The sequence below is a fragment of the Adiantum capillus-veneris genome, chromosome 20 (genome assembly GCF_014529385.1).
Source record: "Adiantum capillus-veneris isolate H3 chromosome 20, ASM1452938v2, whole genome shotgun sequence".
In the NCBI taxonomy this organism is placed as follows: domain Eukaryota; kingdom Viridiplantae; phylum Streptophyta; class Polypodiopsida; order Polypodiales; family Pteridaceae; genus Adiantum; species Adiantum capillus-veneris.
In genome coordinates this window covers 47,138,669-47,210,335 of record NC_140950.1, presented here as the reverse complement: position 1 = coordinate 47,210,335, position 71,667 = coordinate 47,138,669, and the positions used below count along the sequence as shown (strand labels likewise).

The window sequence follows — 71,667 nt, the reverse complement described above, 5'->3', positions numbered from 1 at the left end:
GCTATTGTCGCGTATATTATCTCTAAACGTTTATTCAAAAATAAAGGTGCTCATTTGGGCCACCCACCCAAATGAGCACCTTTATTTTTTACCTACATAAAACATATGAAACATCATTTTGAAAGAGTATGTAGAAAAAACAAAAAATTGAGCTGAATATACTTTACCTTGACAATTTCATATGCAAGAGATAAACTATTTAAAAAAGTTAAAAATAATATTTATATATACATTGTGCCACATTGGGACTTTATGAGAGTTTAGGCAAATAATTTTCTATCTAATCCTCCTCCTCCTCATCGTCGCCCATAGGCACGCACATTTGATCATCGTGACTCTACATAAACCCAAACCAAATTAAACAAATATCAAAAGCTCAAAACAATTCAGACAATATTATTTGTTTAAACTTACTGCTTGTAGTGATCCAACCGTTGCGTAGAATTGTGCATGAGAGATGTGGTTGTTTTCCAACATCCATCGCCAAGTTTCAAAATTTGTATGCCGCTCCCAAAACTTGACCATCTCTCTGGTTGGTCGACTAAGAGTAATATTTTCCTAAGCTAGCAACAACAACAACAAATCATCAACTAGAATCTTTATAATCACCGATTTAGGTTGTAATTTAACCATTCTTACATTTTTTTCTTCCATGCTTCTTTGCCTCCTGAGCCATCGTGCATGGGATTTTGTCTAGCCTGAGCTTTACGTTGTTGTCTGTAAGATGAGCCCATTGCAGCCTCATCGCTCTTTTCTTGCATTGCCCACTCCTACTCCGCATCTGCCATGTTTCAACCGCGATAGTTCATGTCTGGATCTCTAACTTGGTTGGCTATCGTGCACTGTACATTGGATTGCTTGTTTTTCAAAAATGTTTTTATGTATCCCTCCAACCACTGTTGTGAAAAACATTGATCGGGGGCATGTGGAAATCTAGCATGCAACGAATCCTCAATGTAGCGTGCATGATCGGGCAACTTGTCTCTAAACTTTACAAAACAATTCTTATACGTTGAATGTATAAGAATATGAAGATGGCGTCAAAACGCCCTGTTGTGTGTTGTACCAAAGTCCATCTCCCTGCCATACTTTACCCTATATTAGTGGTCATGCGTGTCTGAAACAGGTGCATCACTATCCTTTTCCTCTCTGTCTAAGGAGGCACGCTTTGAAATAGGGGACTCGGTCCCCCTCCCCCCCCCCCCCCCCCCCCCCCCCCCCCCCCCCCTCCCAACTACCTAAACAAGCGAAGCCATAAGATCCCCCGCCGCTCTGTCTCTCGATCTTGGTGCTCGCTTCCCTGAGACAAGAGTCAACGCACGCCATTAGAAGAAGTGCGTCGATGGTGCTCTGGTAAAGGATGAGTGTAATGGAGTGGTGTGGAACCTTGCGATGCCATGGGAGTGAGACTTGCAATGGAAGGGGAGTAGGACGGTACGAAGGGGTCGTATACTGAGGTTTCATCGGTGCGAGGCTTTGGATGTAAGCATTCCCTCCCTGACTCCCCCATGGCATGGACTGCAAAGAAAGACCGTAGCTCGCAAGCTGCTGTGGAGTGTACCAGCCAAACAATGTATCCATCGAAACGGAGGTACTGGTCCCGTAAAGATATCGTCCATTGTAGGTCTGGATTTTCCACCGGTAAAGGAACCTGAGTAGAGTAGGTGTAGGATGGCCATGCCTGCAAATAACAAAGAGAAACCTATAACACTCATAGCCACAAATAATCTTAATTTCTTTGCTTGGTCTCACCGCCTCAAGACTCGGGTCCAGTGGAGGCGATGCCCACCCCGGGTGGGAGCCCACCTGGGATGTGAACCAACCAACAGAAGACCCATATGGCTGCTCCCCACCAGGTGATCTCTTGGTCTGACATCTACATTACAAAGAGAAATATGAGACTTAGATTTCTCCCCCTACTCACTCATTGATATATATGTACACAAGTATATATGCACACAAGCACGTAGATACATATACATACTAGTAGACCTAAGGAGGGGCTAGTAGTGCCAAAGGTCAAGTGGCACCACTTTAGATATCATCACAGTCTGGATCATGGTAAAACCAAAGGTACGTTGCGGTAATCCATGCATGAGTGTATCAATGATCGCAATGCCATGATTAAAAAAGGACTACACTCTATAGGAAGCGTCTAACCTTCGGGTGCCATGCTCCTATACTTAGTGCCTACATACATGCATAAACAAATATATATATACACACCATACGATAATTAAAGTATATATAATCATGTACTCTCTATAATTACTTATAATATTTAAGTATATACAATTACGTAAATGTAGCCAACGTTTTGTGTTGTGCGCACTGCGAGAGTGCTTTGAAGAAGAGCTTCTTTTTTGTGCTTATTGTGCAACATCTCTTCACAACATCTCCTTGTTCAAGGGATTATTGTGCAAATTACATGCATGCCTCCATTTTTCTAGGTATTGTGCCGGTGAAAGCTTTCCAACCTAATGCCACATCCGTAGAGAGAAAGAGAGGGGGAAAGAGAGCGATAGACAGAAAGAGAGAGAGAGAGAGAGAGAGAGAGAGAGAGAGAGAGAGAGAGAGAGAAAGACAGAGAAGGTAGAGAGAAGAGCGTAGAAGGTCATTTCTAAACTCCATCTTGGAGACGTAAAAAGTTTCTTTTTCAAAGCACTCTACAGAAGCCTCCGCACTCTCGAATGACACACCCCACAAAACGGTGGTTTCGCTTACAATCATTGCTCTTTACTTACTTGCAAGATCACATGCACAAACGACTTGTCTGCGAGTCGTTTGCACATGTGAGCTTGCAAACAACTACATACCTAAACTACTATGAACATAATTGTAAACCTAGCTAACTATAAATTCAAACCATAATCCTCGAGCTAAACTTAAATATAAAAACTAAAACCCTCTCTTTCTCTCTCCCTCTCCCTCTCTCTCTCTATTCTCTCTCTCTCTCTCTCTCTCTCTCTCTCTGTCTCCCTATCTTTCCCTCTATCTCTTTCTCTATCTCTATCTCCTCTCACACTCTTTCTCTATTCTCTCTCTCCCTCTCATTCTCTATTCTCCCCCCCCCCCCCCCCCCCCCCTCTCTCTCTCTCTCTCTCTCTCACACACACACACACACACACACACACTTATCTAGATGACAATGCCTTGGCTTACCCTTGACAAAATTCTTCCCTCTCCCTCTCCCTCTCTCTCTCTCTCTCTCTCTCTCTCTCTCTCTCTCTCTCTCTCTCTCTCTCTCTCTCTTTCTAGATGCACAATAAAGAAAAAGAGAGTTTTATAAGACAAAAACTTTGTTCATTTTTTACATTTGTACATTTGCTTACTCTAGGGAAGCATTGTAAGCATTGACAAGGTTTAGGTTATCTTTTAATTGTATGCCTTGCATCCATCTAGCATCTTCAAAAGGATAATTCTTAAACTTAATAATATATCGTCGGATAGTCTTACCACCTCTTAGTACCTTGTCTTCATATGAGAGAATGGATTCAGGCTGCAACACCTCTTCTTGGTCCTCGATCTCTAGTGGTTCTTCAATAGTTGGTTCTTGAGGTGGCTCTCCTTTGTAAGGCTTTAGTAGGCTCACATGGAAAGCATTGTGTATGAGCCAATGGTTGGGCAACTTGAGTTGATATGCCATCTCATTGATTGGCCTAAGAATCTAAAAGAGACCATAGTACCTTTTTGCTAACTTAGCATAGTACTTTTGGTGTCCCGTAGGATTCTTGCTCGTCGTGTGCCTTAATCAAGCCTTGGGAAATTTGAGTAAGACCCAATCATTTTCTTTAAAGGCTTGGGATCTTCTGTGCTTGTCAGCAAAAACTTTTTGCCTTTGCTGTGAGATAGAGATAGCATCCTTTATCTTTTGGAAAGATTCTTGTAGGTCTCAGCTATACTCATCTGTAGCAAAGATCTTCCCGTGTACCTTAAGTAGCAAGGGACTTTTTGATCTTCCCTCAATCACCTCAAAAGGTGCTTATCCCATGGAAGTATGTACAATGTTATTGTAGGCATAGTTCCCTAAGGGTAAGTACTCCTCCCATTGGGATCTTTGATCTACTTCCATTACATAGGCTTTTAGTAGATCGAGAATTGTTAGGTTAGCTATTTCACTTTGGCCATCCGTTTGCGTATGATAGGCCGAACAAAAATTTAGCCTTGTTCCTAAATTCTCAAAGAGACCCTTCCAAAATTACAGGTCAGCCTAGGATCTCTATCCAACACTATGGACATTGCCAAGCCATGGTACTTGAAGATTTGTAAAATGAAGAGGGTTGCCATTTGATGGGCTTTGATAGTCTTTTTGACAGGTATAAAATGAGCTTGTTTACTATCATCCATATTCCTGTATTCCCATGCATAGACTTAGGCAATCCAAAGATAAAATCCATGGATATGCTCTCCCATGGTGAATTAGGGATTGGCAAAGGTTGAAGCAATCCAACTTGCTTCCCTCTATCAAATTTTATCTTTTGGCATACCAGACATTGTATGTGTGCTTTCATGATAAGCCAATAGAAATATGTTTCAATACCCTTTAGGGTAGACTAAATCCCTCTATGCCCTGCATAAGGAGGAGCATGAGATTCATACATTACTTTCTCATGTAGTGAGCTAGTAATGCATAGTCTATTTCCATAGAGAAGATAACCATCTTGTAAAGTAAACGGTTCCTCTTTCTTCCCTAGTGCAAGGGCTGAAATCACATCTCTAAAATCGAGATCAATAGCATACTCATCTATCATAGAAGATAGATCATTGTGAGTTGCTACGGAAACCGCATTCACTCTCGGCCGTCTTGAGAGTGCATCGGCTACTTGATTATGCTTGCCAGCAATGTGAGTAAAATGAAAACAAAAGTGCGAAAGAAAGTTTGCCCACCTCATTTATTTGTCAGAGAGCTTGGTCTACGTCATGAAGTACTTAAGGCTTTAATGATCCGTTCGCAAAATGAAAGGAGACCCCAATAAATAATGCTTCCATGAGTCTAAGGCACATAGAACTGCGAGGAGTTCCTTTTCATATATGCCCAGATCTTTCTCAATAGGGTCAAGCCTTCAACTTTCATATCCTATGGCATGCCCTCTTGAAGCAAAACAGCTCCAAGGCAATCACCACAAGCATCACATTGGACCTCAAATGTCTTTGAGAGATCCGATAGTGTACGCATTTGAGAGATAATCTTTTTTAAAGCATTTTTCTCCTTGGCAGACCATGTGTACCTAACTTTTTTCTTTGGTAGGTCATGTAATGGTCCTGCTATTAGTGAGAACTTTTCTATGAAGCGTCTATAGTATGTGCACATACCTATAAAGCTTCTTAATTCATGAAGATTCCTTGGTTTAGGCCATCCTTTTATTACCTCTAACTTTGATGGATCCATTTGGATGCCATCTTGAGAGATAATGTGACCTAAATACTGAATCTCTTGTAAGAAAAATTCACTTTTCTTTCTATTAAAACAAAAAGTTTATTATCTCTTAGAACTTGAAACATTACCTGGAGGTGTTTCTTGTGTTCATCTAATGAATTAGAGTAGATGATGATATCATCAAACAACACTCCAGTAAAGGTTCGGTGAGGCCTGAAGAGCTTCTCCATCAAGCGGTTGAATGTGGCTGGTGCATTGGTCAAGCCAAAAGGCATGACAATGTATTCCTAAAGACCAAATGTAGTGCAAAATGCTGTATTTACATCAAATATCCTTATTTGATGATAAATACTTTTTAGGTCAATCCTACTAAAGTAGGTGGACCCTTGTAGCTTATCAAATAGGTCTTCTACTCATGGAACGGGAAACCTATTTTGGATAGTGATCCTATTTAGTGCTCTATAGTCGACACACATACGATATGTGCCATCATTCTTTTGCACTAGTAGCACAGGAGAACAGGATGGAGATGAGCTATGCCTAACCATGCCCTTCTCAACTAACTCATGCACTTGCCGCATAATCTCCTCTTGTTGAGCTTGAGAAACTCTATAAGGAGGTTTGTTAGGCGGTGAACTTCCTGGAAGAAGTTCAATTGCATGGTCATCATTGCCTCATTTAGGGGGTAGCTCACAAGGGATGTCGTCAATAAAGACATCTTGAAATACCTTGAGAAAATTGGATGACTCTAATTCCTTTTGGTTGTGTATATTTTCTTTTGCTAAAACATAAGGTTCATTTTGAGAATCTTTAACAAAAATCATGTACACTGAAATAGAGCTCTTTATTGACTTATCAAAAGCTTGTGTATGTACAATGGGTATGGTGTTACCCCTTTCCTTACCATCTATGTACATATCTTTTTCCCTGAACTTAAAGGAGATTCTCCTTTCAGGGAAATTAACATTGGCAGCCATGCGATCAAACCATGGTGCCCCTAGGATTGCATCCTCATGCTTGAGAGGAGACATAAAGAAGTCCTCTTTGTCCACATAGCTTTGGACATGGAGCCTCAATTTCCCAATTAAGTGAGTGACTGAAGCTTCTTGTCCCTTGAAAGCACAATCTACGCGTAGCACATCTCCCATCTCGTAGGCTTGTATGCCTAGCTTGGCGGCCAACTCTATAGGTATAAAATTGTGAGTAGAACCAGGGTCAAAGAGAATAAAAGCATCATGTTCTCTTACCTTTCCCCAAGCATGGCATAGAGGAGATCCTTTGTGGTGAATTTCCTCCTCTTGGATTTCGACCAAGGTAGCTCAAGGAGGTTCATGGCGGTTGTTCTTTTGGGGACATGCGTGGTACGCATGCCCTTGCTCACCGCACTTGAAACAACGGTTATCTTTGCGATAACGCTCAAGCTCTTCAAGAGAGAGTTTATTTTTGACTTTATAAACTCCCGTCTCTTTAGCTTTGTTGGAGTTTCCCTTAGGATACTTTTGGACATTGTCGTTCCCCTTAGGCTCATTGGAACCCTTGTTTTTCGTGGGCTTAGAATTTCTTTTAGCCCCTGTTTGGAAATTGATTCGAGAGGCCACCATAATATGGTGTATAACCGCCAATATGGTGCGTGGCACGTGGGAGTTGACATACTCCACCATTTCTTCAGTTAAGCCCATACAAAATTGCTGCTTTTGCTCTCCAAAATCCAACTTCTTGAAGACAGAGGCTTTGAGTTGTAAGTTCCAAAACTTGTCTACATATTTGTGAATGGATTCGTAGGGAGAGAGCTTCAAACTTCACCATTCATTGAGTACTTTGTCTTTGGCATCAATGGCCAAAAACTGCTTCATAATGGAGGCTCTTAAAGCTTTCCATGTTTGTGGAGCTTCACCGTTGGCCCATAGGCTAGATCACCATTTCCTGGCAGACTTTTGAAAGTGCATAGCTACATGGTGTAGCTTAGAGGACTCCGTAACGCCCTCATCTCCAAACGCCGCATTGAATTGTTGGATAAAGGCCAATACTTTGTTCGTAGCACCAAAAGTGCCATCATAGGTAATGAAAGAGATGCTCTTCCCTTCCTCTTTGAATTTCTTGAGCTTGTATGACCTCTTCCACGTGGCATAGGATTTCCTATGGCCTCTTCTTTTTGATGGTTCAAAGGTTGCACCATCACTTTCTTCAGAAGATGAAGAATTTGAGGAAGATGGAGAGGAGGGTGACCTCTTTCTCACCTTTTTCTTTCCTTGATCTTCTCTGTCTTCACCATCACTTTCATATGAGGAAGAGGATGAAGAAGATGGAGAAGAGGGTGTCCGCTTTCTTGCCTTTTTCTTCTCTTGCTTTTTGTCATCCCTCTTTGAAGTATGGTGTGGAGAAGTATGCAATGGTCTTCTCCGTTTTGGAGGTGATGGAGAGCGTTTAGCCTGCTGTCTTCGTGGATCCATCTCCACCGAGGTGGCAAGAGACTCACTTCTTTCTCATTCCTTCGGTGGAGGCTCTTGAATTCCCCTTTGATAAGGAGATGTGTCATCATGGAGAAAATTTATGCGCCCTTCATATGGATCCTCTTCTTCTTCCCAAATCGGAGAGAGGCCTCTTTTGGAAGTCTCGCAAGGAGGCTTCCTAGGTGCTCTCTCGTCATGGTGGAGAGCTTGGAGAATCCCATGAGCACGAAGTTGCCGTTTCACTTCACTTTGTAGGGATGGATTTCCCATGGCTTGTTGAAGCCTAGAAACAAGATAGTTAACAAGCATCGGGGCATCATTAGTAGCTTGCTCATTAGCAAAATCAAAGTTATCAACATTAATTTTAATCTCTTTACTATTGTCAGCCATTCGAACAACTTTTAGGTGTAAACTTTTTAGGTGTACTTTGGCACTTCAAGCCCTAGTTGCTACTCTTCTTTACCCCTTCAGAAAAAGCACTCAAGCTACTGTACCCGTGGCTCGAATACCATTAATTGCAAGGAATAGAAGAGAGGGTCGTTCAACACCAAAACAGCACCAGCTCATGTCAAGCTTCTAATAGCTCAATAGTGGTTAAGCCGTAGGCAAGCCCCGTAGGGCTCCACTATTAAGACCATATCTCTCGACAGTGATGTCCCGTTAACTGCACAAAGGCAGGCACACTGCAAGGCTGAAAAATCCCTATTCTATAGCTAGCGTGAGGACCTCCCTTTTTGAGCAAGAAAAGAGAAACCTTGTGCTCTGATACCAATGTAACATTTAATGGTCTAGTAACTTGTGTATAGCGGAAAATAGCATGAACATCACTACAAGAGGCTCTTCACATTAGCGACGCTCACACAGCGACGCTCAAAAAAAAAAAAACCCGGCGTCGCTATGAGCGTCGCTATAAGCGTCGCTATGAGCGTCGCAAATTTACAAAGAAATTTGCGACGCTCATAGCGACGCTTATAGCGACGCTCATAGCGACGCTTATAGCGACGCTCATAGCGACGCCAGCTGGGGTAAAAAAAATAACCGAGCGCGCCCAAAAACTCAGATCTCAGATCTGAGTTTTTCGGCGCCCTCAAGCAAAGAGCAGGTAACGCTCTCCCTCACTCTCTCTCTCTCTCTCTCTCTCTCTCTCTCTTTTTCTTTTACACACACACACACACACACACACACACACACACACACACACACACGAGGAGAGGAAGGAGAGCCAGGTATGCTCCTTCCCTCTCCTCATTCTCATGTTCCCTTCCCCTCTTTCTCTCTCCCTCTCTCTCTCTCTCACACACACACATACACACACACACATAGTGTTTTTGAGAGAGAGAGAGAGAGAGAGAGAGAGAGAGAGAGAGAGAGAGCGAGAGAGAGTGCAAAAACGCACACACATACATAAACAAAGAATGCACACACACATTGAGAGAGAAAAAGAGAGAGAGAGCATGCATAAACAAAAAACGCACGCATTGAGAGAGGAAAAGAGAGAGAGAACATGCATAAACAAAAAACGCACACATTGAGAGAGGAAAAGAGAAAGAAAACATGCATACGATCCAAAAAAACGCACACACATTGAGAGAGAAAGAAAGAGAAACTAAGGGAGCGTCGTAGGAAACTAATTAAAATTAAAAGACCTAAAGATCTAGCCGACGAGCGAGGAGTTGAACTGAAGACCTATTATTCAAGAGAGAAATGGCATAATCAATCTATCATACTTGGCATGGGTGATAGAAAGGTTATACCATTTATCTCTTTTTATTGGCACACACATCCACACACGCGCACACACACAGGAAGAAGAGAGTTATAACGTCGTAGGAAACTATCTTAAAAGACGTTAAAGATTAGGTTATATGTAGACTTACATTAAATTAGATTTAGGTTTATTTTTAACTAGATTTACGTTTATTTAAGCTAGATTTAGATTTACGTTATATTAGATTAGATGCGGGTCTCCATAGACTGCGATGCCTGCATGAAGCGGGTGAAGAAAGCCCTCAATGGAATATAGGGTATTGCTGCCTTCACTCATGGTGGGCTCCGTCGATCCAAAAGTACTGGTGAAATGTCTTCAGAAGATAGGGAAGAAGGTGGATCTTCAGGGCGGCAAGAGTCACTACATCCCCGACACAATGACCATCTAGACAACCTCTAGTCATTAGACTTACGTTAAATTAGATTTAGCTTTATTTTTAGTTAGATTTACGTTTATTTAGATTTACGCTTATTTACGTTAGATCGAGTCCACGCAAGAATTACTTACGGTTTAGGGTTTAGAGTTAGACGAACAGTGAAAAGATCTACTGTGAAAAGATGTTAAGATGAAGTGAAGTGCTACAGCTAGAGAAGAGGCAAAGGGATTTTGTCCACTACATGCAGTATCATGTAGACGTGGGTGTCTAGATTTCTTGTACCCACAAATATAGGTATTGACCAATAAAGACGAGATTATAACCCGGTGGTTCTGATCTCCGTGCACCTCTAGACCGAGGTGTGCGGGGATTGGACATGACTAGAGAATGTGAGGTAAAGAGAGAGAGAGAGAGAGAGAGAGAGAGAGAGAGAGAGAGAGAGAGATAAGACGAAGAATGCAAATAGAATATTAAATTTGTTGTCCAGGTTATAAGTTTTTTATCCTCATTATGAGTAGCGACGAGGATGTGGGACCGTCCAACCGAAACACCTATCTCTCAACGAGGGTCTTATGTCCTTGTAATCAATGCAAGCATGCTGTGCGACGGACAAGACGTGTTTCTTTGCAGCACGTTCGCGAATTTGGCGAGTTCGATCCATCTATTATAGATCGAGTTGTTGCCAATTATAACTCGTCGGACTCTGACGCTGGCCAACAAGCAGCAATCTTGCAACCCAATAGACGTATTCGCAGGCGCTTTGGTCAAGCAGCATATGTGAGGCCACAAGATGTAGCCTCTGACAGCTCGGGGGATGATCATGCAGAGCACATTCCCAACGAGGCAATGTTTGAGCCCGAGATTGATGAAATGATCGAGACGATCATGGATTCAGAAAGGCTTATCTATGATGATATGAAAAGTGAAGCCGATACATCATTGTATAATGGAGCACGTATGTCTAGATTGAAAGCACTCCTGGTTCTTCTCAACATGCATGCAAAGTTTGGATGGAGTGACACTAGCGTCACAGCGCTTTTCAGGTGATCTATTACAATTAGTTTACTTTAATAGAACTCTAAATGTATAATGATCTGATAGATTTTTACACGACTGTATCATATTTTTATGTTGTGTAGATTGCTGAAAGAGCACATTCTACCAGCTGACAATGTGATGCCAGATTCCCGAGATGAAGCAAGAAAGATTTTGCGAAACTTGGGGATGGATTACAATTCTATCCACGCTTGTCCTAATGACTGCATTCTTTTCAGAGGGGAATACACAGACATGGAGAAGTGTCCGAAATGTGATTCCGAAAGATATCGAGTAGATCTCCACGGGACAAAAATTCCACAAAAGGTTTTGCGACATTTTCCTTTGCTTCCTCGCATCAAGCATTTCTTCGAATGTAAGTCCATGGCCGCCCTAGCATCATGGCATGAGGAGAATAAATCTTCGGATGGTGTGCTACGAATTCCTGCAGATTGCGCAGCCTGGAAACATATAGATGGAACATGGTCGGATTTTGCCAGGGAAGCTCGAAATTTGCGCTTAGGCCTGGCTATGGATGGCGTAAATCCATTTGGTCAAAGATCAACATCTTACAGTGTATGGCCCGTTGTCATCGTCAACTACAACATTCCCCCGTGGTTGACTACGAAGAAGGGGCACCTATGGCTAAGCTTGATTGTGCCAGGGCGATATAAAGTGGGGAATATGGATGTGTATCTTCGTCCACTATTGGAAGAGCTACAACAATTGTGGATTGGCATAGAGGTGGTGGATATGAGCCGACACACAGGACGACGGAATGCTTTGATCAGAAGTATTCTAATGTGGACCAAGCATGACTATCCCGGGCTAACATAATGCTCAGGTGATCTATTGACACTCCTCTCTCAGACACTGTAAATCTTGTTTTTCCCCATAGTTGATCTATTATCATGTGTATACATGCAGGGCTTCAAACAAGCGGATACAGAGCATGTGTCACATGTGGACCTAGACTGAATGCACGTAGGGCACCCTCACTGAAGAAGCAAATCTACGAAGGTCATCAAGCGTATCTTCCGGAGAATCATGTGTTACGCGACGGCTTTTTGGGAAGAGAGCCACCAAGGATGTCTGCACAAGCATGGTTAGAGCAGAAGGAGATGTGCGATGACGGATTGCCTCCAGGGATGAAGAGACTATCTCTATGGTACGAGTTACCATACTGGCCCCGACTCGTGATCAATCACTTGCTCGATCCAATGCACATATTCAAGAATGTGGGTAATCTACTATGGGACCATTTGACCGGCAAGAAAGATACTTTGGGAGCCAGAGTTGACCTTAGAAATGTGGATCGTATGGAGCAATATTGGCCGCAAACAGCGTCTGATGGATCGATAAAACTTCCTAAAGCACCATGGATTTTCACAGGAGCCCAAGAACGCAAAGTAAAAGAGGCCATTCGATCTTTGCGGACCCCCACTGGCATAATGCACTCGCTCCGAACGTGTTTTACTAAAGAAGGAAAGCTTACCGGTTTGAAGTCACACGATTGGCATAAAATGTGTCAGGTACGTTCATAGTGGACTTTAATATCATTGCATAAAATGTGGACTTTAATATCATTGCTGCACATACTTTACAGTTTATTTTACCGGTTGCCATTGAGGGATGTTTGTCTCTCGACATCCGTAACACAATCTACAAACTTGCAAAGCTGGTGCAATGGATCTCACAAAAGGAGATCGACGTAGACTCCATACCATTCGCCAAACTAAATGCTGCGGAGCGTAGAGGAGAGTCTGGTTTTCTTGAGGTGGATTCTACTAAGAAATGGACTGACCTAAGAGACACTTTCGTACTACCCGAGCATTGTGAACAAGTAAGTATATAAATAGTTAACATCCCCCTTTTACAAGTTATGTGGCTCTCATGTAAGTTATGTGGCTCTGGCAGGTAGTATTTCATCCTACAAAGTCTACATCAAACTGGTGGTACGTCATAGAGGTAGCCCCTCGTAGTGCAAGGACGTATGAAGGCTACCATGTGCCAATCACAACGACATCAATGGAGGAGATCAGAGAAGATGCTCAATCAGAAGCCGCTGCGGTGGTGCCAGACGAGCATCAAGATGCTACTACTCTATATGGGGTGCATGCAGAGGAGCTACAAAATGAAACAGAGGATATGTGTTTAAACGGAGAGCTCTATATAGATATAGGAAGTTATGCTGAGTTATGCGAGGATGAGAGAGAGATCTCTTAAAGCCACAAATATTGTATTTGAACAATTTTGCTCCGTGCTGTAACAATTTCGACTTGCCTCTTCTATCACTCGATTCATTGCGTCATTGTATTTATATGCGTCATTACGTCATTGTATTTAATGGTCTTTGCGTCATTGTCTACTCTATTCATTCAATAAGGAGTTTAAATATTCGTGTGTTTAATGCAGGTATGGATGATGAGGAGTTTCTTTCTTCTTTGTCACCGCAGCAGAGACAGTGGTACGTGGAGCGTCATCGCTCTGGCGCATCATCGCGCGTTCCTACACCATCCGCATCTCCCTCTCTTTCGGAGCATTCGGCGCGCTCCGAAGCTTCGGCGTCGACGAGACGAGCGTCACACTCGTCTAGACACCGGCGCTCTAGTGGTGGCGGTGGCGGTTGTTGTGGGGATTCCGCCACCGATGCCTCCACACCGCCTCGTGTTCGACGAGGCTCTTTACCCTCCCCTTCTTTGCCCGCCCCCACACCAGCCACAGCATCGCCGTCTACGCCAGGTTTTGCACGGCTGACTGTTCCTAGAAGCTACACACCTCTACCTACTCCGCCAGGAGCCACCCCACTCGACACTCCTCGCTTCGGCGCCCAGACGCCGATGGAGACACCTGACGTCCGTACCCCCATCGACACGCCGCTAGAGACCCCTGCCGGGACACCCAGGTTCACGCGTCCCCGGCCAGAGGGCTTGCCTTACTCCGTCGACATCAGCGGCGGCATCATCATGGATGATGACGGCAAGAAGGTGATCTCGCGCATGCGTGGTCTTTGCTCTCAGCTGTTTAGACACTATATACTAAACAAATGGAGTGAAGTACCAAGTGATTTAAAAAACAGAGTCATCAGCATACTTCATGATGAGTTTCCCGTTCCAACACGGGATCAGCGCTTCAATGAAGACCTGATGAAGATTCGAATGCGCGAATACTGCAAACACAAGCGTTCCGAAGTGCAAAAAGCAATCAAGAATGGGTGGAATAGGCCAGATTGGCTGGCCAAAGAAGATTGGAAGAATGCGAAGAAAGCAGCGCGCGAGAATCCCGACAAGTGGAAGCAACAAAAGGATGCAGCCAGAGCGCGAGTAGAGGCAGGGAGCTCGCACCACTTGGGGAGCAGTGGATGGGCATCATTTGAGGCCGATTTTGTAAGTCTTTTCACATTGCTCTTTATGCATGTTCGATAGTTTAGGGTTTATGAGTTTTTTAGTTCTAACATAATGAAATCTTTGTATGTTTTGACAGTGGTCGATGACAGGACGTGATCCCACACCGTACGAGCGCGAGTACGCAGGCAGGAAGGGCTTAAACGCCCTGATGGACATTCTCAGTTCTCGCGGCGGCATGGTTAGTATTAGGGTTTACTCTTTTTTATTTTTTGTATTGTTTTATAAATGTCGTTATATGTTTATATTTACTGAAAACTGTCTTATTGTCTTTTTTTGCAGAATCCGACAGATACGCCGCTTGGACGCGATGAGACGTCTGATTAGACGACGTCAGTTTAGCCGTAGCTAGATAGCATTAGTTTAGGGTTTCTCATAGCTTATGTATCATGAGACGGATTTTATACGTCTTTTTGAACCATGTATATTATTACATTTGTCACCGCAATTCCTTTTGCCAATCAATTCTTTATGCTTATGATGTTGTACAATTGTCATTATTACATTTGCCAATCAATTCAGTTTGTCTATGATGTGTACAATTGTCAATTTTGCAAACAATGCGTCTTGTGGGTGACTATTTTGGGTCTATTATTTACCTTTGCACTTTTTTTAAAAAGTGAATCAAGTACAATATGGTTGATGGGTGGCAGGGCATTCAATGCCCTGCCACCAAAAAAATATTCTCTCAGGCATCGCTATAAGCGTCGCTATTTATGGCTCTGTAGCGTCGCTATATGCGTCGCTATACTCTTCTGTGAGAGCGTCGCTATCTGCGTCGCTATAGGCGTCGCTATGAGCGTCGCTATATAGCGACGCCTATAGCGACGCATATAGCGACGCTCTTGTAGCGACGCTTTTAGCGACGGTTATAGCGACGCCGGGGGTTATAAAAACCCAGTGTATTTCCGTCGCTAAGAGCGTCACAAGAGCACACAACCTCTTGTAGTGCATAGTGAGCATTTTATTAGAATAGATTCCTAATGACATTAGCAAGAGTGCTTGGGTGGAGAGAGCAACAAAAATCATAACACCTAGTTTTTTCTAGCATGAACAATACTTCAAAAGAGAGAGAAATTAATCAATTGACAACAGTTGAGGACCGGATTTGCATGGAGCCGGTCCCCCCTCCAAAAGGCTTTGTATTATGGTTTCTCCCATCAAGAGAGACATTTTACAATACAATTCTTTGTGTTCCTTCAATACTAGCTAGTGCCATGAAGATGGAAACGTCAAGCACTAAGCACAACACTCACTAAACACAACATCAATTCCCTCATGGTCTCAGACCCAAGACCTCACACACCTTCTAAGATGGTGAGAGCTAGCGGGGTATGAGAGTAGATTGAGAGGAAGAAGGAGTATTATTATGAGAAAGATGACATCTCCTCACATAATCACTCATATTAACATAACTTAGCTTAGTAGTTTGCATGGTAGAGGAGATGAGCATGCATTAGAGCTTGGCTCTTGGTTGGATTTGCATCACAAAGCCAAGAGTTGTTGGTGTAGGCCTCCCTTCTCACAAGCTTGGAGTAGGTGGTAAGGTTTCCATTAAAGCTTGAGAAGGAGAGACAGAGTCTTCTTGCTTCACACATGAGATTGTGTGAGTATGTGTGTGATAATGCCTTGCAAAAATCAGCCCCCTCTCTCTCTTGGTCGACCCCCCTTGCTATTTGCTCATCCTCACACCTCATTGGACCTCCCCAGGCCTAGCCAATGGAAATTAAGCAGCATAAGTGATAGTCTTCTGACATGTGTCCCCCTTTTCCCTTTTATGAGAGCTTTAGGTAATTACTTAATTAAACTAAACTCTCATTGGACCCCTTTGCCTCCTGGCCAATAAGAATCAGGCAAGCCATTCGGCTGCTGAATGCTCATTGGACCCATCGAGAGACTGTCCAATAGTCTTCTAGAGAGCTTAATTCTTATTGGTTCTTTTATTAAGTGTTTTAAAATTAATTAAACTAGATTTACTCTATCTTATTATCATTAGTCCACCTCCAAGGCCATCCAATAGGAATTGAGTACACCTTGTGGGCATCTGGGCTAGGGAACTGACATGTGTCCCTCATTCCCTTTGTGTAAAGGGAGCTTGTGTGTGTGTGAGTGAGTTTCTCTCTCATCTCCTACTTCTAGGGCTCGCCCCCTCCTATGTAGGGATGGTTGAAGACTTTTGGGACACACACCAAGCATCCGATTTCCCTACGCTTTTGACCTTTGGACACAAACTTTGAATTTTGGAACGTTAGCATTTTGGAAGTCTTAATGGGATGAACCCTACGTTCTTTGGAGCCCATTGTTGCACATAGCTCTTTTGTAGATGGCCCCCCCTTTGGATCCATATTTTCCCTCCTTTGAATCCCTATTGTGGCCGGTCCGCTAACTTAACCAATATTCTAGCTTTTTCTCCCCTTGCACTTCCCCATATTAAATGATCAGTTTAACATGAGAAAATCATTTAGGAAAATTAGATACTGATTATTATGACATCTTGTTTTTGGAGTTTCGGTTTTAGAAAATCTCTTGCATCGTTATTGGGGAAGAAAGCCCTTACCCTCTTTAAGAGAGGGTTGTGCTTAATTGAACAAGTTGTGATTGCCTTTATGGTTACCAGGAGGATCTTCAGATTGAGAAATAGACTGAGAGTGACTTGGGGATTATTAAATGCTAGTGTGTCCAATATATAGATTCCATGCAACCCAAACACTACTCACACTATACTACCTATGAAGGAGATAAGTATTCAGGCTGTCACGTGTCTTCAAAAGCTAGATCTGGTAAGAAAGCTGGATGAGGAGTTGGCCTTGCAAGAAAACGCCTTGAGCATTGCTGAACCTTCAAATTACCTTACCTTGAGAGATGCTATAAACTGACGTTCAGTGAATTGTGCTATTGTTGCTAGCCTACAACTCCAATGTACTCTCTCTCTCTCTCTCTCTCTCTCTCTCTCTCTCTCTCTCTCTCACACACACACACACACACACACACACACACACACACGCACGTAGGGCTATCAACTGCAATACATTATGTTCTCTACAGCTAGACGAGGCACGAGCTTTCCTGGTATAGAAAGGGTTGCAATGTGGAGTTGTTAGAATAAAATAAAAATATGTCACCTATCATGCCTCGAGAACCCAAAGGGTACGAGCACCCGTTCAAATCATTCATCATCATCCCAATTAACTACCCTATGTATCCAGACATATCATTGCAATTCAATACCCGCCTAACCACCTATCTGCATGTATTGTCTCTCTCTCTCTCTACCTTCTCTCTCTTCTTCTTCTCTGTGTAATACACACACACACACACTAATGGAATCTCTCACATAATGCACACCCTATGTGCCTCTGATAGTGGGAGGCCTCCTGGACTTTCACTCCCACGTGGTACAATCGCCATATTTCGGTGTGGGACCCGCAGCCTACACGCAATGAGAGAGCCCTGCAATTCTTGCCCACTGTTGGCAATGACAATGATTCCTCTAATCACACCCTCTGCAGTGCTGTTGAAGGCGACAATGCAGCCCCTCGTAAATTAGCGACTCTGCAAGCCCCTGTTTGTGTTGCTCAGATAAATCCCGACGTCGGATGCCCACCTGCAAACCCTGCGTACCATTCTCCCGAGTGCATCCTCACCTTGTTTGAAAGATTTTACGCTTCTAAAGAAGGGCGCTTGGGTCCCTTTCACCATACCTACAAGCACACCCCCAGGACATGATGCAGCATGGCCGACATGTACGGACGAATCCGAATCTCCTGAAGCAGATTGCAATACGCACTCTTGCTGCCATGATGCAGTGCAATGCTTGAAGCAAGCCAAGAACCGGCCAGAAGTCATCGAACCTGTTGCCCACGCTGCTTGAGAAGCCCTCAAACATGGCGCTACACTTCAAGATGCTGTAGAAAATGCGGCTCTCATCCTTGTTGTAAAAGATGACGTGGCGTTCACTCCTGCCACAAATGCTGTTGTCGCAAATGCAACTATCTCGCATGATGTCCAAGGTGCTTCTGAATCGATGGCCAAACCAGATGCCCTTGCTAACGTCACTGCTGCCACAGCAATTGATGCGGCCAATTTCTTATTTGCCGCCTGTCCAACCTCCAACTGATCTGCAGCCAATGTGGCAACCACAAGTGACACCAACCCTGCAAGCTGCACTGCCGTCAACCCTGATGTAGCCACAGATGCTACCAATGATGACCATGCCAGACATGTAGATGAAGTTTTCCCAACTGCAGCCCATGATGAGGGAGAAATTATCACCAAGCTTGTTGAATGCCTCATGGAGCACGTAAATCAAGAAAATGGGGTCGACCTTGCTGCCGCAATTGCTCCTGCAACGTCACCTGCTGTCCAGCATGCAATCAGAGATGCCGCCACTATTGATGATGGCGATGACATGACTACAATAGGTCTGCATTCATGTAGATCTGTACCCCTGCAAGTCACCAAAGGTGATGACCTCATAGCCACTTCCTTGGCTAACCTTGCAGAGAATGATAACACCTCTGATTTGCAGATGAACCAGTTAGAGTACGGTTACACACAAGACGATGGCATATACGGTAGCTGTCTCCAAGGAGCTATCGATGATGGCCTCAATGCAAATGTGGCATTACAAATCTCTAAGCTGGATGTTTTCGATTGCTATGACAGAGTCCCCTTCTGCAAATATTGCTCGCGTGCTTCTCACGATCGAAAACCAACCTTGTGCCGCAATTTTGGAACTCAATATCACTGGCATGACGATCCATTTGCTGATGCAATCGGTCTTTCGATGGTTCAGGATACGGATGGAGCACCTGAACAAGAACAGTTCTCCCGAAATGAAATTGACAATGCTTCCTTGGTTTCACTGACATGCCTCCTTGCTGCTGAATGTATGCGGCTATCACAATTGATCATTTTTGCTGGCTCGTGTCGTGTACGAAAGGGGGGAATAAGTGTAGCTCTTCATCCACGATACTCAAAGCTTTCTCTCGAGTGCTTGATGCATCTGAAGCCACGATGAAATATGAAACCTCACCATCAAATTTTTACCTTCAACACTTTCTTGATTGATCCCCGATAACATTTGTTTTCTCCTTCTTGCACTAATTGCAAAGAAATCACAAAAATAGAAAGCACAACCATCTCATATAGGCACTCCTACATGCACTTGTATTAGGATTGAGATGTAATCAACATCTCTCTCTCTCGGCATTCAGTTAAGAGGGGGATGTTATAATAAAATAAAAATATGCCAACTATCATGCCTCGAGAACCCAAAGAGTACGAGACCCGGTCGTATCACTCATCATCATCCTATTTAACTACCCTATGTATCCACACATATCATCGCAATTCAATACCCGCCTAACCACCTATCTGCATATAGTACTGTCTCTCTCTCTCTCTACCTCTCTCTCTTCTCCTTCTCTGTGTAACACACACACACACTAATGGAATCTCTCACATAACACACACCCTCTGCGCCTCTAATAGTGGAGGCCTCTGTCCTTTCACTCCCACACTAGTATCAGCTTGCATGCGGAGAAAGAGTCTCGGAGGCGTCAATCCGGCGGTGGGTATAAGAGAGCAGGGCTTGCGACTGGAAAGCATGGGAATGGAGTTATTTGCTACACAACACTTAGGTTGAGGGCTTTGGCAATTGCGAGGTGAGGCGGGATGGGTACAAGAGCCCAGAGATGGCCGGGGTGGACGCTACAGATTGGAGTGGGAGACCAAGGCGGAATATATAGCTGCATGGCAATAGCAAAACTTTATTTCTTCTCTCAACTTTGATGTGTGGATGCTCCTGATAGCCAGGGTAATGCTCCAGCAGCCGAGTCGAACTTGCAGTGCGACTGACCTGCAGATGAGTGGCTGCCCTCGAGAGAAACCTCAACCACCAGCGTTGAATGCTAAGCCATCAGCGTTGAATGCTAATTAGAGGCTTCAAGGCATGTGCAAACGAGAGAGAGAGAGAGAGACCCATCAACGTCCTCGCAAAGGGCCTTCTGCAAATTTCATATTTGAGTACATCTTTTATCTGTGAAGAACGTCCCAACTCTCTTTCATACATGCAAGCTCCCTCTCCTCTTCCATTGAGCACTGTTGCCTGCGCACAGCTAGACTTTTTTTGTTGACATGCAAAACCTCGAGCTACTGTTGCAATTTGCTTGCATTATTTCAATGTTTATTGTGCTCAGTTTTTTCTGGGGCTGTGTCGAAGTGCATGCGATGCGCCCGCATATTGTGCTAAAAGGAGAGCACCTGGGGGGATGTTGGACATGGATGGTGAGGAGGTGGCTACATTGATTAGAAGCCTGCACCTCCTTGGAGGAATGCTAACTAGAGGCTTCAGGGCATGCACAAAGAGAGAGCTGATCGGTCGCCCTTCACAGAGCTTTATGCTCCTGCGTCTAGCTCTTGCAATTAGTACATAACTCATGGGCGAATCTATTAGTGAGTTAGACCATGTTCATTGCTAATAGCTTGGTCATATGACATGAGAGAGAGAGAGAGAGAGAGATCTCAAACACACTATGTCATGCACTAATGTAGCCCCTCCTACCTTATATTTGTACTAATCCTCGCAATAGAGTGCTACGATATCTACCTTATTATGATGACAAACAGGCATGCATTCCTCAATATCGCATGCAAGGCTTCGTGAAATTATACAACTTGAGCTCTTGCCCGATTGCACCTCACAACTGACCTGCATAATTTCGCAACTTTGCCACCACGTTCTTCTCCTAATCTCCTATAGGGAATTGAATTATTGAATCCAATTGATTCCAGCTACACTCAATAGATTGTGTAGTGAAACAAGCACATGTTTGGCAATGATGATGTTGAATGTCTTCTAATTACTTGAGAGAGATCTCTCAAACACACAAAATACATTACCTATTGCCAATCACAATAGAAGTGGCAAACATTACTAGCTATCGCGTACTATGGCATGCACTAATCTAGCCCCTTCTACCTTCTACATGTACTAATCCTTGCACCAGAGTGCTATGATATCTACCTTATTATGATGAGAAGCAAGCATGCAATCCTCGATATGGCGTACAGGCCTTCGTGAGATTATACAGGTTGAGCTCTTGCCCAATCGCACCTCACTACTGACCTGCATAAGTACCAAACTTTGTCCCCCACCTTCTTCTCCTAATCTCGTATAAGGAATTGATCCAATTGATTCCAGCTACACTTAGTAGATTGTGTAGTAAAACAAGCACATGTCTGGCAATGATGATGCTAAATTTCTTCTAATTACCTTTCTGGACACCAATGTCTCATTTGGTTTTTTTCTCCTTTTCTAATTTTACACTTGGAACTAGGGTGCAGTGACCATGGAGGAAATTGTGGGTGTCCTCAAGATCACCCAACTTTACCTATGGACCCTACTCCTCTAGGTTGGAACTCTAAAGTGGGTGGCACATGTCAACAACTCCTACATTGAACCGGCTCTGATGTGTGTGTGTCTGTGTGTGTGTGTGTGTGTGTGTGTGCCAGAAGAGAGAGAGAGAGAGAGAGAGAGAGAGAGAGAGAGAGAGAGAGAGAGATCACGTTATCCCCCTCAAAGGTCAAATATAGCCCATGAGACTAAATGAAACATGTCACATGCTCTATGTTGAGCTGATAAATATCTCTTGATGCTTCACGGTTGCGGATATGAGGATGGCAACTAAGAGTCCATGAAATAGCTAGCACAGAGGTATGTAAGAAGTGGTTCAGAGTGAAAATGTTAGGGAAGCAAGTTTGAATGTAATCAAAATTTGTGCTCTCAAGTAGGGTATGATATTGCTAGGACTCTCAAACAAGAGAGAGAGAGAGAGATGTAAAAACGGCTTATACATGTCTCAACCTAAAATTATTGTTCATGTGTGACTCATGTTCTAAGACACCTCTAAGTTCTATGCATCTATAATGACTATCAATGACAAGTTTCTCTCTCTCTCTCTCTCTCTCTCTCTCTCTCTCTCTCTCTCTCTATAGACCGAGGTTGTTCCACTTCATCGTAATTTGTTTCTACTTATAATTAACCATATATCTTGGTACTAACATACATTTTCATGATCAATTGCAATTAATTGATGCGTCTTCTTCTGGCTCTGAAAATGTTTCTCAAGGAGATCATGATCGTTAAATGAAGTCCTCATGCATACACCTCCAGAGTGCAATAGCGTGCAAGCGGAAAGGCAGTTGGCAAAATCATGGGGGCAATTGAATTGCCATTAGGAAACTTTGGAGGTCATTTGGAGGGCCTCCTAAGAAATTCTATTTCTCTCTCTAGAAAATGTTCTTAAAATATACTTGGACTTGTTGCGTACGTCCAAAAAGACAACTGAACACTCTAAAAAATGAACCTAACTTTTCAAAACCCTTGAAAACGGTCACTTTTTAATTCAATGTTTGTGTCGTTTTCATGAAGTACACAACGCTCATTCACTATAGCTTTTGTCATCATTGAAATTAAAAAAATCACAAAATTATCAGTTGATGGATCGATGGCCAAATTCGATGCCCTTGCTAACGTCAATGCTGCCACAGCAATTGATGCGGCCAATTTCTTATTTGCCGCCTGTGCAACCTCCAACTGATCTGCAGCCAATGTGGCAACCACAAGTGACACCAACCCTGCAAGCTGCACTGCCGTCAACCCTGATGTAGCCACAGATGCCACCAATGATGACCATGCCAGACATGTAGATGAAGTTTTCCCAACTGCAGCCCATGATGAGGGACAAATTATCACCAAGCTTGTTGAATGCCTATTGGAGCACGTAAATCAAGAAAATGGGGTCGACCTTGCTGCCGCAATTGCTCTGGCAACGTCACCTGCTGTCCAGCATGCAATCAGAGATGCCGCCACTATTGATGATGGCGATGACATGACTACAATAGGTCTGCATTCATGTAGATCTGTACCCCTGCAAGTCACCAAAGGTGATGACCTCATAGCCACTTCCTTGGCTAACCTTGCAGAGAATGATAACACCTCTGATTTGCAGATGAACCAGTTAGAGTGCGGTTACACACAAGATGGCCTATATGGTAATCGTCTCCAAGGAGCTATCGATGATGGCCTCAATGCAAATGTGGCATTACAAATCTCTAAGCTGGATGTTTTCGAATGCTATGCCAGAGTCCCCTTCTGCAAATATTGCTCGCGTGCTTCTCACGATCGAAAACCAACCTTGTGCCGCAATTTTGGAACTCAATATCACTGGCATGACGATCCATTTGCTGATGCAATCGGTCTTTCGATGGTCAAGGATACGGATGAAGCACTTGAACAAGAACAGTTCTTCGGAAATAAAATGGACAATGCTTCCTTGGTTTCACTGACGTGCCTCCTTGCTGCTGAATGTATGCGGCTAGCACAATTGATCATTTTTGTTGGCTTGTGTCATGTACGAAAGGGGGGAATAAGTGTAGCTCTTCATCCATGATACTCAAAGCTTTCTCTCGAGTGCTTGATGCATCTGAAGCCACGATGAAATATGAAACCTCACCATCAAATTTTTACCTTCAACACTTTCTTGATTGATCCCCGATAACATTTGTTTTCTCCTTCTTGCACTAATTGCAAAGAAATCACAAAAATAGAAAGCACAACCATCTCATATAGGCACTCCTACATGCACTTGTATTAGGATTGAGATGTAATCAACATCTCTCTCTCTCGGCATTCAGTTAAGAGGGGGATGTTATAATAAATTAAAAATATGCCAGCTATCATGCTTCGAGAACCCAAAGAGTACGAGCACCCGTTCGTATCACTCATCATCATCCTATTTAACTACCCTATGTATCCACACATATCATCGCAATTCAATACCCGCCTAACCACCTATCTGCATATAGTACTGTCTCTCTCTCTCTACCTCTCTCTCTTCTCCTTCTCTGTGTAACACACACACACACACTAATGGAATCTCTCACATAACACACACCCTCTGCGCCTCTAATAGTGGGAGGCCTGTGTCCTTTCACTCCCACACTAGTATCAGCTTGCATGCGGAGAAAGAGTCTCGGAGGCGTCAATCCGGCGGTGGGTATAAGAGAGCAGGGCTTGCGACTGGAAAGCATGGGAATGGAGTTATTTGCTACACAACACTTAGGTTGAGGGCTTTGGCAATTGCGAGGTGAGGCGGGATGGGTACAAGAGCCCAGAGATGGCCGGGGTGGACGCTACAGATTGGAGTGGGAGACCAAGGCGGAATATATAGCTGCATGGCAATAGCAAAACTTTATTTCTTCTCGCAACTTTGATGTGTGGATGCTCCTGATAGCCAGGGTAATGCTCCAGCAGCCGAGTCGAACTTGCAGTGCGACTGACCTGCAGATGAGTGGCTGCCCTCGAGAGAAACCTCAACCACCAGCGTTGAATGCTAAGCCATCAGCGTTGAATGCTAATTAGAGGCTTCAAGGCATGTGCAAACGAGAGAGAGAGAGAGAGACCCATCAACGTCCTCGCAAAGGGCCTTCTGCAAATTTCATATTTGAGTACATCTTTTATCTGTGAAGAACGTACCAACTCTCTTTCATACATGCAAGCTCCCTCTCCTCTTCCATTGAGCACTGTTGCCTGCGCACAGCTAGACTTTTTTGTTGACATGCAAAACCTCGACCTACTGTTGCAATTTGCTTGCATTATTTCAATGTTTATTGTGCTCAGTTTTTTCTGGGGCTGTGTCGAAGTGCATGCGATGCGCCCGCATATTGTGCTAAAAGGAGAGCACCTGGGGGGATGTTGGACATGGATGGTGAGGAGGTGGCTACATTGATTAGAAGCCTGCACCTCCTTGGAGGAATGCTAACTAGAGGCTTCAGGGCATGCACAAAGAGAGAGCTGATCGGTCGCCCTTCACAGAGCTTTATGCTCCTGCGTCTAGCTCTTGCAATTAATACATAACTCATGGGCGAATCTATTAGTGAGTTAGACCATGTTCATTGCTAATAGCTTGGTCATATGACATGAGAGAGAGAGAGAGAGAGAGAGAGAGAGAGAGAGAGAGATCTCAAACACACTATGTCATGCACTAATGTAGCCCCTCCTACCTTATATTTGTACTAATCCTCGCAATAGAGTGCTACGATATCTACCTTATTATGATGACAAACAGGCATGCATTCCTCAATATCGCATGCAAGGCTTCGTGAAATTATACAACTTGAGCTCTTGCCCGATTGCACCTCACAACTGACCTGCATAATTTCGCAACTTTGCCCCCACGTTCTTCTCCTAATCTCCTATAGGGAATTGAATTAGTGAATCCAATTGATTCCAGCTACACTCAATAGATTGTGTAGTGAAACAAGCACATGTTTGGCAATGATGATGTTGAATGTCTTCTAATTACTTGAGAGAGATCTCTCAAACACACAAAATACATTACCTATTGCCAATCACAATAGAAGTGGCAAACATTGCTAGCTATCGCGTACTATGGCATGCACTAATCTAGCCCCTTCTACCTTCTACATGTACTAATCCTTGCACCAGAGTGCTATGATATCTACCTTATTATGATGAGAAGCAAGCATGCAATCCTGGATATGGCGTACAGGTCTTCGTGAGATTATACAGGTTGAGCTCGTGCCCAATCGCACCTCACAACTAACCTGCATAAGTACCAAACTTTGTCCCCCACCTTCTTCTCCTAATCTCGGATAAGGAATTGATCCAATTGATTCCAGCTACACTTAGTAGATTGTGTAGTAAAACAAGCACATGTCTGGCAATGATGATGCTAAATTTCTTGTAATTACCTTTCTGGACACCAATCTCTCATTTGGTTTTTTTCTCCTTTTCTAATTTTACACTTGGAACTAGGGTGCAGTGACCATGGAGGAAATAGTGGATGTCCTCAAGATCACCCAACTTTACATATGGACCCTACTCCTCTAGGTTGGAACTCTAAAGTGGGTGGCACATGTCAACAACTCCTACATTGAACCGGCTCTGATGTGTGTGTGTGTGTGTGTGTGTGTGTGTGTGTGTGTGTGTGTGTGCCAGAAGAGAGAGAGAGAGAGAGAGAGAGAGAGTGTCACTTTTTAATTCAATGCTTGTGTCGTTTTCATGAAGTACACAACGCTCATTCACTATAGCTTTTGTCATCATTGAAATTAAAAAAATCACAAAATTATTAGTTGATGTTAGAATTTAAAGTTTTTGAGAACGCCAATGCGTACAAAATGGTCAAAAACTTAAAAAATGTCTATCTACTTGCCTCAATCTGACAGCCAAACAGGGAGAAGTTGTCAAAATACCCCTAAAAAGAAGATTTTGCTTCACGGTGCGCGAGGGTCCATCTGGAAAATTCCAAATAGCCCTCTACACGCCATGAAACAAAAAATAAAAAAGTTGGATCAAGGCGCACAAAGGGTCATCTACAATTCTTCAGAAGGTCACTCGCGTGCCATGATCCAAATTCCCTTTTTTCTAGAGATTTTTTGGCAATTTTTCTTTCTCCGGGTGTCAGATTGAGACAAGTAATAGGCATTTTTTGTTTTATGGACGTTCCGGCCGCATAGACGGTGTCAAAAGCTTCAAATTCCAACACCAATTGACAGTTTTGTGATTTTTTAAAATTTCAATGATGACGAAAGCCATATTAAATGAATGTCTACCTCATGAAAAAGACATTCGCATTGAATGACAAAGCACCCGTTTTCAAGGACCACTGACACCTTTTTTATATTTTTCTTAATATCAATCTATTTTTCTATCCAACGTAAGATCTTCTTTCAATAATTTAAAAGGTTTTTCCTCTCTTCTAAAAGGCGCCCTCAAAAAGACCTCCCAAATCTCCTAATGAAGGGTCCTCAAAGCGTTTACAAATCATTCATGGATTTTGTGAATGCAACGTGAAAAAACTTCTTACAAAAGGTCTGCAAACAAGTTCAAGGTGAAGAAGACTACATCACCTTTTGAGTAGATGTGATTATAGCATTGCTGGGTATCAAGGATGAAATTACACGTTTAGAAATCAACCAGCATAAACTCTATATATTCAAAAAAAAAATTGGAGCATGAAGTTGTGCAACGATTGTCTTTATGCTTCAAAAAACACAAGGACCAAGTTGAAGCGCTGAAAGCACATGTAGTAGGTTTGGGGTTTGAGATTAGGACCTGTAAAGAACAGAAGGAGCAAGTTGAAGCTTTGAAAGCGCATGTAACAGATTTAAGGTCTGAGATGAAGACGTTAAAAATTCGAATTAATCGCTTAAATGCCATCGATAGGAGACTTAGTCATGTTGTCATGCCTAACACACAGAGGGGTGTTACTGCATCCTATCCTAAAATGTAATGTTTTCTGAGAGAGAGAGAGAGAGAGAGAGAGAGAGAGAGAGAGAGAGAGAGAGAGAGAGAGGTTTCATACCTATTCTTCTCTTAGACAATCAAGTTAACAACCACCTCGCTACAATACCTAACGAATTTGGTCATTTCAAGCTGGTTGAACGCAGCATAAGGTGGTACTAAAAATCTTGTCCTCGACAAACAGAGCTAGCTAGGCTCCTTACTAGCTTGTACTTTTCACGCTTATCACATGGTGGATCCCATTATGTTATATATCATGCAAAAGATCCTGATGACTCATGAGTAGAATTTAAAAAGCTAGCCTAGGCAAAACTTTAGAATCCTTTACATGAATTTTGTTGGATGCAGAACTTTGACTGACTAGCTTGATTTAATGGCACACCTTAGCATGCTTCTACATTGTTAGAGGATAAACGCTACCCAACGGTTTCCTTCGCAACGAGATCTGTCCAACACTTTGCCATTGCTTTAATTTGCACATATTATAGCCCATAATTTGAAAGAAGTCATGTCTGCACACTTTTTTTGTTTGTTTGTTTTTTAAGGGAGAGTTTAACTGCACCCAAACTTAGTATAACAGAGGTGCGGGTGCTGATTAACCAAAAGCTCAAAGAGTACTGTTGCAAGTAATGATCAATTGGAGTCAAGAAGCGTGATCTGCACAAACGTCACCTGGGATAAAATAAATAAACCAACTCCAAGGAGACTCCATGACCTCTCCATCTACGGAAATAAACCGCCTCAAGCAAAGACAGAAACCCACCTTCTAAGGAGAAGTACCCCAATACTGGCCTTTGCCATGTGTCGTATCTACTATCTAAATCTTTGTGATAATTTGTTGTCTTATGTCTAAAGCCTCTGCCACTGGAGAACATCATAACAAATCATAGGCATTTCATCAATCTGCATACTGTAATACTGCTCTTTGTCCCGAAGTATCCTTATGTCGTCACCCCTAACAAAGTTGATAGCAACACCCTGGCACAAAATGCAAAGTAGTCAAAAGATGTTAGATTGCAATATTCCATGCATTCAAAATGTTTGGCTACCAAACAACACATTTGCAGCGACCAACCTTGCGTCCAAATCGACCAGAACGACCTATCCGGTGTATGTACAGTTCACGGTTGTTTGGAAGGTCATAGTTGATAACCAATGAAACCTACATAAGCAAAACATGCATTTACGTCAGCCAGTGGACAAACATCAGACACTACTCAAGCAATGTACTCAATTACTCAAACACTGCATGAAATCTAGCTAGTTAGCATTGACCAAGCAGCAAGTACCTGTTGCACGTCTAAACCTCGAGCCCAAAGATCGGTAGTGATACTGCTCGAAAGTCGGACAAGATTGTATCTCTTTCTTTCTGAGGCATGCCAGCATTCAAAATGTTTGGCTACCAAACAACACATTCGCAGTGACCAACCTTGCGTCCAAATCGACCAGAACGACCTATCCGGTGTATGTACAGTTCACGATTGTTTGGAAGGTCATAGTTGATAACCAATGAGACCTACATAAGCAAAACATGCATTTACATCAGCCAGTGGACAAACATCAGACACTGCTCAAGCAATGTACTTAATTACTCAAACACTGCATGAAATCTAGCAAGTTAGCATTGACCAAGCAGCAAGTACCTGTTGCACGTCTAAACCTCGAGCCCAAAGATCGGTAGTGATAAGAACGCGAGTATTTCCTGCTCGAAAGTCGGATAAGATTGTATCTCTTTCTTTCTGAGGCATGCCAGCATGCATGAAGGACACTGTAAAATTGTTGTACCGCATCCTCTTTGTAAGCCAGTCCACATAACAACAATCAAGAGGCCAGGGTTAATAGAAAATTGTGCTTGATGATTCACTTAATTTGCAATACATAGAAAATGTCATTAAACCTTCTTTTTTGTATTGCAGAAGATCACAGCTTGACTGATATTGAGTGTTTCATAGAGATCACAAAGTGTATCAAATTTCCAGTCTTCTTTTTCAAACGCAACAAAAAATTGTTTGATGCCCTAAAATATTAAGCAAGGTTAGCATGACATCTTGCATTTACAAGAAAGGACATGGCACAGGAGCGTCACACAAGAGCCTACCTCAAGAGCCAACTGATCGCGCTCGACAAGAATGCGAGTTGGATGTGTCATAAATTTGTTGGTCATCTCCAAAATTTCATGTGGTAAGGTAGCAGATAAGAGAACCACCTGCAGATTGGATGGCAAATATCTATAGACATCAAAAATCTGGTCCTTGAAACCTCTTCTGCTCAGCATTTCATCTGCTTCATCTTACACAAAAGGAAGAAAATGTCAATTTCAGTATTCGACACATGAATATGTAACTGTAAAAACAATTGAACTGGCACTTACGAGAACAAGAAGCTTTACCGCTCCTGTACGTAAAGTCATCCTCTTTATCATGTCAAAAACCCTTCCCGGAGTTCCAGAAACAATATGGACACCATGCTCAAGCTTTTTGATATCCTTCCCAATGTTTTTACCACCTATGCAAGTATGAACTTGCACATTCATAAATTCGCCGATTACTAATATAACTTTCTCTGTCTGAGATGCTAGCTCTCTCGTGGGAGATAATATTAAAACCTGCACACTGCAATTCAATAGTTAGACGAGAAAGATGTGCATGGAAACAGACAAGCTCCAAGCTCAAAACAGGAAAACAACAAACCGTTGAGACCCATAAAAGAGAGAAGTCACATGAAAGACTCGGCAAAATTAACCTAGTATTGTTTATTTAAGTCTCATTTATAAATCGTGCGATAAGTCCAAGACGCCGAATCAAACTGACATCATAGAACCATCTTTTAGACACACATGCTCCCCCCCTTTTCTTAAGTATGCAGCTGTTACTGAGTCGACGGATATCGTAAATCTTAAAGAGATTTAAATCCTAGAGCAACAATTAGTAATTAAGAAGATCGACAGGCCTAGAGGAGAAGCTTACTCTCGGACAGTGGGGTCAATGATCTGGCAGGCGGCAAGGGCAATCAAGGCAGTCTTGCCAGTTCCGGACGGAGCCTGAGCGATGACATCCGCATGGTGATTGGTGATGAGAGGGATGGCGCGCTCCTGAATCGCTGAGGGTTTCTAGAAGCCGCATGCATAGATTCCACGAAGAACCTCATCGCGGAGGACCATGCTGTCGAAAGTGCTGCAAACGTCAGGAGCTTGTGCATCAGCAGCCATGGTCGCTCACAAAGACAGTAAAGCGTTCCGCACGCACCAGCTTTTTAAATAGGGCAATCAGCCAGCAGTCTCAAAATTTTCGAGTATTGCCGCTACATAAACCTTACCTCTAAATTTTAAATTTGAAGGTGAGATAAGGACATGCTCACGCGAGGCTTAGGGTACGCGGGCGACTAACGAGACCGGTCCCAATGAATGGACCTGTCTACCCTTAATTTAACAATACACAAGCACCACCTTTAGGACAACTGAACGTGGGTTGCCAAACGGTTAGCCCAGCTAGGAAGGAATCCTTCGCCGTTGGATCCGCGCTCGATGTGCATTGGCAGCGAAGTCGTAAAACTGGGTATGGCCGGTTTCGCAACTCGACCTCTTTTTTGTTAAGCACGACATCATTATTTGGACTAGATTTTCAATTGTGAAGTGACGATTACGTCGATGCTTATGCTGCAAGTAGATCTTTCATGCCGCTATCAATCGCGCCCCTCCTTTCTCAAAACGGAGTAACGTAGACGAAATCCACCCAGCCCCAAGGTAAAGATGATTAATATGGCCCCTTTACCCTAGTTAGTTTTGTCTAAGCCTCGACAGATCTGACGCGAGGCAGGTACGGTTGCTCAAAAATGGAGGGAGAGAGAGAGAGAGAGAGAGAGAGAGAGAGAGAGAGAGAGAGAGAGAGAGGGGCGCAGACAGGAGAGGGGGAGAGAGAGAGAGAGACGGGGGGTAACTGTCAGAAACCGGCATAGTTTGAAAACTATGCAGTGGAAAGTTGATATGGTTGTCACTGTTGGTTGGCTCGAATTACATGAAACTAAGAGTATCTATACTTATATACTACTCTATCAAGGAAGTCCGAATTTAGAGGACCACGTGACGTAAAATCCCTTCTCGAGCTAAACACCTAAGCTTTCAAAGTATTGACTCTATGAAAATCACAAAAAGTTTGCCGTGACATTTTTTCGCGGTTTGTAGAGAGAGTCTAAAATGGGCTAGCCAAAGAAGAGAGAGGGGGACAGGGGGTATTTTTTTGTATTTCAAGTATTACCATAGATATTATTGCTCATATTACAGCGTGTATTACCGCACTGATTATCGAACTCCACTTTAGCACTAAAACATTCAAATTTTGGTGTTTCTCTCTGTTTTGCTAGTAAATAAAAATTAAAGAACATTATTTAAAATTTCAAAAAAGTATTTAAAAAATGATATTGAAACATGAAACAATGGCTATGTGGATAAACATGAAACTACGAAGAGGAAGCACCATCCTAGAGTTATGCATGCGCCTCCACGTAAAGGAACTAGTGAGCACCGTGAGAGATGAGCGGCCAAACATGGACGACATCTTCTATCACGGCATGGATACGACTTTCTCAGACTTAGCATATGCCCACAAGAGCAACCTCCATGGCATCCATCCATCACGTTTTGGATTGGCTCTCACAAACTGAGGCAGGCAATTCATCCCGTTATAGCAAAACACAGTCAAACATGTTTTACAAGTGGAACCCCTCGTCTTCTACCTACACCCTCCAAGCTTGGGGATGGCCTGCCTTGTGATGAGCCAGAAAGCCCTTCGTTAAAGAAAGCGTCGACCTCGCCTTGGAGGTACTCCTTGTGTTGTTTCCTCAATGCCACTTTGGAGCCCACATTTTTCAATTTTCATCATGATAGAGTGAAGGGTGCCTACATTTTACTAGATGGTAGCACATATGTTAGTTTCTTCGACCTCTATCTTACAACAATGTGCAAATGGCCTACATTTTTGCAAGAACCTTTCTCATTCTCTTGTAAATGGATTCGGGGGGTGCACTATGGAATCATGTTAAATGTATAACGTGATTTCGAAAGGAGGGGTTTTAAAATTCACAAATTTAAGAATTTTAACACAAATACATTAAAATGAGGGGTTTTTTTATTCAATTTTGAAAAATTTCCTTAAATAAGGGGTCATTTTATTCATTCACACATGTTAAAAGAGGGGTTTGTTTAATACCCTGCGAATGGACATTATATAGAGAGTATTGAATGGTGAACCCCCCGAACAAATGGGTTGTGCAAATAAGAAAGAGTGGGATAGGACGCCAAATTTTTGGTGTTTAATTTTATCATTTTTATTATTGCTTCTAGTATCGTAGGCTTTTGAAGAATACATGACACATTTCACCCGAGAGATTGCATCCATGCATTCTTCGCATATGCCGAAAGGTTTTACGTAGTGGTGCCAAAGAGATCTCTTTCATGAAAAGGTGTTGAGCAAGGAGCACAATTATGGAGCTCTTCTTCAAAGCATTCTCGCACTATGCACAACACAAAATGCTAGCTCCACTTGCACCCATAATGCTTCATAATAACAACGGAATGCATTCTGTGAAGGTGGATGCAAGGGAGAGAAAGAGGTTATAATTGTCATCACTACGAGAGACCGCTTAAATTTTAACGTCAGATTATCGACGTCAATGGCCGGCCTCGATATATGTGTAGGTAACCCAAGAGAGAGATCAAATTTCAAAAAGAAAAAAACAAATTTTCAACGCCTATACCGATGCACATACGGAGGCCGGTTCAGATGCCTATATCGACGCCTACTTCAACGAGCATTTCAATGCACAAACTGATGCCTGCACTGGCAAGCTCGGCAAAAACAATACCTGTGGTCGGTTTCTCCTACTTATTTCACTCGTTTTCCTTTTCTTCTCTTGCCCTCCTCCTTCTCTCTTGCTTCAGATCTGCTACCACATCGCTTGCCGAACTTGATATTTTCACTCATACATTGCTCCCCATCAACAACGTAAGCTTCTTTACAAGTTTCGTAGTAGATTTATTTACATTTGTGTGTGTGAGAGAGAGTAACATAGTGTGTGTGTGTTTGTTTTTGTAGGTTTGACGATATTTTTTCAAGTGTTTCTTGCTCAAATAGGCTGCATGTGAGTGCTCTATCATTCTCTTTTTGTTGCATACACACATACACACATATTCACATCAACATGCATGCAAATTTTAAAAAAATGCACAATAAACAATATAAACACATTATATACAATGCATATACACACTTTTCAATTCAAGAAACATAATAAAAATGTGTTGTCGCTGGTTGGTCATGTGATGTCACAAAACGGTATAGAGGATGATCCCGAGAAGGTGAAGGCATTGGTGTTGATGGAGCCACCATCAGAGCCGCCATCAAATGCTCAAGGTTTGGCTTCATTTTGTTCATAAGCTGAACTATTTATCACGTTTCTTTTCGATGCTATCGCAATATGTGCATCCTCTTCAAAAGAGGGCTCAGCAAGTGCATGGTTATGAGTGGGATGGAGAAGCTCAGGAAGCTTTTGATAGAGTCAAAGACGTGTCAATTGCCAGCGGTGTGTCCTCCCAATCGAGAGGACGACTTCTATGTGTCTATGACAGTGGTCACAGTTTCTATTGGAGCAGTTTTACTCCAAAAGGTAGGGAGAATCAACAAGCCGATATACTTTGAGAGAAGGGTGATTAGCCCAGGAGAGGCTACCTACATCGAGGCGGAACAGTGGGTGATGGCTCTAGTCTTCGCTTGCAGGAAGTTCAAAGTCCATTTTATTGTACGTAAGTTTTTTGTGTTGATGGCTAATAATCTATTGCCAGACGTAGTGCTACATTTGAAGTCAGGAAGGAGGATTATGAAGTGGGTGCTGGAGCTACAGGAGTTTGAGTTCGAGTTCAAGGTAGATCACACGAGTCGGTCTCACCTGGCAGACATTCTTGTCAGCAAGGCCATCGATTTGCCGGCCTATCCAAGAGTGGTACAAGATGAAGCTAAGGAGGAACCCGACTTGGAAGATTCTTTTACTATGTGGTTCGATGGAGCATATCGAAGGGTAGTGCAGAAGGCAAGAGGAGGTGTGGTGATACATGACCCACACAGCAAAGCTATATTCTTGAAGGCATATGATCTAGAGCATGTCCACACCAATAATGAGGTGGAGTATCTCCCTCTGCATTTGGGTTTAAAGTAGTGCATAGAGTTTGGCATTTCAAGGTCAGTGGTGAAGGGAGATGCGTTGCTAGTCATCAAGCAACTACTAGGCCAATGGTAGCCGGTAAAGCGCGATTCCTTGAAGCATTGGTTCTTTTCCATCAAGAAGATGTTGAAGTATTTTGAAGAAGTTCAATTCAAGCATGTGAGGAGAGAGCAGAACCAAGAGGTGGATCAGTTAGCTAGCAACAAAGTACAGGTGCATGTTGCAGGTCTATATGTGGCCCAAGACACTTATGCAGGTAGGGAGACTCTTAAAGAGATTGAAGGTTTTTTTAGTACAGGACTGATAGGTGAAGATCTCATGAACTATGGGCATGATGGAGTGCTTAGAAGGGTGCTATACAAATAGGAGATAGGAATGGTGCTGGAGCAATGCCATGAAGAGAGCGGACACCAGGGCAAAGACCAGGTTCTGTTTTGAGTGCTTACAGTAGGCTTTTGGTGGCCTTCCATTGTGAAGGATGTACATTACTGGTGCAAGACGTGCCACGAGTGTCAGACTATAGGTGAAAGACGATCGGTAGCTTAGTCACAGGGCGCCATCATCGCACAAAGCTCCTTCAAGAAGTGGGGTCTGGATGCGATAGGCCCTCTCCCAAAGTCTACTAGTGGTAAGAAATACGTGGTGGTAGCCATTGACAACCTTACAAGGTGGGTCGAGGCCAAAGCAGTGAAGGAAGTAAATGCTAATGTAGTGGCTCAATTCGTGTTTGATAATATCTGTTGCCGTTTTGGTGTTCCATGGGTGTTAGTTTCTAATAGGGGTCAGGGGTATAGAAGCAAGCTCATGAGCGCATTAGTGGAAAAGTTAAAGATTCAGCATAGGTTTTCCTCACCCTATCGCCCCCAATGCAATGGTCTACTCGAGAGTGTTAATGGTCAAATTGTTAAGATGTTAACGAAGTATGTGTACAAGCAGGAAGCTAAGTGGGAAGCAAATCTAGAGAAGTGTTTGTGGGCATATAGAACGTCCTATAAGGTGGCTACAAACTTCACTCCATTCAAGCTAGTATTTGGTAAGGAGGCCGTGTTGCTAGTACATGCACATCTAGGTGCTTTAAAGGGTATGTGGTGTGTCAATGCCACTCAACAAGGGGTTCTACAAGATCGAATAGCCAGCTTGGAGGCTTTGCAGATGGACAGAGAAGCAGCAGTAGAATACTATGTGAAGCAAAGGGAGAAGCGGGTTGCCAAGTTCAATCAGAACTTGTCGGACAAGAAAATAGAGAAAGGAGACATGTTCATGAAGTGCGAAAGCTATCAGGATTTCACATTCCAGAAGATGTTCAAGAAGAAGTGGACGGGTCCGTATAAAGTGAAAAAGACCTTTCCGAATGGGACCTATCAACTGGTAAGAGCAAATGGCAAGCTTCTTAGGAACATGGTGAATGGTGTACGGCTTAAACAGTATTTCGAGAGGGATCTAGTGCTTGAAGTGCAGCAAATTATAGTCAAGGGGAGTGGGAAACCTACCTAAAGCATGCAGGGTGTGAAAGAAAGGAGATGAAGATTTTGTACATAACCTGTACATACAGTCATGGTTTGAGAATGCTTTTAATCATCAGCTTGGTGTGCTAGTTTCAAAGTTCTGTATATATGCTTTTGGTCGAACATATATGTTCGACGAGGGGGCTGGGCAATGATGGTGCAACTAAAGTTGGTCCAAGCTAGCAGGTGGTCTGTGCCAGGCAAGGGCAGCAGTTGAGTGCAGTGCAGAAGGATAGGGCAGGTACCAAGGCCCTTAACAGCCAAAGGGTAGTAGGAATGTATGTTTGAAGTGGTTTTTTAGGCCAAAAGTCCTACGAGATAGTCCAGATGGGATGGCAGATGAAGGTGACCAAAATGCCAAGTTAGTGTCCAAACATGTAGTGTTCAGTGTGCTCTAGAAGCCGGTCTAGATGGCTTGTCAAACGGAGACCCGGTGCTCAAGATATTGCGGTTTAAAGTTGACGTGTGTAGCAGATTCCCGACGGACAGGGCAGCTGGGGACAGGTGGCCCAGGCAGGTGTGAGCGGATACGTGTGTAGTGCTCGAGTTGTGAAGCATTCCTTACTACTCGGATTGCGAATCAGGGCTCTGGATGGCAAGTTATGGCCATTAGAAGATTTTCTGGGGGCCGTGTTTGAGCCCACTTGACTGCATTGGGAAAGACGCCATCTGGCATCGTTTCGGCCTCGACGCCAAGGTTCTCGATGATAATATGTACCATGTGAAGTTGGCACGAGTCAACAACACGTCAATCGGATGCTTGGTCAACCGGATACAGAAAGATGGAGTTGGGAGCCGTGGGCAGTGAAGAGTTGCAGATGATTTTTTTTCATTTTGGAGGCCTTGGTTCGAGGGTGCCGAGGGATCGAAATGCAGAGATGGCAAGTGTAGTCGGGGCCGGGAATGTGGAGTTTCAGAGAGTTTTTTTTGCTTGGTGCTCGGGTCCGGGAGCAATGAATGGGAGCCTCCAAAAGAGGGCCAAAAAAAAGGGTTTTTTATATACTTTTTGGAAGGTTTTTATGACCCTTGGGGGTGCAGATAAAAGGGCAGCTACCATGTGGCCGAGATTGAACCCACATGCGAACGCGTAGCAGCTGAATGAAGGGTATAAGAACAGGGGTGTGGCCCTTTTGTTGGAGTATGAAGAGACGGAGTGAGCTCCCGTTGCGTGGGCTATGGCGCGAGCGCCGCTGGCGCTGCGTAGGCAGCCCAGTGGGGCGAGATCGTGTTGGTTTTGGCGGAGCGGGGCGGCGGCGCGGTGGCGCGCGCCCGCAGGTGGGGATGTAGAGAGCCCGATGATGACGTAGTGCCCGACTGAGGGGTGGTCCCGCGGCCCCAAAATTTGAGGAAGGGAAGAGAGGAAATAGCGACATCGCTATTGCCCTCCTCCCCCATGTAAGAGGAAGCTCCCATAGCAAGGCAGTAGAGTAAGAGAGAGAGAGAGAGAGAGAGAGAGAGAGAGAGAGAGAGAGAGAGAGAGAGAGAGAGAGAGAGAGGCAGAGCCCAAGGGCGGCCGCAAGCCAAAGCCAAACCAAGGGCTGTCCGGGAAAAAGCAAGGCCAAGTTGGCCAAGGCCAAAAGGGAGCAAGAGGAGTTAGAGAGAGAGAGAGAGAGAGAGAGAGAGAGAGGGTCAAAGATGGGTCAATGGTGCAGTGCCAAGTAGTCCACCCAAAGGGGTAAAATTCAAGGTGGAGAAAATAAAAATAAAATAAAAAGGCTAGGGGACAATAGCGACATCGCTAATGCCCCCCCCCCCCCCCCTCCCCCAAGTGCAAAGAGTGAAGAAGAGAGAGATAGAGCAAGGCGGTGTCCTCTTTCCCAAAAATGACAATTCAAGATGCCAAGTGGACCAATTAAATTGTAAATTCCCAAATTAAAGCCCCCCCCTATAAAAGTCAAATTTAGATTAAAAAAAGGGCTTTTTCTTGGCCTTTTAAAGTGCCGTTTGAAGCCTACAAAGTTGAGTTCTCTAGCAAGCTAGCCCCTTTGTATTTTTTGCTTGAAAATGGCCATGCTGATGGCAGTGCAAGCCCGTGCATATATTTTTTTAAGTGCAATCAAGCCACAGTTGCCTCCCGTGCTGTTGTTTCTGCTTCCCCCCTTCTCTTTCTCCCGCTTTCATGTTTCTCCTTGGTGCCGGCTGTGTGGAAGTATGTGCCCCCCCCCGGACCGACGATGTTTTGTGTGAGAGAGTGAGATTGAGTGTCTATGTGCGTGTGTAAGGGTGGAGACAGGTAGTGGTAGTAGGTGTATCTCGCGTGGTGGTTTGTAGAGTGTGTGAGCAGTGGCAATTGAGCAGACGGTAGTCTACTAGTATAAAGTGTTTCTTTGAAGGTGTTTTTTGAGAGGATAGGGGTGTTGTGAATACCCTGAGCTATAGAGAGGCCCTTTTGTTTGTGCTAGGTGTGTTCCCCCATTCACCGTCTCCAACGTCAATGCTGCCACAACAATTGATGCGGCCAATTTCTTATTTGCCGCTTGTGCAACCTCCAACTTTGCAGCCATTGTGGCAACCACAATTGACACCAACCCTGCAAGCTACGCTGCCGTCAACCCTGATGTAGCCACAGATGCCACCAATGATGATGATGCCAGACATGCAGATGAAGTTTTCCCGATTGCAACCCATGATGAGGGAGAAATTATCACCAACCTTGTTGAATGCCTGATGGAGGACGAAAATCAAGAAAATGGGGTCGACCTTGCTGCCGCAATTGCTCCTGCAACGTCACCTGTTGTCCAGCATGCAATCAAAGATGCCGTCACTATTGATGATGGCCATGACATGACTACAATAGGTCTGCATTCCTGTAGATCTGTACCCCTGCAAGTCACCAGAGGTGATGACCTCATAGCCACTTCCTTGGCTAACCTTACAGAGAATGATAACACCTCTGATTTGCAGATGAACCAGTTAGAGTACGGTTACACACAAGACGATGGCATATACGGTAGCTGTCTCCAAGGAGCTATCGATGATGGCCTCAATGCAAATGTGGCATTACAAATCTCTAAGCTGGATGTTTTCGAATGCTATGACAGAGTCCCCTTCTGCAAATATTGCTAGCGTGCTTCTCACAATCGAAAACCAACCTTGTGCCGCAATTTTTGAACTCAATATCACTGGCATGACGATCCATTTGCTGATGCAATCGGTCTTTCGATGGTCAAGGATACGGATGAAGCACCTGAACAAGAACAGTTCTTCGGAAATAAAATGGACAATGCTTCCTTGGTTTCACTGACGTGCCTCCTTGCTACTGAATGTATGCGGCTAGCACAATTGATCATTTTTTTTGGCTTGTGTCGTGTACGAAAGGGGGGAATAAGTGTAGCTCTTCATCCACGATACTCAAAGCTTTCTCTCAAGTGCTTGATGCATCTGAAGCCACGATGAAATATGAAAACTCACCATCAAATTTTTACCTTCAACACTTTCTTGATTGATCCCCGATAACATTTGTTTTCTCCTTCTTGCACTAATTGCAAAGAAATCACAAAAACAGAAAGCACAACCATCTCATATAGACACTCCTACATGCACTTGTATTAGGATTGAGATGTAATCAGCATCTCTCTCTCTCGGCATTCAGTTGAGGGAGGATGTTGGAATAAAATAAAAATATGCCAGCTCTCATGCCTAGAGAACCCAAAGGGAATGAGCACCCGTTCATATCACTCATCATCATCCTATTTAACTACCCTATGTATCCACACATATCATCACAATTCAATACCCACCTAACCACCTATCTGCATGTAGTATTGTCTCTCTCTCTCTCTACCTCTCTCTCTTCTCCTTCTCTGTATAGCACACACACACACACACTAATGGAATCTCCCACATAACACACACCCTCTGCGCCTCTAATAGTGGGAGGCCTCTGTCCTTTCATTCCCACATGAGTATCAGCTTGCAGGCGGAGAAAGAGTCTCGGAGGCGTAAATCCGGCGGTGGGTATAAGAGAGCAGAGCTTGCGACTGGAAAGCATGCGAATGGAGTCATTTGCTACACAACACTTGAGGGCTTTGGCAATTGCGAGGTGAGGCGGGATGGGTACAAGAGACCAGAGATGGCCGGGGTGGACGCTACAGATTGGAGTGGGAGACCAAGGCGGAATAGCTGCATGGCAATAGCGAAACTTTATTTCTTCTCGCAACTTTGACGTGTGCATGCTCCTGATAGCCAGGGTAATGCTCCAACAGCCGAGTCGGAACGTGCAGTGAGACTGACCTGCAGTTGATTGGCTGCCCTCGAGAAAAACCTCAACCACCAGCGTTGAATGCTAAGCCATCAGCGTTGAATGCTAATTAGAGGCTTCAAGGCATGTGCAAACTAGAGAGAGAGAGAGATAGACCCATCAACCTCGCAAGGGGCCGCCAGCTGCAAATTTCATATTTGAGCACATCTTTTATCTGTGAAGAACGTCCCAACTCTGTTTCACATGCAACCTGCCTCTCCTCTTCCATTGAGCACTGTTGCCTGCGCACAGCTAAACTTTTTTGTTGACATGCAAAACCTCGAGCTACTGTTGCAGTTTGCTTGCATTATTTCAATTTTCATTGTGCTCAGTTTTTGCTGGGGCTGTGTCGAAGTGCATGCGATGCGCCCGCATATTGTCCTAAAGGGAGAGCACCTGGGGGGATGTTGGACATGGATGGTGAGGAGGTGGCTACATTGATTAGAAGGCTGCACCTCCTTGGAGGAATGCTAACTAGAGGCTTCAGGGCATGCGCAAAGGGAGAGCTCATCGGTCGCCCTTCACAGCGCTTTATGCTCCTGCGTCTAGCTCTTGCAATTAAGACATAACTCATGGGCGAATCTATTAGTGAGTTCATCGCTAATCGCTTGGTTACATGACATGAGAGAGAGGGAGAGGGAGAGAGAGAGAGAGAGAGAGAGAGAGAGAGAGAGAGATCTCAAACACACTATGTAATGCACTAATGTAGCCCCTCCTACCTTATATTTGTAGTAATCCTCGCAATAGAGTGCTATGATATCTACCTTATTATGATGACAAACAGGCATGCATTCCTCAATATCGCATGCAAGGCTTCGTGAAATTATACAGCTTGAGCTCTTGCCCGATTGCACATCACAATTGACATTCATAATTTCGAAACTTTGCCCCCACGTTCTTCTCCTAATCTCCTATAAGGAATTGAATTATTGAATCCAATTGATTCCATCTACACTCAATAGATTGTGTAGTGAAACAAGCACATGTCTGGCAATGATGATGTTGAATGTCTTCTAATTACTTGAGAGAGATCTCTCAAACACACAAAATACATTACCTATTCCCAATCACAATAGAAGTGGCAAACATTGCTAGCTATCGCGTACTATGGCATGCACTAATCTAGCCCCTTCTACCTTATACATGTATTAATCCTTGCACCAGAGTGCCATGCTATCTACCTTATTATGATGACAAGCAGGCATGCATTCCTCGATATGGCATACAGGCCTTCGTGGATTATACAGGTTGAGCTTCTGCCCGATCGCACCTCACAACTGACCTGCATAAGTACCAAACTTTGTCCCCCACCTTCTTCTCCTAATCTCCTATAAGGAATTGATCCAATTGATTCCAGCTACACTTAGTAGATTGTGTAGTAAAACAAGCACATGTCTGGCAATGATGATGCTATATTTCTTCTTATTACCTTTCTGGACACCAATGTCTCATTTGTTTTTTTTCTCCTTTTCTAATTTTACACTTGGAACTAGGGTGCAGTGACCATGGAGGAAATTGTGGGTGTTCTCAAGATCACCCAACTTTACCTATGGACCCTACTCCTCTAGGTTGGAACTCTAAAGTGGGTGGCACATGTCAACAACTCCTACATTGAACCGGCTCTGATGTGAGTGTGTGTGTGTGTGTGCACGCGTGCGTGCGCGCGTGCAGAGAGAGAGAGAGAGAGAGAGAGAGAGAGAGAGAGAGAGAGAGAGAGATCACATTATCCCCCTCAAAGGTCAAATATAGCCCATGAGACTAAATGAAACATGTCACATGCTGTATGTTGAGCTGGTAAACGTCTCTTGATGCTTCACGGTTGCGGATATGAGGATGGCAACTAAGAGTCCAGAAATAGCTAGCACAGAGGTATGTAAGAAGTGGTTCAGAGTGAAAATGTTAGGGAAGCAAGTCTGAATGTAATCAAAATTTGTGCACTCAAGTAGGGTATGATATTTGTAGGACTCTCAAACGAGAGAGAGAGAGAGATGTAAAAACGGCTTATACATGTCTCAACCTAAAATTATTGTTCATGTGTGACTCATATTCTAAGACACCTCTAAGTTCTATGCATCTCTAATGACTATCAATGACAAGTTTCTCTCTCTCTCTCTCACTCTCTCTCTCTGTCTCTCTCTCTCTCTCTCTCTCTCTCATATGACTAGGTAGTCACAAATCTCTTTCTCTTTTGAAACTTGCAATGACGAGTGCAACTCTCTCTCTCTCTCTCTCTCTCTCTCTCTCTCTCTCTCTCTCTCTCTCTAGACCTTGGTTGTTCCACTACATCGTAATTTGTTTCTACTTATAAGTAACCATCTATCTTCGTACTAACATGCATTTTCATGATCAATTGCAATTAATTGATGCGTCTTCTTCTCACTCTGAAAATGTTTCTCAAGGAGATCATGATCGTTAAATGAAGTCATCATGCATACACCTCCAGAGTGCAATAGCATGCGAGCGGCAAAGCAGTTGGCAAGATCAAGGGGGCAATTGAATTGCCATTATGAGACTTCGGAGGTCATTTGGAGGGCCTCCTAAGAAATTCTATTTCTCTCTCTAGAAAATGTTCTTAAAATATACTTGGACTTGTTGCGTACGTCCAAAAAGACAACTGAACACTCTAAAAAATGAACCTAACTTTTCAAAACCCTTGAAAACGGTCACTTTTTAATTCAATGTTTGTGTCGTTTTCATGAAGTACACAATGCTCATTCACTATAGCTTTTGTCATCATTGAAATTAAAAAAATCACAAAATTATCAGTTTATGTTAGAATTTAAAGTTTTTGATACTGTCAATGCATACAAAATGACCAAAAACTTTAAAAATGTCTATCTACTTGCCTCAATCTGACAGCCAGACACAGAGAAGTTGTCAAAATACCCCTAAAAATGAGATTTTGCTTCACGGTGCGCGAGGGTCCATCTGGAAAATTCCAAATAGCCCTCCGCACGCCATGAGACAAAAAATTAAAAAGTTGGATCACGGCACATTATCTAAAATTCTTCAGAAGGTCCCTCGTCCGCCATAATCCAAAATCCCTTTTTTAAAGGTTTTTTGACGATTTCTTTTTCTCCGGGTGTCAGATTGAGACAAGTAATCGACGTTTTTTAGGTTTTATGGACATTCCGAACGCATTGACGGTGTCAAAAACTTCAAATTCCAACACCAATTGACAGTTTTGTGATTTTTTAAAATTTCAATGATGACAAAAGCCATATTAAATGAGTGCCGTCTACCTCATGAAAAAGACATTCGTATTGAAAAAAACGACACCCGTTTTCAAGGACCACTGACACCTTTTTTATATTTTTCTTAATATCAATCTATTTTTATACATAACGTAAGATCTTCTTTCATCGAAGGAGCGCTTTTTCCTCTCTTCTAAAAGGCCCTCCAAAAGACCTCCGAAATCTCCTAATGAAGGGTCCTTCAAAGCGTTTACAAATTATTCATGGATTTTGTGAATGCAACGTGCAAAAACTTCTTACATAAGATTTGCAAACAAGTTCAAGGTGAAGAAGACTACATCACCTTTTGAGTAGATGTGATTATAGCATTGCAGGGTATTAAGGATGAAATTACACGTTTAGAAATCAATCAACATAAACTCTATACATTCATGAAAAATTTCGAGCATGAAGTTGTGCAACAATTGTCTTTATGCTTCAAAAACCACAAGGACCAAGTTGAAGCGTTGAAAACACATGTTGTAGGTTTGGGGTTTGAGATTAAGACCTTTAAAGAACAGAAGGAGCAAGTTGAAGCTTTGAAAGCACATGTAACAGATTTAAGGTCTGAGATGAAGACCTTCAAAATTCCAATTAATCGCTTGAATGCCATCGATAGAAAACTTAGTCATGTTGTCATGCCTAACACACAAAGGGGTGTTACTGCATCCTATCCTAAAATGTAATGTTTTCTGTGTGTGTGTGTGTGAGAGAGAGAGAGAGAGGTTGCATACCTATACTTCTCTCAGACAATCAAGGTAACAACCACCTCGCTACAATACCTAAGGAATTTGGTCATTTCAAGCTGGGTGGACACAGCATAAGGTGGTACTAAAAAGCTTGTCCTCGACAGACAGAGCTAGCTAGGCTCCTTACTAGCTTGTACTTTTCATGCTTATCACATGGTGTATCCCATTATGTTACATATCATGCAAAAGATCCTAATGACTCATGAGTAAAATTTAAAAAGCTAGCCTAGGCAAAACTTTAGAATCCTTTACATGAATTTTGCTGGATGCAGAAATTTGACTATCTAGCTTGATTTAATGGCACACCTTAGCATGCTTCTACACCGCTAGAGGATAAATGCTACCCAACGGTTTCCTTCGCAACCAGATCTGGCCAATACTTTGCACATTGCTTTCATTTGCACATATTTATAGCCTGCACACTTTTTTTTTTGTTTGTTTTTAAAGGGAGAGTATGACTGCACCCAAACTTAGAGTACTGTTTAACCAAAAGCTCAAAGAGTACTGTTGCAGGTAATGATCAATTGGAGTCAAGAAGCGTGATCTACACAAACGTCACCTGGGATCAAATCAATAAACCACCTCCAAGGAGACTCCATGACCTCTCCATCTACGGCAATAAACCGCCTCAACCAAAGAGAGAAACCCACCTTCCAAGGAGAAGTACCCCAATACTGGCCTTTGCCATGTGTCGTATCTACTGTCTAAATCTTTGTGATAATTTGTTGTCTTCTGTCTCAAGACAATCAGTCTTCTTACGAATGAGTCAAACTTTACATATGAGTCGCTCTTAAAAATTGTGATGCCAACAAAACTGCAAACAAATTCGCAAGCAAACAAGCAACAAACAAGGAATTGAAAGAAGAAAACCTGTGTAGAGAAGAAACAGCAAAAACAAAAACAAAACGGTGCAGGTTGCAGCAAGGGAAGATGGCGACGAGGACAGGATGATACACTCCGCACAGATCATTAGGGAAGTTCGTACTCTCTCTCTAAAGCTCTTGAATAACAGGTCTTGAGTTCAACTCCTCGTCTGCTGGATCTTTAAGGTCCTTGGGATAGTTTCCTACGACGTTAAAACTCTCTTTTCTCGGGTGTGTGTGTGTGCACGCGTGCTAATAAAATATGAAATTGGTATAACCTTTCTATCACCCAAGTGTGGTAGATTGGTTATGCCATTTCCCTACTGCATACTGTAATAGTTCTCTATGTCCCGAAGTATCCTTATGTCGTCACCCCTGACAAAGTTGATGGAAACACCCTGGCACAAAATGCAAAGTAGTCAAAAGACGTTAGATTGCAATATTCCATGCATTCAAAATGTTTGGCTACCAAACAACACATTTGCAGCGACCAACCTTGCGTCCAAATCGACCAGAACGACCTATCCGGTGTATGTACAGTTCACGATTGTTTGGAAGGTCATAGTTGATAGCCAATGAAACCTACATAAGCAAAACATGCATTTACGTCAGCCAGTGGACAAACATCAGACACTACTCAAGCAATGTACTCAATTACTCAAACACTGCATGAAATCTAGCTAGTTAGCATTGACCAAGCAGCAAGTACCTGTTGCACGTCTAAACCTCGAGCCCAAAGATCGGTAGTGATACTGCTCGAAAGTCGGACAAGATTGTATCTCTTTCTTTCTGAGGCATGCCAGCATGCATGAAGGACACTGTAAAATTGTTGAACCGCATCCTCTCTGTAAGCCATTCCACCTAACAACAATCAAGAGGGTTAATAAAAAATTGTGCTTGATGATTCACTTAATTTGCAATACATAGAAAATGTCATTAAACCTTCTTTTTTGTATTGCAGAAGATCACAGCTTGATTGATATTGAGTGTTTCATAGAGATCACAAAGTGTATCAAATTTCCAGTCTTCTTTTTCAAACGCAACAAAAAATTGTTTGATGCCCTGAAATATTAAGCAAGGTTAGCATGACATCTTGCATTTACAAGAAAGGACATGGCACAGGAGCGTCACACAAGAGCCTACCTCAAGAGCCAACTGATCGCGCTCAACAAGAATGCGAGTTCGATGTGTCATAACTTTGTTGGTCATCTCCAAAATTTCATGTGGCAAGGTAGCAGATAAGAGAACCACGTGTAGATTGGATGGCAAATATCTATAGACATCAAAAATCTGGTCCTTGAAACGTCTTCTGCTCAGCATTTCATCTGGTTCATCCTACACGAAAGGTAGAAAATGTCAATTTTAGTATTCGACACATGAATATGTTACTGTAAAAACAATCGAACTGGCACTTACGAGAACAAGAAGCTTTACCGCTCCTGTACGTAAAGTCATCCTCTTTATCATGTCAAAAACCCTTCCCGGAGTTCCAGAAACAACATGGACACCATGCTCAAGCTTTTTGATATCCTTCCCAATGTTTTTAGCACCTATGCAAGTATGAACTTGCACATTCATAAATTCGCCGATTACTAATATAACTTTCTCTGTCTGAGATGCTAGCTCTCTCGTGGGAGATAATATTAAAACCTGCACATTGCAATTCAATAGTTAGACGAGAAAGATGTGCATGGAAACAGACAAGCTCCAAGCTCAAAACAGGAAAACAACAAACCGTTGAGACCCATAAAAGAGAGAAGTCACATGAAAGCCTCCGCAAAATTAACCTAGTCCTGTTGATTTATGTCTCATTTATAAATCGTGCGATAAGTGATTTAAGACTGTTTGTCACTTTATCTGCAAGAAGCCGAATCAAACTTAGGTCATAGAACCATCTTTTAGACACACATGCTCCCCCCCTTTTCTTAAGTATGCAGCTGTTACTGAGTCGACGGATATCGTAAATCTTAAAGAGCTTTAAATCCTAGAGAAACAATTAGTAATTAAAAAGATCGACAGGCCTAGAGGAGAAGCTTACTCTCAGACAGTGGGGTCAATGATCTGGCAGGCGGCAAGGGCAATCAAGGCAGTCTTACCAGTTCCGGACGGAGCCTGAGCGATGACATCCGCATGGTGATTGGTGATGAGAGGGATGGCACGCTGCTGAATCGCTGAGGGTTTCTGGAAGCCGCAGGCGTAGATTCCACGAAGAACCTCATCGCAGAGGCCCATGCTGTCGAAAGTGCTGCAAACGTCAGGAGCTTGTGCATCAGCGGCCATGGTCGCTCACAAAGACAGTAAAGCGTTCCGCAGGCACCAGCTTTTTAAACAGGGCAATCAGCCAGCAGTCTCAACATTTTCGAGTATTGCCGCTACATAAACCTTACCTCTAAATTTTAAATTTGAAGGTGAGATAAGGACATGCTCACGCGAGGCTTAGGGTACGCGGGCGACTAACGGGACCGGTCCCAATGAATGGACCTGTCTACCCTTAATTTAACAATACACAAGCACCACCTTTAGGACAACTGAACGTGGGTTGCCAAACGCTTAGCCCAGCTAGGAAGGAATCCTTCACCGTTGGATCCGCGCTCGATGTGCATTGGCAGCGAAGTCGTAAAACTGGGTATGGCCGGTTTCGCAACTCGACCTCTTTTTTGTTAAGCACGACATCATTATTTGGACTAGATTTTCAATTGTGAAGTGACGATTACGTCGATGCTTATGCTGCAAGTAGATCTTTCATGCCGCTATCAATCGCGCCCCTCCTTGCTCAAAACGGAGTAACGTAGACGAAATCTGCCCAGCCCCAAGGTAAAGATGATTAATATGGCCCCTTTACCCTAGTTAGTTTTGTCTAAGCCTCGACAGATCTGACATGAGGCAGGTACGGTTGCTCAAAAATAGAGGGAGAGAGAGAGAGAGAGAGAGAGAGAGAGAGAGAGAGAGAGGGGTGCAGATAGGAGAGGGGGAGAGAGGGAGAGAGACGGGGGTTAACTGTGAGAAACCGGCATAGTTTGAAAACTATGCAGTGGAAAGTTGATATGGTTGTCACTGTTGGTTGACTCGAATTACATGAAACTAAGAGTATCTATACTTATATACTACTCTATCAAGGAAGTCCGCATTTTGAGGACCACGTGACGCAAAATCCCTTCTCGAGGTAAACGCCTAAGCTTTCAAAGTATTGACTCTATGAAAATCACAAAAAGTTTACCGTGACATTTTTTCGCGGTTTGTAGAGAGAGAGTCTAAAATGGGCTAGCCAAAGAAGAGAGAGGGGGACAGGGGGTATTTTTTTGTATTTCAAGTATTACCACAGATATTATTGCTTGTCATAAAATCTAATATTTAACCAACCCAAATGATTTTCTCATATTAAATTGATCACTTAATGTGGGAGAATAAATGGGAACAAGTGTTAAGATATAGATATGTGCTTATAGATCTATCTCAACACGGGGCCAATAGTAAAGGGGCCCAAATGGGAGATGGTCTATCAAGAGCAAGGCTAGCCAATGGAGCATAAGACCTTAGGGTTAGCTTCATTGAAGACCTCCAATAATGTGTGTAAAAGTCCTTTGACCTTAGGTAAGCTAGGGCTGAGCTTGACGTGGAAACCCGGCCCAAGCTCAAGTTGCTTGTCGTGCTTGAGGTGCTTGTCCTGCTTGAGGTGCTTGATTAAGATGCTTGAGGTGCTTGACTAGCTCCATGCTTGAGGTGCTTGACTTGGTGCATGATTAAGGTGCTTGAGGTGCCTTGAGAAGCTTGCCTGAGATGCTTGTGGGAACATCCCCTACTTCAAGTGCTTAGTCATGCTTGATGACTAAGGGGCTTTCTCATCCAAAGTCAAAAAGATCCCTACAAGGAGGGGGGCGAGCCTACAAGGGGGGGGGATGAGAGAGACACACACACACACACACACACACACAAGGGAAGCCCCAGCTTGAAGAGGCAGCAAGGACACTTGTCAAGTTCCTCCCCATGTTGCCCTCATGGTGTGCCTGAAGCCTATTGGTTGGCCACCCAAGGGGTCCAATGATAATTTAGGATATTTAATTAATTGATTTTGCATTTATCAAGTCCTCTCTCTCAAAGGAGAAAGGGGGACACTTGTCCCAAGGCTACCCATGTTGCTTGTAATGGCTCCTGCTTGTGATTGGCTAGGCCTAGAGGGGTCCAATGAGCTTCAAGCATGAGCTACAAGGGGGGGTCGACCCAAGCAAGCTAGGGGGGTGCTTAGGGGGTATACTCACCCACACACACTCACAAACACTCTCATTGTGTACTATGCAAAGTGCAAAAGCTCCCTCTCCTTCTCCAAGCAAGTAGAGGTTGAGAGCCTACACCAACACTCTTGGCTATGGAGTGCAAATCCATCCAAGAGCCATGATTCAATGCTTGAGCTTGCCATCTATTTCTTCTTCATTACTATGCTATTATGTATGCTAGCACAAGAGTTATGATAAGTGAGGAACTAGCTCTTTCTCGTATGAAATGTTTCTTCTTCCTCTTCCCTACCCTCATTCCTTGCTAGCTCTCTCCACCTTCGAAGGTGTTTGAGGTCTTGGGACTGAGGCTTGGTATAGTTAAAGCTTTCTTCAAGTTTAGGTTATGCTATGATGGTGATGCATGAAGCTTTCCATCTTCATTGCTTCACCTAGGTCACAAGGAACACAAAGAATGTATTGTAACAAGTCTCTCTTTATGGGAGAAATCATAATACAAATGCCTATTGGAGGGGGGACCGGCTCCACATAAATCCGGTCCTCAACTGTTGTCATGTTCTCTAAATTCTCTCTCTTGCAAAAGTATTGTCCATGCCAAGTTAACTAATTGCTATAATTATGTTGCTATCTTCAATTATGTCTACCCGCTATGCTCACAAAATCATTTCTTGAAAGTACTCTCATTAAATTCCGCTACTCTCAAATTGAATAGGAAAATTCCATTATAATTGCTCATATTACAGCGTGTATTACCGCGATTATTGCCGCACTCATTATCAAACTCCACTTTAGCACTAAAACATTCAAATTTTGGTGTTTCTCTCTATTTTGTTAGTAAATAAAAATTAAAGAACATTATTTACAATTTCAAAAAAGTATTTAAAAAATGATATTGAAACATGAAACAATGGCTATGTGGATAAACATGAAACTACGAAGAGGAAGCACCATCCTAGAGTTATGCATTCCCCTCCATGTAAAGAAACTAGTGAGCACCGTGAGAGATGAGAAGCCAAACATGGACGGCATCTTCTGTCAAGGCATGGATACGACTTTCTCAGACTTCGCATATGCCCACAAGAGCAACCTCCATGGTATCCATCCATCACGTTTTGGATTGGCTCTCACAAACTGAGGCGGGCAATTCATCCCGTTATAGCAAAACACAATCAAACATGTTTTACAAGTGGAACCCCTCGTCTTCTACCTACACCCTCCAAGCTTGGGGATGGCCTGCCTTGTGATGAGACAGAAAGCCCTTCGTTAAAGAAAGCGTCGACCTCGCCTTGGAGGTACTCCTGGTGTTGTTTCCTCAATGCCACTTTGGAGCCCACATTTTTCAATTTTCATCATGATAGAGCGAAGGGTGCCTACATTTTACTAGATGGTAGCACCTATGTTAGTTTCTTCGACCTCTATCTTACAACAATGTGCAAGTGGCCTACATTTTTGCAAGAACCTTTCTCATTCTCTTGCAAATGGGTTCGGGGGGTGCACTATGGAATCATGACCCCCCTATGGAATCATGTTAAATGTATAATGTGAGTTCGAAAGGAGGGGTTTTAAAATTCACAAATTTAAGAATTTTAACACAAATACATTAAAATAAGGGGTTTTTTTATTCAATTTTGGAAAATTTCCTTAAATAAGGGGTCATTTTATTCATTCACACATGTTAAAAGCGGGGTTTGTTTAATACCCTGCGAATAGACATTATATAGAGAGTATTGAATGGTGAACCCCCCGAACAAATGGGTTGTGCAAATAAGAAAGAGTGGGATAGGACGCCAAATTTTTGGTGCTTAATTTTATCATTTTTATTACCGCTTCTAGTATCGTAGGCTTTCGAAGAATATCGGACACATTTCACTCGAGAGATTGCATCCATGCATTCTTCGCATATGCTGAAAGGTTTTACATAGTGGTGCCAAAGAGCTCTCTTTCATAAAAAGGTATTGAGCAAGGAGCACAATAATGGAGCTCGATCTTCTTCAAAGCATTCTCGCACTATGCACAACACAAAATGCTAGCTCCACTTGCACCCATAATGCTTCATAATAACAACGGAATACATTTTGTGAAGGTGGATGCAAGGGAGAGAAAGAGGTCATAATTGTCATCACTACAAGAGACCGCTTAAATTTTAACGTCAGATTATCGACATCAATGGCTGGCCTCGATATATGTGTAGGTAAACCAGGAGGGAGATCAAATTTCAGGATTACTTTGTAGGTAAACCAGGATTACTTTGTACTTAGGTCATAAAAGGGCGGTACACGCTTAAGGCTAGCCGCTAGTGTTAGGAGCCTCCCGCTAGTTGCTTAGGGTTAGTCGCTTAGGTATTTTGGCGCTTAACTCTGTCGCTTAGTCCTACCCCCTTCTTTTTTTAGCCGCTTAGCCGCTCAGGACTAGTCACATAGGGCTGGTCGTTTAGGTATTTAGTCGCTTAGCCACGTCACTTTGATCCACCTACTGCGTTATTTAGCAATTTAGTCGTTTAACTAAGGCTAGTTGTTAGGGAAAATCGATATTCATACCTATTAAGACTTATCGCTTAAAGGGCTTGTTGCTTAGGGCTAGCCGCTTAGGTTAACAACCTCTTTGCAAAATGTTTAAGCCTACCCGCTTCGTTACTTGGGTAGGGCTAGTCACTTATGTGTTTGGCTGTACGAACGTTCGTGATATATAGGCATTGACCAATAAAGACACGATAATTAATCAATGGTCTTGACCTTCATGCACCTCTGGACCAAGGTGTACGGGGATCGAGAATGGCTAGAGAATGTGAGGTTGTTAGAGCTAGCAACAATTGGTAGAAAACCACAAACAGACTTTGACAAAAGAAGTAAAATAACACAAACGCAAATGATGTTTAGAGATGTCAGTCTATTAAGCATTAGGGTTTATATTGGATCTTCGTACATGCGTCATCATATAGTTATGGGTGTGTACTTGTGTCGAACTCTGTATACAGGCATTGATCAATAAAGACGAGATTGTTACCCGGTGTTCCTAATTTCCATGCACCTTTAAATTGAGCTAGGTGTGCGAGGATCGGGCATGGCTAGAGAATGTAGCGGTTATTGGTATAAAAAATACAAACGACTTTAGAAATGAAACGGTCTCAAAAACGACTTGCGTATTTCATAAAACCCAAATGGACTTCGACAAACGAAGTAAAATAACGCAAACGGACTTCAATAGCTCACATAGACTTCCAAAAGGCGAACAAAATTCAGAAGCGCAAATGATCTTCAGAGATGGCAGTCTGTTGAGGTTTAGGGTTTGTACTGGGTCTTTGTACATGCATTGTCATGTGGTTATGGGTGTGTACTTATGTCAAACCCTAGTGTATAGACATTGCACAATAAAGATAAGATTATAGCCGGGGGTCCTGGTCTCCGTGCACTTGTAGACCAAGGTGTGCGGGCATGGCTAGATAATGTGAGGTTGTTAGAGCTAGCGAAAAATGGCAAAAAAACCACAAACGGACTTTAGAAATGCAACGGTCTTCACAAAAGACTTGTGTACTTTAAAAACACAAACATACTTCGACAAACGAAGTAAAATAAAGCAAACGGAGTTCAATAGCGCACACAGACGGCAGTTTGTTGAGGATTAGGATTTGTACTGGATCTTCATACATGCATTTTCATGTAGTTATTCGTGTGTACTTATGTCGAACCTTGATATATAGGCATTGACTAATAAAGTCAACATTATTACCCGGTGGTCTTGATCTCCGTGCTAGAGAGGTACGAAGGGAAAAAGCAACAACGCTTAACAAACCGCTTGCAATTCAAGCGCAATCGTGTATAAACCTTCTTTTTCTAGATCATCTTCAGAAATTGCTTAACTTTCCTACTAGACGATGGTTAGACACGATGATGGATTCCAGATTTTCCTCCGTCAGTGTATCCAGGAACTGGTCAACCCAATAATCGACCATTCTCGTAATTCCTATATAGGTGCTAAAGCGGATTCAAGGGAAATCTTCCACCAGTCTTAGAGAGGGCCTCCCATTTGATGTGTCGGGGTGGGTTCATTGTCTTATCTATGTAGTCGATGCCTTGGAATATGCACGGTTTAGCATGATGATCGATTTCTTATGAAAGTCCTCAATGGGGAGCATCGATGTCAAGCTTCCTGTCTATTGTCTATATATGTCCTCCTTGCAAAGATGATTGAGAGTGTGGGGTTCATTGAGGTTATGATGAGGAGAAACTACATTGATGTGCTCGATGGGCATTGGCATTGCATGGCATGGAGCCAATAAAGTACGCTTGATGAGTTTGTCTAGGTTAAGTGCCAACAATGGCTAGGTCAAAGCTTAGCGGCTACGGTGTACGCGAAACTCAAGAGGCATTGGATCGGATAATGATGTTTTGGTGGGAGTCCACCTTTGGTTGGATATTTTTTTTAAATGGCTTTAAAAAAATAAATCTTTATAGAGTGCAGGGAGATGGGCTTGCCCTAAGGCCACAGTCGGCTGGGAGAGCAAGGGGTATGTGTGCGTGAAGCAAAGGGCGGCGCGGCCGCGTATATCCTGCTAAGGCTCCGACATGCAGAAATATAAAAGGAGGGCACAGGGGGGCTCAGAGCACGCTGCAGGAGCTAGGCGCCGCCAAGGGATTGGAAGGGGCTGAAGGCCGCCAGCTGATTGACGGCCAAAGAGAGGGATGCGAGCTGCAGGTGAAAGGGGGGGAATCCATCTGACAAGCTCAGCAAAAGGCTCTCAAGGCCAGGCTCAGAGAGAGCGAGGGAGATTAGAGACGAGCTCAGTACGGAGCCCTTAAGGGTGCCCTGCAGAAGCTTTAAGGGCGAGCCGCCTGCATGGCATGAGCAGGAGAGTAAGGCTGAGAGGTGCAAGTGCGCGAGCAGGAGAGTCGTCAGAGGGGTGGATTTGTGCAGGACAGAGGATAGCAGAGAGGAGAGCCTGACGAGCGCTACACAATGAGGCCGATCTGTGGAGTTCATCAGTTGCAAAGGAAAAGGGTGGCACTATCCGCAGGAGGGGTCTTTTTTCATGAGCCAATGAGCCGGGCTATGGCAATTATGCTACAAAAGTAAGGTGGACATATAGTAGCTGGGGGAGAACTCGCCGTGAGCAAGAGGAAATTAAAGCCGCCATAGGGGCTGGTCTTGGAAGAGAGCAGGTGGGCATGGTATCGGAGGATTGTGGCCGTCGGGTGATTGACAACAAGGCCGCTCGGTGCTGCCGAGAACAGTCAAGAGCTGCATGCTAAGGGGGCCGCTTTCCAAGACACACAAGAGTTGGCAAGCAACCGAGAGGGGCCTCTCGTGACGTAGAGGAGGTAGAAGAGCACCGCTAGGAAAATGGAAGGGGAACGGGTCGACCAGGAGGAGGGTGACCAACTTGCTAGAGGAGCCAGGGGAAGCTCCAGTGTTGCAAAAAGAGCTCATCACGGGCTGAAGAAACCAAGGAGAGAAGGATATTGCTGGAGATAGCACATAAGGAGAGCATTGCAAAGGCAATTGGAAGCTAAAAATGAGCAAAGGGAGGTCACTGGAGAAGTGAACGTGGATTGGATGATGAGGATGTCACGAATAGGTCCCAACAAAAGGCATTGGTTCTCTTGAGAAAGCTATCATTGTATACATTTCACCTTAGGTTAATCGAGCCGGCTCTATCGTAATCTCCATAATCTCAGTGTTTCCGTGTATGTGCTTTTTGTTCCTCTCTCTCTCTCTCTCATACCTATGTGTGTGTCGTGTATCCGAGTGGTCTTTGGCTGCATGAGGCGGGTGCAAAGGGTATAAAGCTTAGGTAGTTTGTGTATGTAGTTTCTCCGTATATTAATGGGGATGTATGTCAAGTTTTTTTTCTAAAAGAGCTTGCCACTGGCCGCTTTCGGGCTATGATAAAGAGTCCGAGGATTGGGTCTGGGTGTGTTTTCCTGAGCCTCATCAACGATATTCTCAGAGGCAAAGAAGAACATAGTGTTGATTACTAAAGAGGAAGAGGAGATGTCAAGGGGCTGCAATTGGCATGTAAATATTTTCACAACTTCCTTTTGCAGATCCACACGATGACATTACTTTAGTAACTTTAAGTTGGTTCCATTTTTGTGGCTGCAATATCACAAATACGAAACTTTGTGGTCGCATGGTAGACACTAGAGTGCAGCGGATAGATGAACAAAGGGTCACCTTCAATAGTGGCAGTCGGGCAATCTATGTTCAAGAAAGTAGGAGTAGTTCCAGGGATGAAAACACAGAGACTAGCCAGTTTGAATACTTTTGCTACATCCAAAACGTCTTAAAGATTAGCTTTAGGATGTTTTTTTTTTAATCTTTGATGTCAAGTGGTTCAAAGTTATTACCAACATCCCTAATTCAATTGTGCGCAAAGATAAGAGTGGACTAATTCAAGTGAGCTCTAGGTGGGTATGGGCAGATGCGCGGGATACATTTGTACCTTTGCAGCATTCTAAACAAGTTGTGTTCACAATAGATCCACTATGGAGAGACAAGGACTCTGAAAAGGATTTGTCTAAGTCGTGTTGGATCTATGTTGTTCAAGTTGCTCCAGGAAGCAAGCAAGTGTGTGAAGGATTGGAAGTTGAGTCCGAAGAGCGTCATGATCAAAGGGCACAACCGATAGATGTTGTAAGTGAGGATTTTGAGCTCGAGGTCAGCGGTGAGCAGATGCCTGAATCTAGAAATGAGCTTTCAAATATGCAAGTTGATGTGGAGAGCAACGAAGAAGACAAAGAAGTGGAGTTTGATGACGAAGATGCAGAAGTACATATTGTGATAGACATCTTTGGTGTAGTAGCTCTCATAGAAGATGAGAGATGGACTACCGATTTGTGCTAGGAACTTTTTTGAAAAACTCTTTTACTTAGTCTACAATAGTGCAAAGATAGAATGAGTTATGTTGCAGCGTCATGTTTTTGTTATTTGCATTGCTTAAGCTTTCCTTTTTGTGAACTAATGTATTATATATGTGCTATTTGTGTATCTCTATCCATGTTTGATGATGATGATACATACTCTCCTAGTTTTAGTTTTTCTATCACTCTGGCTGGTGTGTCACCCAAGCAAATGGGCTCCTTTTTGTCACAGTTTACACCATTGCAATTTGCTTACGCCCAGAACCTTTGGGGAGTGGGTTCTGTTGGAGCTATATATGGCTCACTCTACTCAACTTGGTCTCACCTATATATTTGTATCTTGTCCTCAATATGAATCAGTCTTTGGGAGCGTATATGGTGTGTCTCTTGTCTCGTCTCTCTCTCTTTCTCTCTACATCTCAACATGGTATGAGAGCAGTAACGATCATGTGCCGATTCAATTCATGGTGACAAAACAGTATGTGTATGCGATTTGCATGTAAGATTCAAAAATTGCTACAAATTTTATTTTTGAGCATTGATTTTTGTTAATTGTGGTTGTTTTGTGTTAAGAAGAATATGATTAGTGTTTTGTATGACGTTTATTGCTAATCAATCTAATTGTTGATTACGTTTTCTTGTTGATGACACCTTGAACTTCATCTCAATTTTCCTTGCTATTCTGCTCAAAATTTGGAGAAACGGGAAAAGCGCAATGGCAATTTTCATCCAAAACTTGTTCGTCTCCTCGAGCTCTTCGATTTGAGTTCTAGGTTTGCGTCAATCGGAGTTCGTAGCAGAAAGTTATGTTGTTTTTACTGCAATTGAGCTTGACGCAGCTTTCTTCGTCCTACTTCTTCGTGAAGAGTCCGCGATCGTTTTTCTTATTTTGGCGTTAACTTTTTCGAGAAGATTTAGCTTTTTGCTATTCATATTGTGGCCGTCAATCTTGCGTCTCACGCCACTCTATTTTGAGGACTCTTTTATTATTAACGTCTCCTTTACCCTGCCCTTTTTGGGTGACGTCTCTCACATCTTTGGAAGTTCCTTGAGCGTCCTTCTTACGTTTATCGTTGACAGAACGCAGTCCTCATATCTCTCTCATTCTCAATTGCGGCCTTCACCATATATGGTGTGCAAATTCTGCGATCTTATCTTATACGTCTTCTCGCAACAAGATATGGCTATAAATATTCTCGTCAACGGCTTTCCTTCTGGCCAGCGTTCTGTTCCTCCTTTCCAAGGTCAAGGTTTTCCAGGCTGGAAAGCAAAGATGTTGTTAATTCTTGAAGGCGATGAACTCTCCGATGTTGTTCTTGGAAATCGTGTTTGTCCGCCTTAGCCTGTTGATACTGATAATGATAACGTGCTTATCATTGAAGGACCTATATTTGAAGATTGGAATGTTGCCTATACGGATTGGCAACGACGTGATAAAGCAGCTCGTCGGTATATTCTTTCTGCTCTTACTGATTCCCTTTTGCTTGATATGTACGAACTGCCTACTTCCCACGACGTATGGAAGTACCTTATTGCAAACTTTCAGAAGAAATCTGTCACAGAAATACTTTATTTGAGAGGGTTGCTTAACAAGTTACAATATGAAGTTGGTACTGCCATGACGGGACATATTGAATCTTTCAAATCTATTATTAATCAACTTGCTGCTGCCGGTGATCCTGTTCCACAAAAGCAACTGATTACACTTCTCCTTGATACGGTGAAGGACTCTTCTTATGATAACATTGTTACTATTCTCTCTAATAAAGATGGTCTTGATTTCGACCAAGCCTGCATGTCTTTAATTGAATACTCTCAACGTCAAGAACGTCGTAATGCTAGTCATGATACAGCTATGATTTCACACAAGGAGACTGAGTCACAACAGATGGAACGGGCTTTTTATGCTCGAAGGCGTCCATTTCAACGAGGAAACCGCAGAGGTGGCCGTCGCGGTAATATTTTCTCTCGTCTCAAATTTCCTAATAAGCAATGTTCTTACTGCAACAGAAATGGCCATACTGAAGATGATTGTTGGGCACGTCAATATGATGAAGAACACAATATTACCACAAAACAACCACGTTTATCTAGAGACTCTTCTTCTTCTTGTTGTGAATATTGTGGACGATCTGATCATCCCACTCATATGTGCTATAAGCGTCGATTCGACACAGATCGGAATAGAGCATATGCTACTGAACATCGAAACAACATTGTACCAGAAACAAGCTGCGTCCTATGTTCAGTTGCTCCAGACAGAATACTTCATGTACGCGATGGATCACTTTTTATTGTCGATTCTGGTGCTACAGGAAATATGACATATCAGTCTAAGTGGCTCCATAACTATCATCCACTGCCAGTTCAACGTGTTGTTTATCTTGCTGATGTACTACTTGTCAAGTAAAGGGTATTGGAGACTTATATCTTGGTACCTTATCTTCTTCCACTCGAATTTTGCGAGGAGTATTACATGTACCAGATCTTCAACGTAATCTTCTTTCAGTTGCTAGACTTGTTGATCTTGGTCTGTTTGTTGGATTTGATCATACCAAATGCCGAATTGAGAAAGATGGATAGACTATAGCCACTGCTCCTCGAAATGGTAATTTGTTTAAACTCTCTCTCAACGATGCTGTAGCAAATGTTGTCACTGCTCCAGGTGATCATGATTGCAAAGTATGGCATCACCGTTTTGTTCATGCTGATTTCTCAAAACTCCTTGGTCTTCAACGTTGTGATCTTGTTCATGGCATGGATCTTAAAGCCCATCCTCATATGGGAATTTGTGAATTTTGTGCTCTTGGGAAACACAATTGCAAACCCTTTCCTCTTTCAAATACAACTCATTCTCATGACATATTGGATCTTGTTCATACTGATATATGTGGACCTCTACCTTCTTCGAGATCACAATATCGCTACTTCATTACTTTCATTGATGATTTCTCAAGGTATACGACTGTATTTCTACTTAGACAAAAATCTAAAGCCTTATCTGTTTTCAAACAATTCCACAAGGCTGCGGAACTTCAAACTGGTCGTCGCCTTAAGAAGCTTCGTAGTGACAATGGAGGCGAATATGTTTCTCGAGAGTTTGTGAGTTACTGTGCTGACAGTGGAATTCATCATGAACACACTATTCCATATTCGCCTCAACAGAACGGAGTTGCTGAACGAAAGAATCGCACTATTCTCAATGCTGTAAGATGTATGCTGATTCATTCTGGCTTATCTCGTGTTTTTTGGGCTCAGGCTACTTTGACAGCAGTATTTATTCAGAATCATCTTCCTACTACTGCACCCTCTGGTAAGATACCCATCACAGCATGGACAGGTGACATTCCTTCTGTATCTCATTTTCGAACCTTTGGATGTATTGCTTATATTCATGTTCCCAAAGAAACACGAACAAAGCTTGATGCTCCTGGTCTTAAAGTTATTTTTATTTGATATTCTGACACTTCCAAAGGCTACAAATTCTATGACCCTTCCTCCAAGAAAGTAATTGTGAATCGTGATGCTACTTTTAACGAACAGCTTATGGGAGGCTCATGGTCCATGGATGATTCTGATGATACTAAATCATTGCTTCAAGCTTTTCCATTTCTTTCAGAAGATGAAACTCTTCCTATAGAGAAACTTTCCTCTTCACAACCATCCATTCCGAATGTCGCCAATGATGATATTGATATTTTTGTTGATCTGCCTATTGATTTTGAACATGGCTCATGTCATGTTTATGATGACGATATTGCTGATAATGGTTTTTGTACTTCCGAAGATCCCATTACTTATGATGAAGCTATCTCTTCACCACAAAAGGATCAATGGCAAGAGGCTATGGAAGCAGAGTACGATTCTCTTATCTCTAAAGGTACATGGATACTAACTGAATTACCTCCTGGTCGTACAGCTATTAAATGTAAGTGGGTGTATAAGACAAAAGTAAAAGCAGATGGATCTTTTGACAAGTTCAAGGCGCGTATAGTTGCAAAAGGTTATTCCCAAGTAGCTGGTGTTGATTATCAAGAGACCTTTTCACCAGTTGTTCGCATTACAAGTGTTCGAGTTTTATTGGCATTTGCTGTTCAATTTGATTTAGAAGCTCATCAAATGGATGTGCGAACTGCTTTTCTTAATGGTTACTTGGAAGAGGAAATTTATATGGAACAACCAGAAGGGTTTGTTATTCCAAGTAAAGAAGACCTTGTTGCTCAACTCCATAAGGCACTATATGGTCTCAAACAAGCTTCGCGAGCCTGGTATACAAAATTTGATATTTTTCTCACCTCTAAAGGATTCATCTCTTGCTCGTCAGACCCCAACTTATACATAAAACGCCAAGGTAGCAGTTTTGTGATTCTTGCTCTTTATGTGGATGATACCATCCTTGTTTCCAATGATTTGGGATTTCTTCAGCAAGTGAAAAAGTTATTGTCTTCTGCATTTGATATGGTGGATCTTGGAGAGATTCACTCGTGTCTTGGGATTCAAATCCAACGGAACCGTACAAAAGGTATTTTATTCCTTCGACAGTCAAAGTTTATTGCAGATACTATTCAAAAATTTGGTATGGAATCTGCACATTCAGCCAACACACCTTGTCTTGCAAGCTCTACGAAGAACACTTCTGACAATGGCGGTCAACTTGTCACAAATCAACCTTATGCTAACTTGATTGGATGTCTTCAGTTTGTTGGCATGAACACTCGTCCTGATATTCTGTTTGCTGCTAATTATCTTGGACAACATCTTGCATGTCCTTCTCTTAAGCATTGGTCTGCTGCAAAGCGTGTGTTGAAATACTTGAAAGGCACTACAGATTTTGGTTTAGTCTATCGACGACAACTCACATCGGATTCTATGCAATCTCTTTCTCTTTTGGGTTACACAGATGCAGACTGGGCAAGCTCACATTTATCTATGCGATCTACTAGTGGAAATTGCTTCTTTATAAATGGTTGTCTTGTTTCTTGGACTAGCAAGAAACAACGTTGTGTTGCAGTTTCTACGACTGAGTCAGAATATGTTGCGGCATCACTTGCAGCTCGTGAGTTGATTTGGCTTCGACAAATGCTGGTTGATATTGGTCACTCTCCTCTTTCTAGCACACCCTTGCGGTGTGACAACCAAAGTTCTATTAGTCTTGCAAAAGACTATGTTCAACATAATAAGTCAAAGCACATTGCTGTCCATTATCATTATGTCAGGTATGAAGTACGCAAAGGAACCATTATGGTTGAACACTGTCCAAGTGACCAGATGATTGCAGACATTTTGACCAAAGGCCTCAACGAGTCACGTTTCATCCTCTTGCGCTCGGAGCTTGGAGTTGCTTCGACCTCACTCTTTCTAGATTAGCTTCTTTGCTATTGTAATAGCTTTGTACATATGACATTGTAATCTTTTAGGTACCATGCACTATGCACACTCCACATTTGCACATTGTGATCTCTAAGTCACTTGAATATTTGTACATAGATGCACAATTGACTTTCACATCATCATCGCTGGTTCATATTTTCACATTGTATAGGGGCTTGGGTTTTTCCCTTGAACTCCCCAAGGGTTTTTTCATCCAAAGCTAGAGACCTTTGTTTGAGTGGGGGTGTTGGAGCTATATATGGCTCACTCTACTCAACTTGGTCTCACCTATATATTTGTATCTTGTCCTCAATATGAATCAGTCTTTGGGAGCGTATATGGTGTGTCTCTTGTCTCGTCTCTCTCTCTTTCTCTCTACATCTCAACAGGTTCCTCTAGACCTACTACAACCGTACCTACACTTAGGACTAGTGTGTGGGGACTACACTAGCCACCCCTACACCTCAGTCGAGTGTGCCTTCTACATCGACGACTGGTTCTTCTTCGAGATGAGGAAGGGATTGTGTTGGAGGTGGTGATTGTTGTAATAGCGGCTATACCAACACGTCCACCGCACCCAGAGAGCGTCCACCACTCTCTTCAGTAGATAGTTCACCGATTGGCGCACCACGTACACGTTGGGCATCACACGAGCATGATCCTAGGTAGGTGTACAAGACCAAGGATGGGGCTGTTGTGGCGGATAGGGTTGGAAAGACCATGCAGTAGAAGATTTGATAGATTTGTACACTATAAGAGAGAAATTTTAGAACCGCTACCATTTCCACAAAAAAACAAAGGAGAATAGAAAGAGAAAATATTGTGTGTGCGGCAATAGCAGCGAAAAAATATATACGCGATAATAGTCATAGGAATACACCCGCTACTATTACCACATGCATTATCGCTTCTATTGTCGCGTGTATTATCTCTTAACGTTTATTCAAAAATAAAGGTTCTCATTTGAACAACCATACTTGGCCATAGTGCTAAGGCTAGCAATCACAAGCAAGGGATATCTCCTATTGACCGCCTTCACACTTTCGATACAACACTCAATAGAGGTGCCTTCCACAATCGCTTTGCTGCTTCTCTATCCCCGCCTTGCAGACATTTCCTCAAGTGCTCGCAAGGATTCCCCAATTGCTCACCCATGGCTACTTCAGTTTGAAGTGTGAAAACCTTCTTGGAAGTCATCCATACTCCCCTTACAAATTCTTCTCGGCAAGTTTTATCGAAAGTTGTCCTTACTTGGCAGCATGGCAAGACTGGTTTCGTCTTAGCACTTTTTACCTCTGCTCATCTTTGAACATATGGTATGAACCCCCCTCACAGATACATACACAATCTAACACTTTGCATAGTGCTCTTCATCTAGATCTCATACTCTTGTACCCTCGTTTCTCACAACAGCATCAAGAAGAATGTCTGCAGCAAACACATACCCTTTTGCTCACAACTAAACATGCACACACTCACACATTCACACGAGCTCATGCACACACACACACACACACACACACACACACACACACACACGTGCAACATTAATATGAAGGTGCAATGTACATGCAAAAATCTTTCAAAGCGACATGGATGCAACTAGAAGTGAATGGGGGCATGGCACATTTTGAAACCCTCTTGGCGCAGATCGGATATGAAATTCTAGAGTAAATGATATTGATTATCACATTGGGATACATATCAGGTAGGTGCATTTACATCTACTTAGAATTTTGGCTACGCGATGTCATTAATTTGATGTTCATAAAGACTTTCATCTCCCTAGGTGCATTTGGTAAACTTTTAAACTTTGAGTCATAGTTTTGAGATATTTTAGGAACCTGACTTTTTGAATAAATATCCATATACTCATGAAATGAAAGAACGTGTTCGATCATGTGATTTGTTTGCTAATTATCGTGAATAAAGCAAGCACTTCTCACTTTGAGAGGTAAGGGTGCTCCACTTGTGGTGTTACTAGCTATTTTGGGACCAGCTAATGATCTGGTTGTGTTATATATATTCACTGTAAGAGTTCCTCAGTTAAGAATGATTTTGGGATCTGTGAAGGTTATGTTACCCACTACTTAACAAGAATTGAGTATGTTGATTAGGAACATCGAAACACAGGATATATACTGGTCTTGCCAATGAGGTTATGCCCCGGGGAGTCCACTATGTGAAAATTGCATATAGCACGTGCAAAGAAGAGATATTTAAATAATCCCTTATTTGTATACTTTCAAGTATTATATATACCCCTTATGTATGTATTTTTGTAAAAAAACTAGCCCTTATGAATGAAATTTTTTACTTTCTTAGTTAAACAACCCGTTATATAAGTACATTTTCTATAAATGTACCTAATTATAAATTCCTTATTTTGTTCGCACAGGTACGTGTTATCTTACATATTTTGTAGTGGATGACCCGGGGGTTATGCCATACTTACTGCTACAAAATAATTGTTTATGGGTTATCACATTGCCTCCTTTGTGGTTGACACTTACTTGAAATCGGTTTTGGCTCGTAAGTAACAAGCTTTATTACACAATTTTGAGTAAATATTGCAAAGTGATAAATAACAAATTGTTGTACGTTGCTGATGAATGATTTATTCACATTTATGAGTTTCCTTATGTTAGTCTAGTTGGTGTATAGAAATCTTGAGCTACATAGACCTTTGAAGAATTATGAATTTTGACCTTAATCCCCTTATGAAAATCTCTCCATGATGGATTTTTGTTTTGTTTTTTGGAAAATTTAATCAAAATATAGAGGAGATGCTGCCCAATATTTGTGGATCTAAGGAAAATATGAACTTTGTGTTCAGCTAGGACATATAGGTAGATGATAGTTGGAAACTATTTTTATACAAGAGACTTTCTCTTTTAAGTATGCTTGACATATTGCTTGGTATGATAATTATTTGCAATCTCTTGTGAATGCTTACATAGCTGCAAGAGGTACTGGATAAATAGTGAAAATAAGAATAGTTGATCTCTCACATGAATATAATGTCATCAAATGGATTTGATTACGGTTTGTTTTGAAAAAGTATCAAACAAGATGCCTGGAAAATTTTATAATTCTAATGTAAGTGATCTTTTTTCATAAGCATTAAAACATTTTGAAGCAATATCACTTCTTTCTAGTATTATTATCAAGTGTTGAACCTAATTTCTGGTTGATTAAGAACCAATTTATACCTATGGATAGCTTGGTTTAATATAGAAAGTCTGCATTGGTACCTTACACATAGAGTTTAAACTTTGTATACTCTCAGACTCTAGAATTCATTCGACCTAAGAAGTTACCTATGGGCATTAGGGTTCATACCTCCCGAAGGATATGGTTACATTGTCCATATTGAGGATTTTGAAACCTCCTTGATTTCCCACATAATGTTGTCCATGTTTTTGAATATATTCTTGATTATTTCTTTAATACAATGGCCTTTGGATCTAAAGCTACACACTTCACACTTAGATTATACTTAGAATTCTTGCATGGTGATTGGCTCATTTGGCTTTGAATTCTTGCATGGTGAATGACATTAAATAAATTAAAGAATAATGGAGAGTGCTTATGAGTACATGACTACTTAGAGTTTTCAATTTCGTTTGAAGCCTTGATCCTCGTGTGAGGGTGTCCAAAGAGATGGCAAGTGCTACCATTTTTTTTACAATTTCTCCAAAATACAAACAAGATACTGTCCATTTTTTTAATTTTAAGCTAATTCTTGGCTTAAGTGTGACTTCAAAACGTATGATGACTTTGGTACATGGTTGAAAAGCATAAATGGTAGTTCGTAAAGAAGATTGTAGGCTAATTTTGCGGTGTGACATGGATAACAACTGCACCCAATTTTGACACCTGTAATACACACATCATAGCCAGTTCTAACTAAATGCTTTTGTATGGATGCAGGTAACAGCTAGATCCTTCTCCTCGTAGGATAGTGAAGGTTTATCTCTAGGGATTGGATATCTTCAAAGTGGATCACAATAATAACGATACCTACAGAAAGGAAGATCTACATCAAGCATTTTCTCATTCAGTAGAGTTTTAGACTAATGCAAAATATTGGAAAAAAACAATTGACTTGGTGTTATATACATGTAAATTATCTTTTGGTATAATGTCATGGTCCTTGTCCATATATCATTGCCCTTGTCCATATGTCAAAACTGTTCTACTCCATTGTATGGTTCCATAATTTGTATAATCAAACTATTGTCAAGCTTTTCAATTCAAACACACACACACACACACACTTTCTCTCTCTCTCTCTCTCTCTCTCTCTCTCTCTCTCTCTCTCTATCTTGCTCTCCCTCTCTTTCCCTCTTTCTCTATCTCTGTTCTCTCTCACTCTCTTTCTCTATTCTCTCTCTCTCTCTCCCTCTCATTCTATCTCCCTCTCCCTCTCTTTCTCTATCTCATTCTATACCTTCTCTCCCTCTCATTCTCTATTCTCCTCCTCCCTCTTTTTCCCTCTCCCCCTCCCTCTCTTGGTTGTTAAGGGTTGGGTGGTAAGGGTGAAGCTACTGGTTTCACCTTCTTTGCTACACTCTTGTATTTAGTTTCAACATGGACTTCTGGGCCAACTGTTTGGCTTTCTTTAAAGGCTTCTATTACTTGATACATTTCCATAGAGCAAACTTCCACAACTTCATTTTCAAGATGCAAACTAGACCTCATTATAGCATCAAGCTCACCCATAGTATCTACAAAAGAAACTTGTTCACACAAACCCAAAACATTTTCAGTAGGATTTAGCAACCCACTCTTTTTCATGCCTATTTGTACATTATGCACATATTGCTTCTCATATCTCTTCAAATCTTCAAGTTTTGTAAAACATACTGATCCATTTCTTGTTACCAAGGAGCTCATCGAGAAAGTTTCACCTATTTTTGGATCAGGCGAGACGCTTTTTCTTTCTGTACCACTGCAATCCCGCTTTACAATGGTACTTGGCCAAAACCCATCATTTCTCTATGATCATGAAACTCTTTGCTTACTTTTGGTAGAGGATGTTCTCTGAGGTTGTCACGATTTCTTTCATGGTTTACACAGACTGTGAGAAATTGGACAGCTCGTTTACCATCTTTGCTACGTATTCTAGCATATGCTGAACCATCGTCCATTACCTTTGTTTCCATTCGAACTCCCACAATGTAGGGTTGTCCAAGGATGAGATGATATGAAGATGTATCCTGTACAAAGAAGTTTTGGTCAATCTTTACATCACCTATTGTTACCTTCACACCTGGACATGCTGCATACAATTCACCGGATGAATTGTTTGTCACTTTTTCCATCCAGCCATGATCTGTGTCCATCGGCCATTTGCACTTGCTGTAGAGACTCTTTGACATTATGTTTATTTCTGAACCATGGTCAATCAAGGCAACAAATGGCTCTTCAAGATCGCCTACCTTGACCAAAGTTTCTGTAGTAGCCCTTGCCCAATGACTTCGTGAATAGTAACTCCTAGGAATATCTTCAACTTCTTCATCATCATTTGAGAAATGCACTTGCTTCATTCTCCCACTAGATTGGTAGCATCCTACCATAGCTCCATCATTCTCCTTATTTTGCAGTTGCATCCCTTGTGTCTTCGAGGTTTCCCCTTCAACCTGTGGACGAGAAACTTCAGCAAGGGTTTGCCTCTTCCTCTTGATGATGTCAATGATCTCCTCATGGAATTCATGCTTTGCAATTCCAAGAACTTCTCCCAGAGTAAACTCAATCTTGCTATTCAAGATCCTTTCCTCCAAGACTTTCTTTAAATCTGTAGCAACCTCAATATCAGATTGTAGTTTATAAGTTGGGCCTTTTGTCTTACCTTTCGTTGGCTCTTTCTTCTTTCCTGTTGTAGACTCCTCCATGAGTACTTCAGGTGGAGATGCTCCTTGTGTTGAGGGTGTTTGAGAAGGCATTGAGTCGCTGCTTCCCCCACTTCTAGAAGCTCTTTTTGATGGTCCTTCATCAGCATTCTCACGTCTGCGCTTCTCTTCTACAATTGCCTCATTTTGTTGGCATTTTGTAATGTAGGCATGCACTGACAATGAGTCCACTGGATCATTCCTTCCTGTTTCTAGACGTATGCAATCACCTGCTTCATGTAGAATCTCTTTTGTAAGCTTTCCCTTTTTAGCTAATTGCATGACATTTGGCCAAATTTGACCATGATGGTCACTCACCTCTTCATCACAAAAATGTTCAATTTTTACTCCATAAGTAGCTGCCTCAACTGAAGAGGTGGCATGCTTGGTTGCCATATCTTCAACTAAGGTTTGCATTCCCCCCTTCCCAAAGTTAGTTCTCAAGGGTAGACCTGTCTCTCTTAAGTGGATTTTACCATCCTTAAAAAAGACAACATCTTTTGACAAAGCATCACTAAAATCATCACAATCTCTTCTTACATGGTCTGTACTATCACACCAAATACATCTATTAACAAACCCTTCTTTGGGCTGTTGTCTTTGCCTAGGAAGTGGCCCTGATGGTTGGCCTTTTTCTTCAAGCTTTGCAAGCTTCACCTTCAAGTCACGCATTCCCTTCACAAGCTCATCTAGCATGGACTCATCAAACTTAGAAGCGATAAAAGTAGGCTTTACCATTTTGTCAGGAGTTGAGGTGGAAGGACTTGTAGTGTTTAGTACCATCTTGTCCCTTCTTCTTTGTCGTTTGGCAAGCAGTGAGACAGCACCTTCAACCTCATTCCAGTCGGTCTTTAGTCCTTGCTCAGCATCTTTATCTTCAAGAAGAAGCTCCAAATTTTCTTGAAACTCTTTACCTGCAGCTTGTAAGAAAAGATCCGTCTTCTCTGCATCTAGTGTGGCCCTTTCTTTCCTTGTGAGTTGTGCATAGCGCCGCTCAAATTCCCTAAGTAGTTCTGTTATTGATAGTCCTTGCTTTGGCTTGACTACCCATTCTAAGAATGTCCTTTTGGTCACTCTCTCAGAGTCCTCCATGAAATATTCCTCCTTTAAAGCTACTTTGAGTTCTTCCCAATTTCTCCCATGCCCGTCTTTAATTTCCCTAACATGCTCCCTAATTTCTGGAGCAACAACTAGCTCAAAGCTTTGAATCATCTCACCTTCTGACACGCGATGCAGCTCCATCTCCTTCACATACTTGCGTAAGTACTCGGTTACATCTTTGCCATTGAATTGATCCATTCTGTTGACGACCGCTTCTATGGCCTTCGTTGTTGAAATCTCCCTTCTTTCAGTGGCATGTTGTTGTTGCATGAACATTGCAAATGCTTGAAACATTTGCATTGTTGTTGGGTCAAAATACATACCCTGTTGCTCAACATGATCACCCATGGTTACCCACAAACTCTCACCCTGGCAGTTTCGCGTCAGGTTCACCAAAAATATGTCGAGAAATTTGCGGTCTTGCCAGGAAAGCACCGGGCTTATGGCTGTGAGAGTTTGTGAGAGAACTCGACAAAAACTATATGAAGGAGTTAAACCATATATGTCATGAAGACTAGGGTTTGGAAATAAGTGCAATCAAAGAAGACTCACTCTTTCTCTCTTGCACTCACACACACAAAGAAAGAACACAAAAGAGAATGTCAAAACAATACGAAGATGAAAACATCAAGGCTATGGTCATATCGTATCATGGGTAATATGAAAGGGTTAATGGATGAGTTAATGGCATTCAATCTTGGCTGACCAAATAGGCTACGAATTGTTCTTTGGAATTGTAGTTTTGTGCTTACCATAATATATATATTTTGTCTAGTGATTGGGATTAATTGTGTATACAAATCCTCTTGGTTCATAGCAAGATAACTACGCTTACATCAAAAGAAAAATTATAGTCTATGAGATGTAGTATGATGGGATCCGGTGATAGAAGTATTTCATTGAGCCTTTCAGGGCCGAAGAGAAACACTATACGTTGTTGAAAGTGTATTTTACGGCTAATCCATACGTTAATTCTAATAGATCGTACAGAGTGAAAGCGATAGAAATGATCATCATGTGGGTTATTCATCTAGGATAGTATGTGAGAAATGTAGATATGAGAGAAGTGAAGAGATGAGAAGTTTCCCTCCCAAGCCCTATTCTTGCCCGTAGGCAATAAGGATACTGCGGGGAGAGATGTACCTGTAGCAAGAGAACCTAGAGAGGATGAATTACTAAGAATGAGAGAGATAGGTTTGGTTAAGGAGATGAGATTAGATACATATATATATATATATATATATATATATATATATATATGTTGTATTAGAGATGAAAATGAAAACGACAAGAAATCAAGAAAACATCAATGTAGAACACATCTTACTTGAAACCCTTCGGCACCATTATTGATGGGAGAGAGAAGAAGAGTGGATAATTCCACTTTGATTGATACACCAAGTGCAAGACCTTTTTTGATTAGAGTTGATCTTCCAAGGTTAGCTTGTTACAAGAATGGCTAGTCTCCCTCTAGGAGAAAGTGTAGGCTTCGGCTTATGTTAATGGCTAAGTACAATTAGGCATTACTACTCACTCCCTCGAGAATTCATCTCATCAATGGCTTGAATGCTTGAGTTCCTTACAAGGAAGAAGAGGTCCCCTTTTATAGGTGAAGGGAACCCCCAAGGGTTTGCACAAGAAGAGAGGAGCCAGTGTGAACAGGAATTGGAAAAGTTGGAAATGAGCTGCCCCTGCATGATGTGGGCAGACTGGGGTCCAATATTTTGGTCATATCTCCTCAACCGTGGCTCCAAATAAAAAAGTAAAAATATGGGCAAAAACTTCAGCTCATTAGCTACGATTTTCATTCTAAAATCGTTTTCCAATTCGGATTGGAATCTTGTGTAAAAAGTTCATCAAAATAGGGTCCATTTATGACAGCAAAAGTCTTCATGTGGTCTCCTTAGCTTAGACTTTCATTTAATTCCAAAGGACACCTCATGCCATATGAAAGCATGACATTGCTCCTTGACAAAGTTTTGTAATCATGCTTGCAATAATGCATTAAAATAAGTGTATCTTTGAAATCATGCCACCTAGTGTCCCACTAGGATTTGATTCTCTCCTAGTAGCTATTTAAGAAAAGAAATATAAGAAAAGTATAAAAAATACATAGAATATATATGTCTTCATGTGGTCTCCTTAGCCTAGACTTTCATTTAATTCCAAAGGACATCTCATGCCATATGAAAGCATGACATTGCTCCTTGACAAAGTTTTGTAATCATGCTTGCAATAATGCATTAAAATAAGTGTATCTTTGAAATCATGCCACCTAGTGTCCCACTAGGATTTGATTTTCTCCTAGTAGCTATTTAAAAAGAAATAGAAGAAAAGTATAAAAAATACATAGAATATATATATATTGGAGTTTACCCTAGATATAGGATCTAGCTAGGGTGTGAAATGATAATGAAATAGTAGAAATAAAGAATCAATGCTTTTTGCCCCAAGTTAAAGAGGCGGAGCTATTGATGCTTTTCCCATAGTATTTTCTGATGGTAAAGTAAGGATATGTTACCCTTGAGAAAAATAATAGGATGAGATAGAAAGCTTATTATTATACTTAAATATGCATATGTACACTATAGGAAATATAATTATGTATCTAAAAAAATACAAGATAGATCTTGTAGCATGCGTTCCCACTATGTACGTGTCACAGCACGACAAC

The 71,667-nt window shown here is 42.4% G+C and overlaps 5 protein-coding genes and 1 pseudogene across 5 annotated transcripts; 3 read left to right on the top strand and 3 right to left on the bottom strand.

The window, feature by feature from the left end:
* The first annotated feature begins 18,701 nt into the window (after positions 1-18,701).
* Positions 18,702-20,351, top strand: LOC147432471 (uncharacterized). The gene is made up of 2 exons (XM_086491941.1): positions 18,702-19,299; positions 20,224-20,351. The coding sequence occupies exons 1-2, from the start codon at positions 18,702-18,704 to the stop codon at positions 20,349-20,351; spliced, it is 726 nt and encodes a 241-aa protein (XP_086348067.1).
* Positions 20,352-22,626: 2,275 nt separating this feature from the next.
* Positions 22,627-24,836, top strand: LOC147432470 (uncharacterized). The gene is made up of 3 exons (XM_086491940.1): positions 22,627-22,663; positions 23,021-23,782; positions 24,709-24,836. The coding sequence occupies exons 1-3, from the start codon at positions 22,627-22,629 to the stop codon at positions 24,834-24,836; spliced, it is 927 nt and encodes a 308-aa protein (XP_086348066.1).
* A 3,291-nt stretch (positions 24,837-28,127) lies between these two features.
* Positions 28,128-30,965, bottom strand: LOC147432468 (eukaryotic initiation factor 4A-III homolog B-like). The gene is made up of 9 exons (XM_086491590.1): positions 30,707-30,965; positions 30,112-30,352; positions 29,839-30,029; positions 29,638-29,757; positions 29,384-29,533; positions 29,196-29,256; positions 29,030-29,109; positions 28,816-28,902; positions 28,128-28,718 (listed from the first exon to the last, which is right to left on the bottom strand). Exons 3-9 carry the CDS (start codon positions 30,013-30,015, stop codon positions 28,590-28,592), a joined length of 804 nt encoding a protein of 267 aa, XP_086347716.1. The 5' UTR covers positions 30,016-30,029; positions 30,112-30,352; positions 30,707-30,965; the 3' UTR covers positions 28,128-28,589.
* LOC147432469 (eukaryotic initiation factor 4A-III homolog A-like) lies at positions 30,058-30,948 on the bottom strand. Its single transcript, XM_086491939.1, has 3 exons — positions 30,883-30,948; positions 30,707-30,831; positions 30,058-30,352 (listed from the first exon to the last, which is right to left on the bottom strand). Exons 1-3 carry the CDS (start codon positions 30,946-30,948, stop codon positions 30,058-30,060), a joined length of 486 nt encoding a protein of 161 aa, XP_086348065.1.
* An 8,159-nt stretch (positions 30,966-39,124) lies between the features above and the next one.
* Positions 39,125-39,523, top strand: LOC147432467 (uncharacterized). The gene has a single exon (XM_086491781.1). The coding sequence runs from the start codon at positions 39,125-39,127 to the stop codon at positions 39,521-39,523; it is 399 nt and encodes a 132-aa protein (XP_086347907.1).
* A 5,025-nt stretch (positions 39,524-44,548) lies between these two features.
* On the bottom strand, positions 44,549-47,822 carry LOC147432466 (eukaryotic initiation factor 4A-III homolog A-like; annotated as a pseudogene).
* Positions 47,823-71,667: the final 23,845 nt, after the last annotated feature.

Bases quoted from the DNA above. Each gene is read 5' to 3' on its own strand.
- LOC147432468 (XM_086491590.1), bottom strand. From the start codon at position 30,015: ATGCTGAGCAGAAGAGGTTTCAAGGACCAGATTTTTGATGTCTATAGA. The intron at 29,110-29,195 runs GTCGTTCTGGTC...GGCATGCCTCAG, and splicing joins ACTGTACATACACCGGATAG to AAAGAAAGAGATACAATCTT. The intron at 28,719-28,815 runs GTTGGTCGCTGC...ATTTTGTGCCAG, and splicing joins CTGGTCGATTTGGACGCAAG to GGTGTTGCTATCAACTTTGT.
- LOC147432469 (XM_086491939.1), bottom strand. From the start codon at position 30,948: ATGGCTGCTGATGCACAAGCTCCTGACGTTTGCAGCACTTTCGACAGC. The intron at 30,832-30,882 runs GTTCTTCGTGGA...TCAGCGATTCAG, and splicing joins GCATGGTCCTCCGCGATGAG to GAGCGCGCCATCCCTCTCAT. The intron at 30,353-30,706 runs GTAAGCTTCTCC...ATTGAATTGCAG, and splicing joins ATTGACCCCACTGTCCGAGA to TGTGCAGGTTTTAATATTAT.
- LOC147432470 (XM_086491940.1), top strand. From the start codon at position 22,627: ATGGGGGCAATTGAATTGCCATTAGGAAACTTTGGAG. The intron at 22,664-23,020 runs GTCATTTGGAGG...ACTGATCTGCAG, and splicing joins GCCATTAGGAAACTTTGGAG to CCAATGTGGCAACCACAAGT. The intron at 23,783-24,708 runs GTATGCGGCTAG...TGCTCCTGATAG, and splicing joins GTGCCTCCTTGCTGCTGAAT to CCAGGGTAATGCTCCAGCAG.
- LOC147432467 (XM_086491781.1), top strand. From the start codon at position 39,125: ATGGAGGACGAAAATCAAGAAAATGGGGTCGACCTTGCTGCCGCAATT.
- LOC147432471 (XM_086491941.1), top strand. From the start codon at position 18,702: ATGGAGCACGTAAATCAAGAAAATGGGGTCGACCTTGCTGCCGCAATT. The intron at 19,300-20,223 runs GTATGCGGCTAT...TGCTCCTGATAG, and splicing joins ATGCCTCCTTGCTGCTGAAT to CCAGGGTAATGCTCCAGCAG.